The sequence below is a fragment of the Adiantum capillus-veneris genome, chromosome 30, assembly GCF_014529385.1.
Source record: "Adiantum capillus-veneris isolate H3 chromosome 30, ASM1452938v2, whole genome shotgun sequence".
Taxonomy (NCBI): Eukaryota; Viridiplantae; Streptophyta; class Polypodiopsida; order Polypodiales; family Pteridaceae; genus Adiantum; species Adiantum capillus-veneris.
The window spans coordinates 97,565,470-97,635,205 of NC_140960.1; the positions used below are offsets into that span (position 1 = coordinate 97,565,470).

Below are 69,736 nucleotides of genomic sequence, written 5' to 3' on the forward strand. Positions count from 1 at the left end.
CTTCAAGGCATGGTACTTCCCTATACTCTATGTGTCAGCTCTCATTCACCGCATCACTCCCACGGGGGATATGTTTTGCCCCCCATGCATTGTATATACGCTCATCACTCTAGGTCTATCTATCTTTCCATTGCACACTAAGTAATACACTCTTGGTTGTGTACCTTGAGCTTCCTTTGTCTTCTCCAATCTATAAGTGTTTTCCTGCAACCCTAATTCCAACACTTTTTTCTACAATTTGGACTCTCTTTTATTTTTTAAATGGTCACATTAGTCCAATGATCACCTTGACCACCCTAGTTAGTACTACAAAACCCCTTTCTTTCAAACCCTGACCTATTTTTCTCTTTTTTCCCAGCCCTACCTACCCCATATTGTGCACCATGATGCTTGATGCCATCATATAATATGAGAAAATCATTTGGGTTAGTTAGATATTAGATTTTATAACATTACCTCTCTCTTGAAATCATAGTCATCCTTGACTATGAGGTAGAGGAGATAAAGCCTTAGTCATTAGTATATGTTTGTTAGCGGATAGAGGATCCCTTTTTATCCTATGACATCATTCCAAAATGGTTGACTTATCCATTTGGGACTTGGGAGACTTAGTTTCCGCAAGCATGTCTGCTCTTGAGTTCGTTTCATTCTCCCTGTGTAGAGTGACAAATTCTACTTGGTGTTTGAGAGACGTCGTCATCACAAACATGATTCTAAGCATGCATACTACTTAAATTTGTACACAAGAAAAAGAGAATTTGTTTTATAATACAAAAACATTGATCATTTAAAAGAGACATGTACATTTTCTTACTCTAATGTAGCATTATAAGCATTGACAAGGTTCATACTATTCTTAAACTGTATTCCGTGCATCCATCTAGCATCTTCAAAAGGATAATTTTTTAACTTAATAAAATACCATCAGATAACCGTACCATGTCGTAGTACCTTGTCCTCATGCCAAAGGATAGCTTCGGGTTGTAGCACCTCTTCTTGATCTTCGATCTCTGGTGGGTCTCTTTTGTAGGGCTTAAGTAGGCTCACATGAAAAGCATTGTGTATGAGCCAATGGTTGGGAAACTTTAGTTGATAAGCCATGTCATTGATTGGCTTCAAGATTTGAAAAGGACCATACTATCTTTTTGCTAGTTTAGCGTAATACTTTTGATGGTCCGTAGGATTTTTGCTTGTCATTTGCCTCAATCGAGCCTTGGGAAACTTGAGTAAGACCCAATCATTTTTTTTGAACATTAAGGCCCTTCTGTGCTTATTATCAACAATAGGTTTTTGTCTTTGTTGAGAGATAGATATAGCCTCCTTAATCTTTTGGAAAGATTCTTGTAGGTCACTGTTATACTCATCGGTAACGAAGATCTTCCCATGTACTTTAAGTAGCAAGGGACTTTTAGGTCTTCCCTCTATGATCTCAAGAGGTGCCTTTCCAATAGTAGTATGGACATTATTATTGTATACATACTCTACAAGGGGTAAGTACTTCTCCCATTGTGAGCATTGGTCTACTTTTGTAACATAAGTCTTTAGTAGATCGAGTGTCATAAGACTGGCTATCTCACTTTGGCCATCTGTTTGTGGGTGATAGGCCGAAGAGAAATTAAATCTTGTACCTATATTTTCAAAGAGACCTTTCTAGAAATTACTGATCATTTTATGATCTCTATCTGACACGATGGATGTTGGCAATCGATGGTGTTTGAAAATCTGAGATATGAAGAGGGTGGCCATTTGGTGTGCCTTGATAGTCTTTTTGACAAGAATAAAGTGTGCTTGCCCGCTAAACTTGTCGACTATTGTCCATATTTGAGTATTCCCATGGATAGACTTGGATAATCCAAAGAAAAAAATTATGGATATACTCTCCCGTGGTGAATTAGGGATTGGCAATGACTAGAGTAATCCAGGTTGCTTCCCTCTATCATACTTGGTCTTTTGGCATACCACACATTTTGAAACATAATCTTGTATGTCTACTTTCATGGTAGGCCAATAGAAGTATGTCTCTCCTCCTCAAAGAGTAGGTTGAATGCCTCTATGCCCCGCATAGGGAGGATCATGGGATTCATATATGAATTTCTCACAAAGGTAGTGGGTAACACATAGCCTATTGCCATGGAGAAGATAACCATCTTGCAAGGTGAATGGTTCTTCTTTCCTTCCCAATGCAAGGGCTGACATTATGTCTTTTAACTCAGGGTCAGTAGCATACTTATCTATCATAGAAGATAGATCATTATGAGTTGCTATAGACACCACATTGACTCTTGATCATCATGAAAGTGCATTGGCCACTTGATTATGCTTACCAACAATGTAGCAATATGAAAATAAAATTGCGAAAGAAAGTTTGTCCACCTCATTTGCTTGTTGGAAAGCTTGGTTTGCGTCATGAAGTATTTGAGACTTTGGTGGTCCGTTCGCAAAGAAAATGGAGTCCGCGATAGATAGTGCTTCCATGTGTCTAGGGCATGTAGAATAGCTAAAAGATCTTTTTCATATATGCCCAAGACCCGTTCATTGGTATTAAGCCTTTGGCTCTCATATGCTACGGCATGCCCTTCTTGAAGCAATACTGCTCCAAGGCAATCACCACAAGCATCACATTGGACCTCAAATGGTTTTGGGAGATCCGAAAGCATAAGCATTGGTTGGGAGGTAAGCTTCTCTTTGAGCTTTTTGAAAGAATTTTGCTCTTTAGCAATCCATGAGTACTTAACGTTCTTCTTTGTTAAGTCATGTAATGATCCTGCTATTTGAGAAAATTTTGCCATGAAGCATACCAATAAAGCTTCTTAGCTCATGTAGATTCCTTGGATTAGGCCATGCTTTTATTACCTCCAACTTTGATGGATCCATACGGATACCATCTTGAGAGATAATATGACTTAAGTATTGAATATCTTGAAGAAAAAATTCACTCTTCTTTTGATTGATAAAAAGCTTGAAAAATTACCTGGAGATGTTGCTTGTGCTCCTCTAAAGACTTAGAGTAGATGATGATATCATCAAAGAACACTCCAGTAAACTTGTTGTGGGGTCTAAAAAATTTATCCATTAAACGATTGAATGTGGCCAGTGCATTAGTCAAGCCAAAATGCATGACTAGATATTCATAAAGACCAAACGTTGTATAAAACGCAGTCTTTACGATGTCTTCATTCACTATCCTTATTTGATGATAGCCACTTTTAAGGTCAATCCTATTAAAGTAGGTAGATCCTTGTAGCTTATCAAACAGATCTTCGACCCGCGGTACAAGGAATCTATTTTTGATAGTGATATGGTTTAGCGCTCGATAGTCCACAGACATGCGGTATGTACCATCTTTCTTTTGCACTAAAAGGGCTGGAGAACAAAAACGAGAGGAGCTAGGCCTCACCATCCCTTTGTCTACCAATTCTTGTACTTGCCTCATGATCTCCTCTTGTTGAACTTGGAAAACTCGATAAGGAGGCTTGTTAGGCGGTGAGCTTCCTGGTAGGAGCTCATTCGATGGTCATCATCCCCTTGTTTTGGAGGTAAGTCCATAGGGATATCATCGATAAAAACATCTTGGAATCCATTTAGAAAATTAGATAAGTCTAACTCTTCTTGCTTCCTACCATTTTCATTTGATAAAACAATAGGACCATTTTTATGGATTGTTTGACAAAAATCATGTACGCAGAAAAACTGAGCTTTTCATTGATTTGTCAAAAGCAGGAGAATTTACAAGGGGTATGGTACGGCCAGGCTCATTAGCATCTATGTACATGGTCTTTTTCCTGTACTTGAAATACAACCTTCTTTCAGGGAACTTTACATTAACAACCATACAATCAAACCATGGTGCCCCTAGGATGACATCTTCATGTTTGAGAGGAGAGATGCAGAAATCTTCTTTGTCAACATAGCCTTGGACATGAAGCCTCAATTTTCCAATCAAGGGAGTAATTGTGGCTTCTTGCCCCTTGAAGGCTCCATCGGCTACAACGACATCTCCCATCTCATGAGCTTGAATGCCTAACTTGGTGGCCAACTCCGTTGATATGAAATTGTGAGTAGAGCCAGGGTCAAACAAGATGAAGGAATCATGCTCCCTTAAATTTTCCTAAGCATAGGAGAGAGGTGATCCTTTGCAATGAGCATCCTCTTCTAGAGCTTCGACCGTGGAAGCTCTAGGAGTCTCATTGCGGGCATTTCTCTTGGGGCAAGAACAATAGCCATGTCCTTGCTCCCCACACTTAAAGCATTTGTGATCCTTGCAAAAAGCTTTTAGATCTTCAAGAGAGAGTTTGTCTTTACCTTTGTAAACTCCTTTCTCCTTAGTCTTGTTGTTGTTGTTGTTGGAATTGCCTTGGGAAGAACTTTGTGCATGTTCTTCCCCTTTGCATCATTTTGATCTTTGTTTTCCATGGACTTGGCATTGCTTTTAGCCCCTTGTTGGAAATTGATACGAGATGCAACCATAGTGTGGTGGATGACTTCGATGATAGAACCAAGCTGTTGGGAGTTGACATACTCGGTCATTTCTTCAGGTAATCCTGCACAAATTTGTTGCTTTTGCTCGACGAAGTCTATCCTTCGAAAGACAATAGCCTTGAGATGTAAATCCCAAAACTTGTCAACATATTTGTGGATAGACTCGTTGGAGAGCAAAACTATGCCATTCGGTAAGCACTTTGTCCTTTGCATCGCTTGCAAGGGATTTCTTCATGATGGAAACTCGTAGAGTTTTTCATGTCTTTGGGGCTTCGTCGTTACCACGAAGGCTAGGCCACCATCGACGAGCAGATTTCTAGAAGTGCATAGCTACATGATGTAGCTTGGAGGACTCTGTGAAGCCCTCATCTCCAAAGGCCGCATGAAATTGTTGGATGAAGGCCAGTAGCACCAAAGGTGCCATCATAGGTGAGAAAAGAGATACTCTTTCCTCCCTCTTTGAACTTCTTAAGCTTTTGGGACCTTCTCGAAGCAGGGTAGGATTTGCGATGTCCTCTCCTCTTGTGTTCTTTAGGAGAATAACCGCTGCTTTCGTTGGAAGAGGAGGAAGATGAAGAAGAAGGAGAAGAGAGTGACCTCTTTCTTGCCTTTTTCTTCCTTTGTTTCCTCTCTTCTCTTTTGGAGTGACAAGGAGAAGGACTTTAGGTTGATCTTTTTCTCTTGGGAGGAGTTGGTGATCGTCTAGACCACCGTCTTCATGGAGCCACATCTTCAGAGGAACTTAGTGATTCACTTCTTTCTTGCTCTTTGGATTCCTCCTCCCTTATGGGGGAGAGTCTTCTTCTGGGAGTCTCATCAAGAGGATTCCTAAGCTCTCTCTCCTCTTGGAGAGGTAGGGAAATCCCATAAGCACAAAGTTGTTAGATAACTTTGGCTTGCAATGCAGGGTTGCCCATAGCTTGTTGCAACCTAGTACACAAGGTAATTAACAAACATGGGGGCATCATCATTAGCACCTTCATGAGCAAAATCAAAGTTGTCAATATTCATTCTACTCTCTTGATTTATCACCCATGCTAACTAAACTTATGTATAAATTACTTTGTGCTTTGATACCCTAAAAAACCTTAGTCGCTAATCTTCTTTACCTTTGAAAATTAGTTCTCAGGTAGCCACACCCGTGGTTTAGAGACTATTGATTGCAAAGACTAGTGGATAGAGTTTAACATTGCTAGGTTGATTATGGTTCATGTTGAGCTTGCTAGTAGCTCAATAATGGTTAAGCCAAAGGCAAGCCCCAAGAGACTCCATTATTAAGACTATAGTTCCCAACGGTGTACCTCGAACTAAGTCCTTTTTAACCAAAACAATAGATCCCTATCCCACTTACCCTATTGCAATGAACAAGTCCAGCCTTTCATGGAAAACTTAAGGACCTCTCTTCTTAAGCAAGAAAAGAGAAACCAATAGCTCTGATACCAATGTAATGGAAAAGGCCTATGAACATTGAGAATAGTGGAATTAAGAGAACTATAGTGAAAAAAAAATTATGAGACTATTTTGAGAACATAGAGGGTGAACTTAATGAGCGGTAGCAACATAACCACTATACTTAATTAACTTGGCATGAATAATACTTTTGCAGAGAGAGAATTAGAGAACTTGACAACAGTTGAGGACCAAATTTATGTGGAGCCGGTCCCCCCTACGAAAGGCTTTTGTATTATAACTTCTCCCATAAAGAGAGACTTGATACAATACAAGCTTTGTGTTCCTTGAGACCTTGATGGTGCAATGAAGATAGAGAGTTTCATGCACCACAATTATGCATGTATAGCTAATTGAAAGCATTAACTTGTCCCTGGCCTTAGTTCCAAGACCTCAAACACCTTTAAAGGTGGAGAGAGCTAGCATGGAATGAGGTTAGGGAAGAAGAAGAAGAAACATTCATATGAGAAAGAAAAAGTTCCTCGCTTATCATCACTCTTCTTGCTTAGCATAGCATAATAGCATAGTAATGAATATGGAGAAGATGGCAACCTTAAGCATTGAAGCATGGCTCTTGGTTGGATTTGCATTCCATAGCCAAGAGTGTTGGTGTAGGCTCTCAACTTCTCAACAAGCTTGGAGAAGGAGATGGAGTTCTTGCACTTTCACCAAGTGAGAATGAGCATGTGAGTGTGTGAGAGAGAGTATACCCCCCCAAGTTGCATGGTTGGCCCCCTCTTTTTGGCCTTGCTTGAAGCTCATTGGCTCTCTCAAATCTAGCCAATCACAAGCCTGGGTCATATCAAGCAACCATGCTAGCATTAGGACAAGTGTCCTCCTTTCCCCTTTGAGAGAGAGGGCTTGATAATTGCTTTAAACAATTAATCAAATAACTAAATCCGCATTGGACCCCTTTAGAGGTCAACCAATAGGCTTTAGGCACCTTATGAGGGAAACATGGGGAAAAACTTGACATGTGTCCTTGTTGCCTCTTTAGACTTGGCTTGCATGGTGTGTGTGTGTGTGTGCACGCGCGTGTGTGTGTTCTCTCTCATGCCCCTACTTGTAGGGCTTGCCCTCCCCCCCCCCCCCCCGTGTAGGGATGTGTTTGACTTTTTGGAACACCTCAAGTACCTTAGTCATGAAGCACCTTAATAACCTTAGTCATTAAACACCTAAAGCACCTTAGTCAGCAAGCACAACAAGCACCTCAAGCTTGGGTTAGGTTCCCACCTCAAGCACAACCCTAGCTTGCCTAAGGTCCTAGGTCTAAAGACTTTTAACACTAGCCTTTGAAGGTATTTAATGAAGCTAACCCTAAGGTCTTTCAAGCTCCATTAGCTAGCATTGCTCTTTGACAAACCATCTCTCATTTGGACCCATTGACTTTGGTCTCGATATTCTAACTCTTGTTCCCGTTTATTCTCCCACATTAAATGATCAATTTAATATGAGAAAATCATTTGGGTTAGTTAGATGTTAGATTTTATGACAAAAAATGTTGTAGATGATGCTTTGAGTTGAAGACCCTCTCTTAATAATCTATCAAATATTATGGGTACTTCATTTGATTCTATACCTAACACTTATGCACAAGATGATGATTTCAAAACCACATGGTTGCATATATTTGACAATTTTATGCACACATTTTTTGGATACACTATTCAAGAAAACTTTCTTTATTTCAAACAAAAACTGAGTGTAACTAAACCTTTTCGTACATTAATCATTGAAGAATTGCACAAACCACCCTATGTTGGACATAGAGGATTTGCTACTAATTTTCAAAACTTATGTCGTGATTTCTATTGGTCTGCTATGAAAATCGATGTTTAGCAGTATGTTCCAATTTGTTTGATTTGCCAAAAGATCAAAGCATCAACAAGTTAGAAATTGGGACTTTTACACCCTCCCCCCATTCTTGAAAAACCTTGAGAACACATTTCAATGGATTTTGTTATTGGTTTTCCACTCACTGTTCACAAGCATGATATGATTTGGAGTGTTATTGACCATTTTTCTAAACAAGCATACTTCATTCCTTGTAAAAAAACACTAACAACACATCAAGTTGCACTTCTATTTCTTAAAGCTACCTTTCCACATCACGGTTTGCCTAAAGTCATAATATATGATCGAGATTCCAAATTTTGTAGTGCTTTTTGGACTATTGTTTTTTAAAATCTTGGAGTTACACTTGATTTTACTTCTGCATTCCATCAGGAGTCTAATGGTCAAATCGAAGTCACTAATCGCATTATCATTGATTTGCTAAAAGCTTATGTTTTTTCTCAACCCAAGAAATGGGATGATTACCTGCATATTTTACAGTTTGCATATAACAATACCACTCACACTGCCACAAGTAAATCTCCATTGGAAATTGTGTATGGTCACTCTCTTCCTACTCCTGCTTCGCGTCTTTCTAATGTTGTGCCTGCCCCGCTAATAATTTTACTGCTAATTTTCATCGTGTTTATGCAAGTGCGCATTCTGCCTATAAACATTCACAATAAATTTGCACTAAGCATGCTAACAAGCACCATGAGGCACACCAGCTTAAGGAAGGTGATTATGTTATGCTTCACATTGAAAAACGAAGGATAAAAAATGTTGATACTAATGTATTTGTTAATCTTGCTCCTCGTTTTTATGGTCCATTCAAAATTTTTGTTGTGATCAATGATGCTTCATTTCGTTTAGACTTACCTTTACTTTGGCACATTCACAATGCATACAACATTAGTCTTTTGAGACCTTTCAAAGGACCCCTACCTACATATCACATTTATGAGGCTCCACCTTCACTCGTGGACCAAGAAGAGCAACTCATCCTTGCACAAATAGTTGATCACAAGACCACCACCACACGCACTGCCATGGTTTATAACCGCTATCTTTTGACTTTCGAAGGCCACCCTAGAGAGGATGCCAAATGGATGCTTGAAAAGTTTTTTTGCAACTTCTTAGACCTTCTCCACACTTTCATCACTCACAGTCCAATTGATTCTCTATTGAGCAACTAAGGACATTTGCTATCCCTAGTGGGAGGGATGTTATGAGACTAGACACCCTCCTGCTGTATGTGGTTAATTGCAATTGGGACAGCTTGTGTAATGGTTAATTATGTGCTGTCTATTTGATTTTACTAATAGTGAGTTGATAATGATTTGTAGATTGGGATTCTGGGAGTTGAAAAGGAGGCGCTAGCAAATAATAACTCTCGGCCATTTTACCTTTGCATAATATTTTAAACTTTTTATTCAATAAGCCACTATGGCTACTTGTAAATAGCTCTAGTGAGAACTCACCCTTATAGGACGTGCAATAAGTGATGTGCTCCACTCAAGTACTAAAGTGGACTAAATGTAAATGAGGGGCCTCCAATTTTGACACCCAGAAACTCAAATAATAAATTAAAATCAAACTCCACAAGAAGGCGTGCTGTGGAGTTTGGGGCTATGATTTTAGGCCATTCACTTGTAAGATTCTCTACTCTCCTCTCTTAGACTATGCTAAATCATGATGTGTAGTACTCTCTAATCATGTCAACATCTCTTACAATCTCTTACACTCTGTCTTTGTCAAATCTATTCTCTTTGTGTGTGTGTGTGTGTGTGTTGTCCTAGTCTAGGTGTGTGTGTACTTGGATTTGGGAGAGAAGGTGACAAGTTGATGGTGATGTTTGTGAGTAATTGTTGAATTGTCCAAGCATCCGGTCTCCCCTTCTACCAACAACATCTGAATTGGAGTTCAATCATCTCAAAATGCTCTTTAACATCCAATTCTTTGAGATTTCTCTCAACCGCCGCCACATCCTCTTGGGTTGGAAGTGGGATCTCTCTTTTTGCTTGAGTCTCTCTTTTTTTGAGAAGTTTCTATAATCTGATCTATCTTTGGAGGAGTTTATTTTCGTTGATGTTGGAGATCTCGTTGTTGACTCACAAAGAGGTAGTCGTGAACCATATCAAAGCTTGAAATGCTTATACTGAATTGAAAGCGCATGCAACAAGGAACACAATGCAATTCTCAAAATTGAATTTGGATTACCAGATCGAGAGAAAAAGGAGTTACGAGTTGTAGTTGAGTAGCCGCTTGAACGTATGTACACATAGCTCTTCAAAAACTCAAAAGATAAGGTTACAATGTTGTGTTCAAACTAAAGCTTTTGAGTTTTATACCTAGGGCTTTTCAAAATGGCCAACGACTGGCTCACATGGCTCTGGGCTCATGAAAAAATAACACACCTCATATTATACAAATTTCATATCAAAATTACATGGACTCAATTAAATGGATTTCAAAAAAATCGGATAAACTACATTAAAAATGGACTTGGACAAGGTGTGGTCAACTAGGAGGGCGCCCGTCAGCTACATCGGCCAAATAGAGGGCATCAGTAAGATCAATTTGGTGCATGAAACACATCCATATGATCTGCTCACCTTGCTTTGCATCAAGTCACAAGTTCACAACAATCCTCAAAAATTTGAGAGCAGTGCTGTTTTTTCTTCTTAAAGATAGATTGCAGAATTTGTAAGATCGATGGTTGGATTTTGAATATCTGCGAGCATCAACATGATCAATCCTAGCTGTAGTGTGTTACCTTTGTAGACAATTCGCATTCAAACTTGATAACATCCTTGCATTCTAGCTTGCACGATGTTGGCATCTTCTGTTACTACCTTCAAACTTGCAATTTGCTATGTTGGCTACGGTTGCATGTGTACCCTCTTGCAACTTAATACTACTCTTGGCTTTGATACCACTTTTAGGACTAGAAAGAAAGATTAACCATGGCAAGCACATAAGCCTGTTGAAGGTAGCACGACCAATAGAGAGTTTTATTGAAAAAACACTACATATATAAGGCTTTGCATGTTTAGGTTGTAGCATGCCATGCGTGCCAACACCACCTTTTACCTAGAAACTAATGTTATTTGCATGGGTGTATGAGCCTCTTATTAGACTCACCCTTACACAAGCAATGCCAACAATGCCTTTGAGTGACAATGGTCTACCAAGGGCTATGTCTTAATTGGAGTTTAGCTGCAGCCTAAGGAGTAGGCTTATAAGGCACTATGAGTTCTTGGTGGAAGGGCTCTTGAGCTGCGCGGGGGGGGGGGGGGGGGGGGGGGGTCCCTCGGGTGCTATGGTGTGGCTAGCGTTCTTCTTTTGCTATGATTGTGTTTTGATACCATTGCTATATGCAGAGGTATGCAAACACTACACAACTATATGTAGAGAGCGCACACATAAAAACAAGCTTGTGATGGTGGAAGGGTGGAGGGGTCTGTAAGTAGTCTGCCCTCGATGACCTTCTTCTTTTTTATGTATATGTGCTCTAATGCTATGTTACATCCAATGATATACAAACATAACATGAGTATATATGGAGAGCACACATAAAAATTTGAGACGAGAGAAAGAAGACAATGTTGTTTGATTGGGTCTGGGTCTACGACCATGCAAAAGTAAGCTTCTTCTTTGTGCATGTATTTGTTTGTATTAATTTTACCCAAATATTGAGCTCAAAAGGAGAGGTGCATTCCACTTTGTGGAAGAAGTAACTAATTTATCTAAAATAGAAATTGCACGATTTAAGAGAGGTTTCCCACATGAACTAGAGTTTGATCTTTATTGTAAAAGGGGAGGTTGATTGAAGTGAATGAGTCCTTGTAGTCCAATCTACTCATGTGCCAACACACATCCATCACATGCTATATCATATTTCTCATCAACAAAATATTCAAGGTGGGTTAAGAATAAAAATCATATAAAATTCCCATTTTCATCCATCAATAGACATTCCATAATTCATTCTTCACCCGTGTGAAGCTAGAAACTAAAAACTGGACATATGTTAGAGAGGATTTTCCCTCATAGCATTCATATGCACGAGATCGAATAGATTTTGAGATGGAATATTGTTGTGGGATACAATGTCTCAAAATATAATCTAGAATAGTGATGTCATGTGCAGCGATCAAAATGGACAAGATCCCTCCCGAAGAGGTTGAGATAGTGGAGGTTATCCTTCATGATGTTACCCAACCTATTCATGAGCAAAGATAAGAAGTTGACCATGGGCCACAATCTTGTTTTCGTAGATATCATAGTTCCTAGTGGGATCTCCTCATCTATCCATGCATCGAGAATCTATAATATATCCTAGGAAACCGCCTTCAATGATCTTTCCTAGAGATCATATTGGCTAGGGCCCTCTCCTTATCTATCTATCCATCGAGAATTTGTAATATATCCAATGAAACTGACTTAGATGATCTATACTAGGTTGCCAAACCTGTACCCCATTATGAATGTATTAAACAACTATAGTATAGTGTGGAACTCCTAAAAATACTATTGAGCATCTCCGTTCCCATCGGGTGCAAGATGCATATCGTTGGGTCAATCTAAAGCTACTACCTCTTTCATATAGAAAGAGGGTCACTTCCAAACATGTGGAGGACTCTACACACTCAACCACATCCTACACCTCAAAGTTTTGATGCCATTCCCACTATGCTATGGTGTTAAATATCATCCCCTTGGTCTTGCCTAGGTTCACAAGAAAACAAGGCCTCTAGCGTGTGAATGTAAGCAATCGTGTGTTCAAGGAGCATTGAAAGGGAGCAATTTGTTGAATGTAAAGTTATGCAACTCAAAGCAAATTAACATCTTTGAATATGAATATTTAATTCCTCCCCCCATGGCCAATCGGTGAGATGACTCAAGGGCCAATCTAGCTAACAATGATCTAGATTCTCCCACAAGCCATGCATGTAAGATAGCGAGATAGTTTGTGCCTCAACCTTAATTGGTGTAGCTCTTAATTCCGCTCTAAAAGCCTCATGTGGTGGCACTACGACCTTAGCATGGGCCATCCTAGAGATCATATTGATTAGTGGTCTCTCCACACCGCTCCATCCATCATAGTTTCAACTAGATTAACTACAATAGTATATACTTGGTCTCCAAATCTATACCCCAAACAGTAATGTGGGCGTGACCATTCTATCAAACAACCGATACTTAATGTGGGGCTCTTGAAAGTGTACATGAGCCAATTGGCGCCAACGGTGCAAGGGCTCCAATGTCAATCTCAAAATTGCTGCCTATCTCGTAGAGAGAGAGAGAGAGAGAGAGAGAGAGAGAGAGAGAGAGAGAGAGAGAGAGAGAGAACAACTTCAAGATATGAGTAGGACTCGATCTACTCAACCACATCCCAACCATGCACTATTGCCCATATCCATTGTGTTATGATAATAAATTCATTACTTTGATCTTGCCTAGGCTCACAAATTGATGGGTCCTCTCTCTCTCTCTCTCTCTCTCTCTCTATCTCTCTGTCTCTCCCTCCACCTTAACGTGCATGTGTTGCAATCCAGTTTAGGACGTGCATATGTTCTCTCTCTTTCTCTCTCCTCCTCGGAAGGAAAATGATAGCACTTGAATTGCAAGGTGCATACCGTACCTCTTTTTGCTATCGAGGCGGGGGGAATAGCCGCTAATGATGCTAGAAAGGGGAAAGCCACTCCCACAAATGTGCATGTGGAAAGATGTTGTCATTAATATTCAAATTTATTTTAGCTCCTTTTTGGCCTGCCCAAAGGGCTAAGGCCATAGTGATGTGTTCCCTTTTTTCCTAATGAAAAATGAGAGGTTGTTTTAAAAAAATACACATTTTTTTGATTGGTTGGTTGACAAACACACACTCATTATAAAGATAGAGCTTTGCCCACAGTCATTAAAAGACGATGGTCTCTAAATTTTTTTATTGGTTTTAGATGAGTGGGCACGTACATTGTGGAGGTCTTTATTATGTGCTTGATTCCAGATGATGGTCTCTAATTTTTTTGTTTGGTTTTAGGTGATAGTGGCCATGTACATTGTGGAGGTCTTCATTATGTGCTCGTTTCCAAAAATGCTTTAAGAAGAGAGAAGGTAGCACCTCCCGAGTCCTTGCCCCCTCCCTCTCTCTCTCTCTCTCTCTCTCTCTCTCTCTCTCTCTCTCTCCGCGGTGCTGGTCACTTGGTGATGGTGCTCGCACTGGAGACGCGATGGATACCAAACCGGGCATCTCTCTCTCTCTCTCTCTCTCTCTCTCTAGGCGGTGCTGATCACCTGGTGATGGCGCTCGCATTGGAGACGCAATGGATACCAAACCCGGCCTTTCTCTCTCTCTCTCTCTCTCTCTCGTATGCAGAGGAGGCACTGAGTGCAAGGAGGAGCCTCTCTCTCTCTCTCTCTCTCTCTCTCTCTCTCTCTCTCTCTCTCTCTCTCTCTCTCTCTCTCTCTTTGTGGAGTATGCAGAGGAAGCGTTCGATGCAGCGAGGAGCCTGTCGCTCTTTGAGTGTGTGTGTATGCGTGCGCGCGATGCAACGTGTTGTAGATGCGACAACAGCAGTACAAGAGGGAAGGGGAGTCTGGGATGTGCACGGGGGTGCTCATTTGTGCAGGAGAGACCAAGCAATAACGATCTCACCATCTCTATTTCAGCAAAATTCCTTCAAGTCGAACATCCACTGCCCGCAACAATTTTCCCTGTTCATACAAATCTCGTGCCCACACATCTAGATACCGCCTAGCACTATATGCTCTTCTTCCACTAGCGATTTCTAATACCAAGACTCCAAAGCTGTAGATATCCGAAGTTGTTGGTGCATTGCTTCTCCCTTCCACAATCTCTAGTGCCACATAACCCATGGTGTCAGCTCCAATCACGCCTTTCCCAAAGGACTGCCCCTCTTCCAGCAACACTGCTGCTAGGCCACAATATCCTAAGCGTGCATTCCATTCAAAATCGAGCAGGATATTTCCTATCCTAAGCATGCAATCAATTCAGAATTGAGCAAGATATTTCCTATCCTCACGTCTCAATGCACTATCTCCATCTCCTCATGAAGAGTGACTCAGATTCCACAACGAGGTTGAGCAAAATTTAGCTTGTTCTCTGAGTGAAAATTTGTTGTTGAAGTAAACCTAATTGGCAGTAACAACCTTACAACCCAGCTCCTCAAGAAGGTTTTGTTTTCTGCTTTTGCCTTCTCACACAGTTGCAGTGTTGCCCTATGCAGCAATCCTCTCTCTCTCTCTCTCTCTCTCTCTCTCTCTCACACACACACACACACACACACACACATCCAGATGTCACCCATCATTATTGTATCCAGGCCCCAGCCAAGCTCCCAACTTCTAACTCTGCTCCCTAATTTGGTGTGTGGAAAGTTGTTTGAAGAGAAGGCTGGAAGCGTAGATAGGAGAGGTCACACGTGTTGATAGTGCAGAGCCTTTATTGGTGATCAATGATTTAAGCCTTGCGTTCACTGTGCCGGGAAAAATGTGTCTCATCTTAATATCAAGCCGTTCTCAATTTTAAAAATGCTGGTCGGGGGCAAGGGAAAAGGAAAAATTCCTTCCCAACATAGAGAAGAATAGTGTCAATTTTAAAAAATAACCTAGTTTTTTGAAATCTCCTCTTGGAAAATTCACGGAAAGGAATTTTGTATGTATGGGTTACTAAATACCTACATAAAAGTCTTGTGAAGATGGGGGTGCTAAGAGGTTGCAGTGATTGAAGAGGCTTGATGGTAGCTAGTTGCAAGAAAAGCTTTGTTTAGCAAGTGTCACAAACTAACACCATCATCTCTCTCTCTCTCTCTCTCTCTCTCTCTTCCTAATATGGGGTAAGTTTGGTGCTCATCACTAGCACGATGCCCACCACAAAACCAATTGAGTTAACCTAGTCTAGCTAGCAAGAGTGAATGCTCATGTTTTACATACTCCCACTTATGTATGTCGACAAGGATTTACCATGCATGGCTGGGAACAAGATGTAATATAATAGAAGAGGAACCACCTTGGAAAGGGACGAGATTAGGCTGAGAGCTAGCCTTGAATAAAAAGAGGTTAACTAGGACAAAGCTTTGGCTACATCTACTTTAATCTTCACAAAAACAAGCATGGTAGGAACCAATTGAATGTTGCCTTTGTTGGTGTGTTTTGATTTGCAGTTTATGAGGGGTCCGTATGACTTGCTTCATCTCCATGCTGTTCACTTTGCATGTCATGGCACAATAATTGTCATTGGAATGCCTCCAAATCCGGCCATGCCAAACCAACTGCTACTAACTAGATTCAATGGATTGCCATCTGCCTCTCTTTTTTGGTTAGGTTTTGCTTTCCATTTTTTATTAGCAAAACAAATTCTTATGGCAGGCCTCGTCTTTTTTCCTCTTGTTGGTCATGTTGAGACTCAAGAGGACATAGCTTTATAATAGAGTTTTTGTGCATTCTCAGATAGTAGGGGAGCTGCTTGATACCAGTTGTAGCAGCTATGGATATGGTACCCCTTCCGCAAGCTCCTCTGTAAATACCCCCAATAGACGAGGTAGCGTCTTTTGGCGTCTGCTACTGGGGCTCCGCAATGGTGCCCTCATCTGTATCACCAGCTTCTTCGTCTCTATCCTCGGGTTCCGGGTATGGCCGCATGCTTTCTCCAGCGTTCTCAGCAAAATTGAGCGGTAAAGCCCCTAGATTAGAAGCTGTACGTTTTTCATCCCGTTGGAGTCACAGTAATGGAAGACAAGGACTTTTAAGCTGCAAATTTGGAAGTGATTTGGGGTTTCAGAGCTTGGGCAAAGCAGGTCCATCCATCAGCAGCAGAAGAGAAGGGGTCACTTTGAGATTGAGGCATGGCACCCTTTTTTCTCACCCTCACCCTCACCCTCACCCTCGCGGTCTTGTGCGTGCAGAAGCTGCGGCAGATCTCTCACCCAATGCACCCTCAAACCCCAGCTCTGCTCCAAAGAAGATTTTTGGCATTGAAACAACAACTCTGAAGAAGGTGATTCCTCTGGGTATTATGTTTTTCTGCATTCTTTTCAACTACACGATCCTCAGGGATACCAAGGATGTGCTGGTGGTTACAGCCAAAGGTAGCAGTGCAGAGATTATACCATTCTTGAAGACTTGGGTAAATTTGCCAATGGCCATTGGTTTCATGCTCATCTACACCAAGCTTGCCAATGTACTTTCCAAGGAGGCCTTGTTCTATGCATGCATTCTACCGTTTATTGCATTTTTCGGAGGCTTTGCATTTGTACTGTACCCTTTGAAAGATGTGCTTCATCCAACTGCATTGGCGGATTCACTTTTGAAAGCTCTTGGCCCCAGTTTTCTTGGTCCGGTTGCTATTCTCAGGATATGGACTTTCTGCTTGTTTTATGTCATGGCAGAACTATGGGGTAGTGTGGTTGTCTCAGTTCTTTTCTGGGGCTTTGCAAATCAGGTATATGCTTTTTTCATGGTGAATGAATTTTTGGCTTAAGATTTCTTGGACATTAACATGCATGGCAACCGGTCATTAATCCAAGTTATCTCAATGCAGATCACTACCATAGATGAGGCTAAGCAGTTCTATCCTCTGTTTGGTCTTGGTGCAAATGTGGCTCTTGTATTTTCAGGCCGCACCGTCAAGTATTTCTCAAACATGCGAAGGAATTTACCTGCCAATGTGGATGGCTGGGGCCTTTCCCTCAAAGGGATGATGAGCCTGGTTGTTGCACTGGGCTTATTTATTTGTGTAGTGCATTGGTGGGTCAACAGATTTGTTCTCAATGATCCGAGTTTGGCCAAGGCTGAGGTCCGAAAAAAGGTGAGCCTGCCATTCATTATAAGGTTTTGGTGTGGCTTTGTGATATCTGGCACGCATGGTTTTGCTATTGGCTAGCATGTCAACGGAGTATGTCTGTGCTTAACCACGTAAGTCTTCATAACTCTTTCAGAAAGAGAAGCCTAAGCTGGGAATGATGGAGAGCTTCAAGTTCTTGCTGAGCTCGAGGTACATTCGGGACCTTGCCACTTTGGTAGTTGCGTATGGAATCAGTATCAACCTGGTAGAAGTGACCTGGAAATCTAAGTTGAAAGCGCAGGTATTTACGCACTTCCTAATGCAGACACTTCCTCCACAAAGTTTGGCAGCCATATTTGACACAATTTTTTTCGTCTTTGAAGTTTCCAAGCCCAAATGACTACTCATCATTTATGGGAGACTTCTCTTCTTACACGGGAATTGCAACTTTCAGCATGATGCTCCTCAGTCGTTACATCTTCCGAAAGCATGGATGGGGTGTAGCTGCAATGATCACTCCAACAGTCCTACTTGTCACTGGAGTTGCCTTTTTTGCATTATTACTCTGCAGTGAGCCTTTGACACCTATGCTAGCTACTTTTGGACTCACACCTTTGCTCGCAGCAGTTTATGTTGGTGCACTTCAAAACATTTTTAGCAAGAGTGCAAAGTACAGTTTATTCGACCCCTGCAAGGAGATGGCCTACATACCTCTTGACGAGGACACCAAGGTATGTTTGAGTCTGTTGAGCTGACTTTGGATAGGAATTGATGGTTTTCACATGTGTAATTGTTGTTATTTTTTTTTCCAGGTGAAGGGTAAGGCTGCAATCGATGTGGTATGCAATCCGTTAGGAAAGTCAGGGGGGGCTCTAATTCAACAGTTCCTCATCATCGGTTTTGGGTCTCTAGCTGCCTCAACTCCTTACCTTGGGGGAATATTGCTAGTCATTGTCCTGGCCTGGTTGGCTGCTGCTCGCTCTCTAGACAAGCAGTTCACTCCTCTTGTTCAGGAGGATCTCAAAGGAAAGTTGCTCGAGGGGAAACTCTCTGCGATGTCTGCAGCAGTGCTTGGCAAATACAAGCGCAAACCACAGGTAAAAGCTCACATAAGCCTTTGATCCACGTGCATATGCATGTATGTGCTGTTGTGTGCTTGAACTTGCATGCGTTTGCACTTTCAAGAGGCGCACACGTACACATGCATATAAACCACCAACAAATGCATGGCTACCCAGATAGATCCATCTGATTGCCCACCGCTGCTTCATTGTCATGGTAATGCTGCTTGTTGGGATTTCGTTTTATTTCTTTGCTTGTATAAAATATATCATCAATGGTTTTGTACAGGTCACCTATCGATTTGTAAGCGTCTTCAATGAAAAAGGATTTATTGAGGGCCGTTATGTACCAGTGGTTGACGGTAAGCCTGTGCCTTTGGATGTTGGGGATTCTGCAGTGATTGAAGCTGAGGTACCAACCAAAATTCCCATAGAAATGGAGACCCAAGCTGATGGTGAAGCTGGGACTTCTGCTTCAGAACCTGCTCCTACAAAGTAGTTGTCTTATTTTGTTGCCCCTTTTCTCATGACATCATGGTGAGATTCTTGTCACCTACACATTTTTCTGGGTTGGGGGTTTGCTAAAATTTACATAGCAGCTTAGGTTACGTTCTCAGCCTCTAGTCTTATTTTGAATGGAGGGTTTGTCCGTAAGAATTTATCATAATCAGGTCTAAGGTTTAATTTTGCCATATATTCTCTATCATAAGAGCACAGCTGCATGTGTCTCTTTGATGTAGCCCATTGTTGAGTTGGCAATTGATGATGACGATATGTTAGAGATGCTCCAATAAATCTGATTGGCATTACCTGCTCAGGTTCTAGCCTTAGTCACGCTGTTCCTTACTCTGGTAGGTCTGGATTACTTTTACTCTGTCTTTTGAAGAGTGGTAAAGGTATTCTTTTTTCACGATTGAACCCTCGCTTTTCCACTATCAGTTTCACGAATGAACAGTTTAAATGAGTTCTTAGCATGGTTTGGATTTGTAGCTTGTGGGGCAAACCTGGGATTGATGTTGATCAAATTATGTCTGTTCATTATTTAGATTTCCTTTTTTGCCAACAGAATGTTTTATGCATCATTCTACCCATTGAAGTGCATAGAATACTTCATGGAATACATCAAGTTTTGATAAGTTTGGGATCCTCTTAATTTACAAATAATTGAGAAAGCGCAAAGACATGTCCTGTCAAAAATAAGCTGCTAAGACATCATAGCACAGATAAGACCTGCAGTAGGTGGCATGGATCCTGAAGCAGAGTGGAAGAAAGTATGCTGAGCAGGACGCACTGTTTTTTTCATAAAAGGATGGTTGGTGCACTTTGAGCAGCAAAACTGCAAGCAGTATTTTGAACATGAAAAATCATTTGAGGCCATTGCCTGCCTCGGGCACTAGAGGAATCCCTTCTAACTATCTGTTAAGAGTTTATCATCTCTTCGAGCGTAGCAGTTAGTGCCCCCATGTCTCTTGGGGGCAGTTTTTAGGGAGTGGGGGCTGGTTTGTGGCTGTGCTCGCCTATTGAGATGGTTTCTCTCATATTGGCATAGAGCCCTCCTAACTTATCCTGTTAAGAGTTTATCACCTCTATGTGCCCCTGTATCTCCTTAAGGAGCAAGAGCTGGTTTGTGGCTGTGCTGGCCTAGGAGTTTAGTTGTCTCTCGGAGGGGTGTATTATCTGTTCTGGTAGAAGGATTTTCTAAGTCTCTTCGACTTCTAGAGGATCTTCTTGTACTGGAGCCACTGGAGGAGGACCAACATATGGTCGGAGGAGACTTACATAAAAAGCATTATGGATGCGTCAATGAGAAGGCAAATCCAATCTAAAAGTCACTTCATTGACTTTTTTGTAATCTTGAAAGGGTCGTAAAATCTATGGGAAAGTTTTACAACCTTCCCTTCTCCGACCTGCTTTTTCAATCTAGCTTTCTCAAACTTAAGTAGAACGTATTGTCCTTTCCCAAGATTGAGATTTCTTCTCTGCTTGTCTACTTTTCTCTTCTGCTGCTCTTGAGTCCGAAGAATCGCTTGCTTTACTTGCTTGTAGGTGGTACCAATGTCGCGCACAAATTCGTCTGCATCAAAGATGTTTTCTTTGGTAACCATAATAGGAAGTAAGAGTGGCTTCCCATAAATAATTTTGAAGGGAGCTACAAGTTGAGGAATGTATGGTATTATTATATGCAAACTCAACTAAAGGTAAGTATTGTTCCCATTCATATTGTCTTTCTGAAACATAGCACTTGATGTCACGTGACCCATCCAACCCTATGTGTCCGTGGACAAGCTACAGCATGATCAGGGTTCAGTTCAGTCAAGTCAGTCTAGATTTAGAAGTGATTTGGCACTTTTGTGAGTCTATTCATAGACCGTGCATGCCCAGTCACTTAGCATAGATGCATATCCTCTGGTTGCACACAACATGATCATCAGTATTCCCTTCATAATCCATCAAATTCAGTCAGGGGAATTTTCCAGTGCATTTAGCCTATTTTCCCTATTTTTGGTATTTTCACTTATTGTTTTTAAGTGACTTTCCAACAAAAGTAGGTAGGGCAATTTTGCTATGTTAATATATAAGCAAACCCAAGTTAGCACTTTCTGGCAGAAGAGGCAGCAGGAGCTTCCCGCTCAACAGGCAACTTCTCAGTAGTACCCCCCTCAACACCCTAGCGTTTTTGGATCCCCATCATCGCCGGGCATTTCTAGACCTCTGATGCTTCCATCCATTGCAAGATCGCCATCATCAGCATCAGCATCGTAGAGTTTGCAGATTCTTCCCATCGCCAGCAGTGGGCAGCCCTAGCGTTTTTCAGCCAAAAACGCTACAGCCCTCATCAACGTTTTCAGCCCAAAAACGCCAGCAAGCTTGCAAGTCACAGCGTTCTCAGCCAGCGACATCAACAGTTAAAAACGCAGAATTTCAGCAGTTCAAAACGCAGGTACAGTCCCGAAATTCAGCAGTTAGAAGATCTCAGATTTCAGCCATCAAGTCGTCGTCGTCATCACCGTCGTCGTCATCGGCATAGTCCAAGTTGCATCAGTCCATTGCATATGCATTGTACCACTTTGTGCAATCAAAAAGTAGACCACTCTCGTCGACGAGAGTGGGGCCTTCGAAGGAGGGTTTTACGTCGTCTTTGGTGTCGTATCTCTCGTCTCTCTCTATCTCTCAGTCTCATACACTTACACGCACATTGTCCATTCACTTTGTTCGTGATCATAGCACTTTCCATTAAGAACGGAAGGCTCTCCCTTCCATAAGAACTAAAAGGAACCTTGAGCACAGTTCGGAGCACTCATCTTGAGCAAAGCGCAAACAATCATTCCGCTGCACCTAACATTGGTATCAGAGCTTTGGCAGTGTTCTGTATCACTCAAGGAAAGAACCACAAGAACCACAAGATTTTTTTTTGCTTGTTGAGGTCGCACGAACCCAAGTTTGCCTGGGCGTGTCTATTCCTAATCGTGTTTTGTTGAAGAGTGATAGGAATCTCAAGAAAGAAGGGCTTGTCCAGCCTCCCCTTGTGTCTCTTTTCACTCATTGAGAGCGGACCATGCACTTAGCGGCCGGCCAATCGACGTGAGGTGGGAAAAAGCAACCTTGGTGTGAGCGCAAGGCCGCCAAGGGGTGCGCCAGCGGAAAAGAGTAGAACTCGGGTGAAGAGAAGATCCTTCTCAAACGCGGTTTGCAAGCGAAAGAAAACCTCAAGAACCTCAAGATCCTCAAGAACCCAAGAACCCAAGTTCCTCGTGAACTTAAGAACCCAAGACCACAAGAACCCACGATTTCAGAATGATCATCACTCGAAGCGGAATGGATACTTCGCTTGGAGGTGATGAGCATGAGAGAGGCGAATAAGAATTTTCCCCACCAGGATGTTTTTTGGACCCTCCCCCTTTTCCATCTACGACAAGGATTGCGCTAACTCCTAGGGGGGAGTTGGACCAAGAAAGCGAAGCAGAAAGAAAAGCCTACGAAGAAGATATGGCAGCCATAGAGGGCCAGTACTAAGAAAGAATGGCAGCCATAGCGCGTGAGAGTGAGCAAGCACGCTTGGAAGCCAAAGCAAGAGAAGCATAATTTGATCGAGCGAACAAAGCAAGACAAGCAGAATTTGATCGCGAGAACAAAGCCCTCAAAGAAAAGAGCGACCACCACAACAAAGAGTTTTGGCGACTCTATTCTCAAGTTCAGACACAGATGTAAGAGATTTGGGGAAAGGAGACTCTCTCAGTCTCTTCTTCTCCAAAGCATGATACACAGGATTTGCATGATTGTGTGAAGCATGATGATGATTTGAATGACAATGATTTGCATGATGATTTGAATGACAAGCATGATGATTTGGATGACAAAGATAAGCATGATGATTTGAATGATATTGCTAAGCATGATGATTTGGATGCCAATCACAAGCATGATGATTTGCATGATCAAGATGTGATTTCTCACGAGCATGACGTTTTGCATGATCAAGATGTGATTTCTCACAAGCATGATGAGTTGCATGGAGAAGATGTGATTGTTCACCAGGATGAGGTGTTAGTGGATGCTTTTTCTAGCGAAGCTAACCTCGTTGCAGATTCGATCAATCACGAAGAACCGATGTTGGCTTTCGAGTCGAGGTCCAAAGAACCCCCACAGGATGATTCGATCATTGAGGAAGAAGCGATCTTGGCTCTCGAGCCTAGGTCCAAAGAAACATCACAAGAAGTATTATGTGTTCACATGATTGATACGCACGCATTATTCGAGTATTTCATTCGTGATCGTTTCCTGTATTTTAGTCAGCATCTTTATGTGATCCCTTTTCCTAGGCATGACATATTGTATGTTGAGCACGTTTCACTCATGAATGAGCACGGATGTATGTGGATTTTTCATGAAAAGCTGAAAAGTTTGTATGTCAGGAAGTCACATTCTATGTCTCTTCCTTGGCATGACACAGTTTCCGAAAGAGCACATGACAGTATGAGCACCAAGCATGGGCATTTCCATTGTGTTTTGCCACAACTGATTGCTTTAGATCATCAAGGAAAGATTCGATCTCATTGTTTGCATGTGTTTGATGAACGGGTTGTCACTCCGTCTCTATGTTCATCTACATTGCATACACAGTCGTTAGAGAAGACAAGATTTTTTTCCTTCACTTTACATGGAATGGGTATGTTCATGGTTTTGTGTTGGAAGTGGTTTCATGAATTTTCAGCCATGGAGATTCTTGAAGATGAAAGAAGCACGACTCTAGACGAAGTTGAAGCAAGGAAGGAGATTCAAAAGATTTTGTGTCGCTTTTGGTGCGGCCCAAAGAAGCAAGCGTTGCAGACCTTTATGAAGTTCAAGTACCGCACGACCCACACATCAGAGTGGGCCGGCGAAGAGTCCCTTCCATGATTCCGGATACTATTGGCGATCTCCCTCGACGCCATACAGTTCGGTATCAGTACCTCACTTTGAAAAGGAGGGGATGTCACGTGACACATCCAACCCTATGTGTCCGTGGACAAGCTACAGCATGATCAGGGTTCAATTCAGTCAAGTCAGTCTAGATTTAGAAGTGATCTGGCACTTTTGTGAGTCTATTCGTAGACCGTGCATGCCCAATCACTAGCATAGATGCATATCCTCTGGTTGCACACAGCATGATCATCAATATTCCCTTCAAAATCCATCAGATTCAGTCAGGGGAATTTTCAAGTGCATTTAGCCTATTTTCCCTATTTTTGGTATTTTCACTTATTGTTTTTAAGTGACTTTCCAACAAAAGTAGGTAGGGCAATTTTGCTAAGTTAATATATAAGCAAACCCAAGTTAGCACTTTCTGGCAGAAGAGGCAGCATGAGCTGTCCGCTCAACAGGCAACTTCTCAGCAGTACCCCCTCAGCACCCTAGCGTTTTTGGATCCCCATCATCGTCGGGCATTTCCAGACCTCTGGCGCTTCCATCCATTGCAGGATCGCCATCATCAGCATCAGCATTGTAGAGTTTGCAGATTCTTCCCATCGCCAGCAGTGGGCAGCCCTAGCGTTTTTCAGCCAAAAACGCTACAGCCCTCATCAGCGTTTTCAGCCCAAAAACGCCAGCAAGCCTGCAAGTCACAGCGTTTTCAGCCAGCGACATCAGCAGTTAAAAACGCAGAATTTCAGCAGTTCAAAACGCAGGTTTTCAGCCTATAGCAAGGCAGCAGATACATCCCCATTGGTTGCAGAAGTTCCCCCAATTTTAGCCTCGAAAAACGCAGCCAAAACAGTCATTTTCAGCCACCGAAACAGTCCCGAAATTCAGCAGTTAGAAGATCTCAGATTTCAGCCATCAAGTCGTCGTCGTCATCACCGTCGTCGTCATCGGCATAGTCCAAGTTGCATCAGTCCATTGCATACACATTGTACCACTTTGTGCAATCAAAAAGTAGACCACTCTCGCCGACGAGAGTGGGGCCTTCGGAGGAGGGTTTTACGTCGTCTTTGGTGTCGTATCTCTCTTCTCTCTCTATCTCTCAGTCTCATACACTTACACGCACATTGTCCATTCACTTTATTCGTGATCATAGCACTTTCCATTAAGAACGGAAGGCTCTCCCTTCCATAAGAACTAAAAGGAACCTTGAGCACAGTTCGGAGCACTCATCTTGAGCAAAGCGCAAACAATCATTCCGTTGCACCTAACACTCGAGAATTTCTAAAACAGTGGCATTAGCACTTTCGCTTTGATCGTCTGTTTGAGGATGATAAGCTGATGAAAAATCAAGCTTAGTTCCCAAATTCTTGAACAGTTCTTGCCAAAATAGACTAGTTAGTACCTAGTTCTACACCCACTATTGGGCACTGAGGACATTAGTGGGGATGTCGTGGTATTTAGTCAATACGATGCATGATGGAGTTGATGGTTATATTGTCTTGTAGGTGATTACCATGGGTCTATACCTTGCACTTTCCTTTATGGGTGAATCTGGGCTTATCTTGGATTTATTTAGGTATATAGTTATGCGAGGATCTCTATCGCTGACAATAGTCTTTGGCAATCCATGATGTTTAAGAATATGAGCTAGAAATATTCTAGCCTTGTGATAAGCTTGGATCGTCTTCTTAACGGAAGGAAATGTGCTTGCTTACTAAATTTGTCTATTATAGTCCATATTGCATTATTTTCACTCTTAAAAAATCCATGGCAATACTTACCCATGGCGTGTTAGGCATAGGGAGTGACTGAAGCTTGCCATAAACTTTATGTCTGTCATACTTTACTTTTTGGCATACTAAACACTCGCGTACATATTTCTCAATGTCCGTTGGAGTGTTGGCCAAAAGAAATATCTTTCGAGGGTATTAGTGGTAGCAACAATTCCCCGATGCTCGACATAGGGAGAATTATGTGCTTTATCCATCACCTTCTGTCTTAAGGACTGAGCTATGCATATTGCTTGTTGATGATATAGTGTATCATTCCTAATGGAATAAGGTGGCCTTGAATTACCAGCTTGAAGATTTGCCCAAATTGTAGCCAAGTCTGGATCTTGAGGATACATTTCACTGAGAGATTCTAGTTCCTCATGATAAATAGTTGTCATTGCATTGATCTTTGGACGCCTGGAGAGGGCATCTGCAACCGCATTCTTTGTTCCAGAAGTGTGTAAATCTGAAAATGGAACATTGAAAGAAAGTTGGCCCATCTCATCTGCGTTTTTGATAACTTTCTCTGTGTGAGAAAGTAGCGGAGACTCTAATGATTTGTCTTGATTATAAAATCAGCTCCTAATAGATAATGTTTTCAAATGGAAAGAGCATGAATTACTGCCATTAGCTCTTTCTCATAAATGGGAGCATGCAACTTTGTATCTTTAAGGCGTTGATTTCGTAGGCTATGACGTGACCCTCTTGGTTCAAAACTGCTCCTACACAATCTCCAGATTCATCGCAGTACACCTCGAAAGGTTTGCGAAGATTAGAGACGGTGAGAACAGGTCTGTGACTGAGTAGATATTTAAGCTTTTCAAAAGCTTGTTTTTGTCCAGGTCCCCAATAGAAGGGAATCCGCTTCTTTGTCAGATAATGGAGAGGACCCACTATGGCGGCAAAGGCTCGAATGAAACGTTGATAATAGGAACAGAGGCTGAGAAAACTTAGTACGTTATGTACTGTAGTTGGTGTGGGCCATTCTACAACTGCTTGAATCTTATTAGGGTCCATTCTCACCTAGTTGTGAGATACTATATGGCCCAAGTAGTGAATTTCTTTTAAAAAGAACTCACTCTTCTTAGCATTCACAAATAATTTGTGTTTGCATAATTCTTCAAACACTAATGCGAGATGCTTGTAGTGTTCTTCTTCCGTCTCTGAGAAGAATAAGACGTCATTGAAGGAAACTCCTGTAAGGTAAATATTCTATATGAATGGAAGATTCTATCCATCAATCTGTTGAATGTGGTTGGTGCATTAGTGAGTGCAAAAGGCATCACTAAGAATTCATACAACGCAAAGGTTGTTCTAAATGAAGTCTTATGCACATCCTGAGGAGCAATGCAAATTTGATGGTATCCGCTCTTCAAGTCTATACGATTGATGACACTTGCGCCTTGTAACTTATCAAGAATGTCATCGATCCGAGGGATTGGAAATCAATTCTTGAATGTGATCTTGTTTAGAGTCTGTGCACATGCGGAATGTGCCATCCTTTTTCTGTACTAGCAAGACAGGTGAACAATATGGAGAAGTGCAAGGCCTTATTAGACCCTTCTCCAAAAGTTCATTGACCTGCTTGAGGATTTCCTCTTGCTGCATTAGACTAACTCGATAAGGGGGACTGATTTGGAGGAGAACTCCGTGGGATCAAATCGATTGTATGATCCTCAGGTCGAGAGGGTGGAAGTTCATTTGGAAGTCCACTAGGCACCCATTCTTAAGTCCACTAGGCACCCATTTTTTCGGGTCCTTTCCTTGTGCTTGTTGGCTGCGTTGGTATGCGTGTTTCTCTCTTTCAAACCGGGTTTGCTTTTGCACAGGCTCTTCTTGGTGTGCTGCCTCGGCTTTTCTCTTCATTTCCTCCCTTTGTGCTTGCTTTTCTTCATTATCAGAGCTTTCACTGATGTGCCTTTCCTGGGAGCTTTCAACCGATTTTTCATCTGATTTGTAGGATCTCTTGGCCGATCTTGTAGCTCGAGGAGATGGTTGAGATGTCAGTATCCAAATGTTTTGGTCTGGGACAGGTGGTAGGTTGTCGGCCATGCGGATAGCATGGTATGCAATCCTTGTCAATACCTTTGGTGCACCCAGGTAAGTAATCTTTCCTTCTTTCTTTGTGCCTTTCGAGTGGTCAAGACATATTGTGCGTGGTCCACCGGTTGCCTGGTTGTTGACGTGAGGACTTGTGTGAAAGTGGTGGCAACCGCATGATTTGGCGTGGTATACCTTGGTGGCCTTTTAGCTAGAAAGTTTGAATGCTAGTGGTATAACCTGGTTGGCTCTTCCACTTGCTTGTGAATTAGGTCTGCAAAGGTGGCTGCGGCGGTTTCTTTGGTGAAAGTACCTGCCGTTTTCCTATCCCTTGCTCTCATCGTCATTCCTTCTGTGGGCAGTCTGAGTGCTTCTGCCACTATTTCCTTAGTTATCACCACTTCAACTTTATTCCCATGAGGGTCAGAAATCTAAGTAGTTCCATCTTCTTTAATCGTGGATAAAGCTCGTAAGCTTTTTGGAAATCCACGCCGCACGGCTCCTGTTCATAGAAATCTCTGAGTCCTAGCCTGCGGTTGGCTTCTTTGGTCTCAGGCTTCGCAGCAACATCATATACTTCTTTCGGTAGGAGTTGCAACTCTACCTGATGTCCCTTCTCACTGTTGAATCTGCCGGTGAACACTGTGGTGTGATGCTCTTCTAGCTGTTCTTTTGAAAGATAGGCTGCCTTGGCGGCTTTGACTGAATCTGGATCCAGTTGGTATGCCGGTAGCTCCTGTAACTTTTCTTTCTGGTTGAGCTTCTTCTTGGCCCTCTCTGCTGCTTGCATGGCTCCTGTGCAGTGAATGGAGTGTCAAAGTTAGCAGATTTGACGGATTTTTCTCTGAAATGTCCTTTAGTCTGAAATGCTGACAATTTTGGTCCAGTTCGCTTCAAATCAATTTTTGAACAAGCATAGATACATAAGAATCTGAAAGCGCTAGGGATGCTAAAGTAAGATGCTAATGCTGAAAACGTTGGTTGTGAGAGTGCGCGTGTGCACACAGAGAGAGAGAGAGAGAGAGAGAGAGAGAGAGAGAGAGAGAGAGAGAGAGAGAGAGAGAGAGAGAGAGAGAGAGAGAGAGAGTCACGATTGTGACTATGTTACAGTATTACATCTACTCCTAGTTGCTGATATGCAAAGTGCCATGCCAAGGACCCCTACGCTTGGATGGTCACGACCCTTCGTTCAAAAGACATGCCTGTTCGCCAAAAGCCACACTCCTTCGACGATTGGGCACACCCCTTCGCTCTACAGTTGCGACTCTTCGTCCAATGGTTGCAGCTCTTTGCCGAAAGGATGTGTCTTTATGTTTAAAGTCATGTCTCTTCACCATGAGACACGTCTTTTCATTTGTGCCTCTTCGTCCCCTATATAAGGAGCCTATTGTACTCAGTTTTAAAGCATTCATTCAAGCAATCAAACACACATTCAGTCTCTTGAGTCTTAGTTTTAAGTCTTAATTATATATATATATATATATATATATATATATATATAGAGAGAGAGAGAGAGAGAGAGAGAGAGAGAGAGAGAGAGAGTGTCACAAAACGGGAGCGTACACGAGCACTTAGAAATCTGAAAAATAAAATACTTTGCAAAGGTGAGAGAAGGGAGAAGATAGACACAGTATTGGGGACCAGAAGATGGGCTGGTCCCCCCCCGTCAAGAGTATTCTTTATTCAGGGAGAATTCTTATACAAGCACGAGAACGCGAGGAAACCCCTCCGTTCTGTAATCTTAGACCCGAAGGTCGTGCTTTCCCGTAAAGGGCTTGGGCACAAGGCTGTTCCTTCCCGTAAGGGACTTAGGCGCGAAGCCGTACTTTCCCGTAAGGGACTTAGGCGTGAAGCCGTACTTCCCGTGAAGGGATTTCCCGTAAGACGGGAGATTCCTGCAAAACAAACCACACAAAGCAACAATTCTCAATGCGTATCAACACCTTATGCCTGTTGCTCCTTGCTCGAAAAAATGACCTCTGTACTCAGTCGTCACACGAACACTTGCAATTGCCTTCGCCAACCTCTGCTCCAGAATCCCAGCGCTAGCTTCCTCTGTTGCTTCCGGCGTGTTAAAACTGGAACGCTGGCTACTACTTTATAGGGCCTGGCACCCGGCGGGAATAGGGCCGAAAAGCAAGACCCTGGCGCCCTCTAGAGAGAGGAGAGAGAGAGATCGCTGATTCAGCCCCCTGCGTAGCTTTTTAGCGCTGGCTTTTTTTTTAATAAGAGCCTTGCATTATTTTATTAATAAAAGGACTGGTCACTTAAAAGTGACCGGCCACTTTATAAAATAAAGTGTGAACCTGTTCAAACTTTAAAAACTCACTCAGTTAGTGAAAACAATGCTACACGAACACATTCCAGGCGTCCCCGGGTGCAGAACACGGCACAGATGCAATGCAGACACAGACTCCTCGCGGGAAAGCATCTGCCCTCCCGCGAATGTTCCTGCTTTTCGTAAAAAGCTTCATTGAACCCATCTTTATTCTTGTGCTTGCGTTCTTACGCGTATTTTCTTACTCAGTTCGGATTTCCTCCTTAGCCTACGGAATGCCCCCTTTTTGATGCACGCGTCACCCATCATGTGACGCATTAGGGGCACTTGTAACCCGGCCCTTTCCACCGAACTTACGGAAACTCCTTCGCGATGTTTACCGTCACCCATCAAATGACACATCAGAGTTGTCCGTTCTTAGTGTACACAATAAAATATCCTAGAAAAAGAGATTAATCATTAAAAAAATTAAGAAAATAGTCCAATTAGCAACACAGAGAGAGAGAGAGAGAGAGAGAGAGAGAGAGAGAGAGAGAGAGAGAGAGGTGCAGCGGAAGTGAATGTTTGAACTTTGCTCAAGATGAGTGCTTCGAACTGGGCTCAAGGGTTCCTTTTACTTACGGAAGGGAGAGCCTTCCGTTCCTTTAGTGAGAGAGTGCAATGGACAAAAACAAAGCGAATGGACATCGTGAATGTCGGTGCATGAGATTGAGAGATGGAGAGAGAAGAGAATAGGACACCAGAGATGTTGTCAAACCCTTCTCTAAGGCCCCACTCTCTATGCTGATCATGCTGTAGCTTGTCCACGGACACACAGTGAAACTGGCCTGTTCAATCCAAAAAGGGCGGTAGACTTTACTTCAAACCTTGATTTAGCTTTCACCCATTATTAGTCGTCTATTCTACCTGTACTTTCAAGACACAACACGGGGGAAAGGGATACAGGCTGCTAGAATGCACCTGTATGAGAAGACCGACACCAGATTGGCCCCTAACTTAGGCGCCCCTTTCGGTATTTCTTTATTGTTTAAAAGAGGGAATAAACGCTGTGGTTCCCTACAAGCTGCCCCGCACAAACTTGGCTGAATTTCAAGTGTTCTCGGCAGCATAACTGTACTAGGTCCCTTCACAGTCAGTATTCCCACGCATTGAATGACTTTCCCGACGCATACGGGCACTTTGCAAAACCTGTCGAGAATCTGCAGCACGCTGATTTCTCTGTTTTCAGCCCCGAAAATGCGCCAGATCACTTGTACAGCGGTCCCCTCGCGTCCCCGAACCTCCTGGGGGTATTAGGGACCGTTTAGGGCCAAAATCCTAAACCTGCAAAAATACACAGCAGGCTGTAATTTACTGTTTCGGGCTCCGTTTCGCGTGCCGGTCGCATCCGTAGCAAGTCCTCGAGCTCCCGCACCTGTAGGGCTACTTGCCCTTTGAATCGGACGAGATTTCTGGTGTGAAACCTCTCCGAATTCACCTGTACCTGCGGGGGATTAGCCGCTAGCTAATCCAGTACCTGTGCAAGAGGCTCTTGCCTCGGCAATCGCGCATGAACCCGCACAACTGTACATTGGTCAATTGAAAAGCCCACTAGTGGGGCATAACATACGGCCATAGAGGAGAGAGAGGGCAGTGCGTAGCGTGCAGGGCATCACTCCTGGCACTGCACTGTACATAAGAGGGAAAGCAAGCACTCCATAGCTCTTAACCTCTGACAAAACCTGAAAATGAGCCTCTCTCAGCTTAAAATTCAGCGCCACCTTCTCTTGCATGAGGAAAGTGCACCAGAATGTGCCACTTGGTGCATTTACAAGCATTTTCCCGTTTCGGGGTTGCCGCCTAAAAATCTCCCAACCGGTTGCCCAATTGACTTCACGGCAGAGTAAGAAAATGTTCTCCTTGTCATTCCGGAGGTAATGACGCAAACACATTTTCAGGTCCCAAAATAGCAGTTCCCTAAATTTTAGGAGATGCTACCATTGTATCTTTCTAGGTCATTTGACCCCCTTTGTACACTGCAGCGACACCCAAAACTGAAATGTAGCCTCTGTAGCAAAGGATTCCACTTTGGCTAGTCAATGACCCCACTTTGGCTAACCATAGTCTTTGTCCAACCTTAGTGCTCTCTTGCCCTCAGGCCTGGACCCCCTCTGGACAGTTCCACACTAGCTATGCAATGCAGGGCAGTTAGATTTCCCGAGGGGTGTTTCCAAAAAGTGAAAGTAAATAAATAATAAGAAAGAAAACAAGAAAAAGAATAATAGTAGTCACACGTTGGTGACACATAGGGTTGGATGTGTCACGTGACACACACACAAAGAGAGAGAGAGAGAGAGAGAGAGAGAGAGAGAGAGAGAGAGAGAGAGAGAGAGAGAGAGAGCGTAAGGTGCAACGGAAGTGAATGTTTGAACTTTGCTCAAGATGAGTGCTCCGAATTGTGCTCAAGGGTTCATTTTACTTACGGAAGGGAGAGCCTTCCGTTCCTTTAGTGAGAGAGTGCAATGGACAAAAACAAAGTGAATGGACATTGTGAATGACGGTGCATGAGACTGAGAGATGGAGAGAGAAGAGAATACGACACCAGAGATGTTTTAAAACCCTCCTCTAAGGCCCCACTCTCTATGCTGATCATGCTGTAGCTTGTCCATGGACACAGGGTTGGATGTGTCACGTGACACACAAACACACACACACACACACACACACACAGAGAGAGAGAGAGAGAGAGAGAGAGAGAGAGAGAGAGAGAGAGAGAGAGAGAGAGAGAGAGAGAGAGAGCACAAACGCTAGATTTGCTGAAGAGGGGGCGATCAGCCCCCATGACTACCAGAACAGAAGATCCGTACAATGATTATATGATAATGAAATGTGTACCCCCTTGACTCCATATATATGAGTGCCCAAGGTGGGCGCCCAACTCAAATGGGCGGCTGGACAAGGTACAATATATGCTATGGGTGGCCTACCCAGAGACACTAGCCGCACAAGAAAGTGTGCCCTAGACTTGTGTGAAGCAGTAGAGGTGTGTAAATTTAACACCCCCTCTTAGCACCTGATACTGAACAAACCGCATGAAGCCGAAGATGTGAGGCAAACGATGAAGATGCCTGTTGCGATGTCCACTAAAGGACAATACTCCGGCGAACCCCGCGAGTGTAGGAGCAGTCTGAGAGATCTCCATGGTAAAGTGCCGTCACGAGCAGTGTAACAAACTGTTGTACTCCGCCGATAGAGGGTGAAAATACGGCGTGAAAGTCTCGAACTGTGTGAAAACAACTCCTTGCCGTGAAAGAGGTCCCAATAGACGTGCAAGTGTCCTGCCCAATAGGATCTGTGGTGTCTGTAGTCAAACCGGCTGGAGAAAATGGGGAAGCCCAGGAACCGTCATGAGCATGACCGAAAGCCTATCAATACATGAACTTGCAACCCAAGGTGGCTGTAACAGACTTGGACACTCCAAGTCAAGAATCAACCGCGACATCACCAAATAACCACTTCAAAACAAGTCACAGATCACAATAGATGTACACTGGCCCGGTGGAGTTTCGTGCCTAGAGATATTGGCCCCAAAGACAGGCGCCCCTTTCGGTATTTCTTTTTATATTAATCAGATCAAAGTACAAGAGAGTGGCTAGGGTTTCACTCTCAGACTCTACGTCCAGATGCTCTGAGAAGTGAGGCCCTCACCACTAATTTAAAGATTACAAGGGATGCCCAAAAGCAGAGCCTCAAAAGCTTGAAAGCAAAAGCAACTGCTCTCTCTCTCTCTCACAGAGAGTCAAAACTTGAAAGCAAAAGCATTCTCTCTCTCTTTCTCATTGCGTAGAGAAAAGGCAAGATTCGCGTCGCTCATCATTATTTTTTTTTTAAAAAAAGCCTCCGCGATTTTCGGAAATTAGGGTTTTTGGCAGAAATTAGGGTTTGCAAAAATTTTAGGGTTTTTGGCAAAAATTAGGGTTTTTGCTGTTCGTAGCGACGTCATAACTTTGTGACAGTGGCTAAGGTGTGTAAAACTCCAGGAAGGCCAGATGTAGCAATCTACGCCGTAAACTCCTCCAAATCAAGGAAACAGTCTGCAATGTAGAAGCTACCGTAAGTTGCAGCAATCAGCAAGAGACTGCACGGACCACCACCGAATGATGTCCTGTCAGTAGGTAGGGTAATCCAAGATGAGGGGAAAGCGAGACTCAACAGTCTGCATATTGAAGGGCCTCTGAGAAGAGGTGTGGTCAAACCAAGCTATCTACACCGTAATCATCCTGTAGAAGTAGGGAAGCCAGACTGAGCAGTCCGCGCTGTGAAGATCCTCTGAGAAGAGGAAAGGCAAGACCAATGTGTCTGCGCTGTCTTGCTTGTATCTCCTGCCTCCAATCCTCCAGTGTCAACCAAAACAGAATCCGCACCAACAATGCCACCAAACCGCATCTCTGTGTGGCTCTCAAGATAAATGAGCTGGGAGTGGCCTTCTGCCAAGGTCGGGGGAAAGTCTTGAGCAAGGTTACGGAGGGTGAGTGTAAGTAACTCTGAAGATAGCAATCCAAATGATCAAGAGTGTAGAAGGGCAACTGCACTACCATCCAAGCCAAGCTTCGGGTGACTCCGGATGTAGTCGCGTGATGATGCTTGATCTCCTGTATCTTGTGGGTAAACTCTCCAAGAGAGTCCAAAGTACTGAAGCCCCACTCTAGTTTGTAGATCCAAGCAATGAACTTGTCCAAGAAGAGATCCAAGATCCTCTCCCTAAGTCCATGTAGATGCTCCTGTGTAAGCAAGTGATCTGACGTGCCGCTGTCAATTGCTAAGTGTCTGTCTACCCAAGATGGTGGTGTCCTCTCTGGGAATATCGTGATGCCATATGCCATGAGCATGGCCATATCTCGTGTGAATTCCTCTGATGAGTGCATAGGTGTGTCCATAGCAAACCACAAGTCCCCTCTGGAATGCGCAACCGCCGGATGATGGTTGGAATGAATGGCCCAATGATTGTATGCCTGTAGGTGATCAAGCTGATGTCGAAGATACCGTGTACTGGAGCAGTCACTGAGAGACCGCAGGGACCATCGGATGGTGTCCTGGCAAGAGCAAAGTTACTTGGAACGGGAACGGGGAAACGGGAACGGGGGGCTCCGGAACGGTATCGGAACGGGAACGCCGGAACGGTCCACCAAAGAACGCTGAAACTAGCCTCAAAACAGCCTATAAGTTAGGAAACAACTATAAGCCAAGCTTCTAACACGTACTTAGGACAATTAGAATCATGTTCAAGCATGTTTTAAGTTTCAACATGTCGCTTGTGCGCGTTAGTGGTTGCGGATGTAAATTCAATTTACCGGGGTTGTAGACACCTCACAACATACTAAGCGCATCACAAATAACATTATCTAGGAAGTGCAAAGATTGAAGAGCTCAATAGAGAGAAAGACGGAGTAAAAACTTTAAAAGACTATGACTATAAATTCAAGTGTGGCTTATAAGGCCAGCCAAGGTGCTACAAAAAGGTAAGCACTGAGAAAAGATAAGAGTCAAGGCTCAAGAGTAAAGACTAGCCACTGTGGACTCAAGAGCTCAATACATATATGCCAAAATGCCATAATGGAAACATGTCAAGGCCCAAGGGCCAAGGCTCAAGGACCAATTGGCAGAAGAGCCAGCCTGCCAATCTGTAGTGGTGTCATGGAGATCATGGATGTCATCCCAATCCTCATCCCCAACAGGCTCATCCGCATCATCCACTTCATGTAAAACCTCTGTAGATCCACCCTCCCCAAGTATCTCCGCCTCTGCCTCCATCTCCCATTGTAGAAAGGGATCTGATACTTTGGATGCAGACTTGCAAAGCATACGCAAGTTTGCACTCACAAATACAAGATCATTTGCTTTCTCCATTGCAAGTCGGTTTCTCTTCCTGGATGCAACGTGGCTGTAAACACTCCACAATTGCTCCCAGCAAGAGGAGCTAACCGCTTGGCTGAGGATGCGGATAGCTAGTCGCTGAAGCTCTGGCCCATCTGAGCCATAGTCCTGCCGCCACAAAACTGAGGAGATCTTGGTGCGATCAACTTGGGCATTGGCAAGCCCAAATGATCCTCACATATCCCTGTACATAGCAAGTTCATCCTTGATTTTGCGGCGCTCTTCTCGATCAGGGGGAAACATGATCAAGATCTCGTTCCATTGCTTGGTCACCTCCCCATCATGCTCCTGTCCTGCACCTTGAAACTCTGGATCCAGCACAAAAGCCGCACCATGGAAAGGGGAAGCATAGGTGTCCCATTTGCTTTGACAAAGCAGGCTAATCTCCTCAAATCTATCTGAATCTGGCTCAAGTGTTTGGAGGGCCTCCACCATGCGATCCATGGCCTCATAAACCTTGCCAATGTAAGGTTGCATGCCATCAACTACTCGAAGCAAGTGGAGTACCGGCTGTACCATTTGGTCTATAGTCTTCAGTGACTCCCAAAACTGGGGATCCTCTGACTTGCTTGCACATAAGATCCCTGCGCGACTGAACCTGCGTAGGATGAGGAAGTGTACTCCGTACTGATGAGGGTCTGCCGCATTGCACTCTGACATTCGCATAGGCGATGAACCATTAGGTAGTTGTAGGCAAAGCGGGTCTCACAATACTTCAAGAGAACCTTGCCCCCTGACCGCTTCAAGAATGCAACACGAAGGAGATTGTGATTGTTGATGAAGGACACTAGCTTGGACGCACTTGTAATGAGAGGCTCAATCCAAGGTAGGCGCCCTATATCCTTTAAAAGGTTGTTGAAACAATGTGCCATACAAAATGGCACTTTGATGCGGGGATACATGCCCTCCAAAATGGCGCCGGCTGCCCTGTTTGATGCCTCCTTGTCACGTGACACATCCCAACCCTATGTGTCCGTGGACAAGCTACACCACAACAGGGTTCAGTCAGTCCGATCAAGTTAGATTAGCAGTGATCTGGCACTTTTGTGAGTCTATTCGTAGACCGTGCATGCCCAGTCACTTAGTATAGATGCATATCCTCCGGTTGCACACAGCATGATCATCGGAATTCCCATCAGAATCCATTAGCATCAGTCAGGGGAACTTTCCAATGCATTTAGCCTATTTTCCTATTTATTGGGATTTTCACTTATGATTTTTAAGTGACTTTCCAACAAAAGTAGGTAGGGCAATTTTGCTAAGTTATATATATAAGCAAACCAAAGTTGACACTTTCTGGCAGAAGAGGCAGCAGGAGCACCTTGCTCAACAGGCAACTTCTCAGCAAGACCAACCCCCGCGACTACTCTGGCGTTTTCTCCACAGAAGACCTAGCGTTTTTGCATCAGATCAGCCTTGGCGATTTGTGCACAGAAGATCAGCCCCGGCGTCATCACGACACAGCAGATCAGCCTAGCGTTTTTGCATTTGCAGAACCCCGGCGACAGAAGGACCAATTTCAGCCCCTGGCGTTTTTGGATTTCAGCAGCAAATTAAGACCGGCATCATTCACCTAAAGTGTAGCAGATTCAGCCGTAAAGACCATCAGTTTTCAGCCCTAAGAAACCTCATTTTTCAGCCAAGAAAACGCAGCCAAAACAGTCATTTTCAGCCACCGAAACAGTCCCGAAATTCAGCGATTAGAAGATCTCAGATTTCAGCCATCGTCGTCGTCGTCGTCATCGTCATCGTCGTAGTCGTCGTCATCGTCATCGTCATCGTCGTCGTCGTCACCGTCGTCGTCATCGGCATAGACCAAGTTGCATAGTCCATTGCATACGCATTGTACACCTTTGTGCAATCAAAGAATAGACCACTCTCGCCGACGAGAGTGGGCCTTCGGAGGAGGGTTTTACAACCTCTCGGGTGTCGTATCTCTTCTCTCTCCTTCTCTCAGTCTCATTCACTTGCACGCACAATATCCACTCACTTTGTTCGTGATCACAACACTCTACAAGACGGAAAGCTCTCTCTTTCCCTAAGAACTAAAAGGAACCTTGAGCAGTAAAGATCACTAATCTTGAGAAAATACAACATTCATTCCGCTGCACCTAACATTGGTATCAGAGCTTTGGAAGTGATCTGCATTACTCAAGGAAAGAACCACAAGAACCACAAGAATTTTTTTTGCTTGTCGCGATCGCATGAACCCAAGTTTACTTGGGCGTGGCGATTCCTAATCGTGTTTTATTGAAGAGTGACATGAATCCCAAGAAAGAAGGGCTTGTCCAGCCTCCCCTTGTGTCTCTTTTCACTCATTGAGAGCGGACTGTGCACTTAGCGGCCGGCCAATCGACGTGAGGTGGGAAAAAGCAACCCTGGTGTTAGCGCAAGGTCGCCAAGGGTTGCGCCCGCAGAAAAGGGTAGAACTCGGGTGAAGAGAAGATCCTTCTCCAACGCGATTTGCAAGCAAAAGAAAACCTCAAGAACCCCAAGAACCCAAGACCCTCAAGACTCAAGAACCTCAAGAACCCAAGTTTCTCACGAATCAAGGACCTCAAGAACCTCAAGACCCTCAAGAACCCAAGTTCCTCGCGAGCTTAAGACCCCAAGATCATAGTGCATGGTCGTCACCCGAAGTGGCATGGATACTTCGCATTCAGGTGATGAGCATGAGAGAGGCGACGAAGGATTTTCCCCACCAGGAGGTTTTTCCGACCCTTCCCCATCTACGACAAAGATTGCACTAACTCCTATGGAGGAGTGAAAGCAGATGTTTAAGGAAAGAATGGTAGAAATGAAACGCACACACGCAGAAGAGAAAGCAGAAAGAGAAGTAGAAAGAAAGGCAAGGGAAGTAGAAAGAGAAGCAACAAGAAAGGCAAGACAAGAACAGCGCGACCGACATATGCAAGAGTTCTTGCGACTCTTGTCTCCAGTGCCGGCACCGATGCAAGAGATTCGGGAAAAGGAGACTCTCTCAGTCTCTTCTTCTCCAAAGCATGACCCACAGGATTTGCATGATTGTGTGAAGCATGATGATGATTTGATTGACAATGACTTGCATGATGATTTGAAGCACAATGATAAGCATGATGATTTGGATGCCAATGATTTGCATAATGATTTGGATGACAATGACAAGCATGATGATTTGCATGATCAAGATGTGATTTCTCACAAGCATGATGATTTGCATGATCAAGATGTGATTTCTCACAAGCATGATGATTTGCATGATCAAGATGTGATTTCTCACAAGCATGATAAATTGCATGAACAAGATGTGATTGTTCACAAGGATGATGTGTTAGTTGATGCTTTTTCTAGCGAAGCTAACATCGTTGTAGATTCGATCAATCACCAAGAATCGGTCTTGGCTTTCAAGTCGAGGTCCACAGATCCCCCACAAGAAGATTCGATAGACCCCGAAGAAGCGATCTTGGCTCTCGAGCCTTGGTCCAAAGAACCATCACAGGAAGTATTATGTGTTCGCATGATTGATACGCACGCATTGTTCGAGTGTTTCATTCGTGAAGGTTTCCTGTATTTTAGTCAGCATCGTTATGTGATCCCTTTTCCTAGGCATGACATATTGTATGTTGAGCACGTTTCTCTCATGGGTGAGCACGAATGTATGCGGATTGTTCATGAAAGGCTGAAAAGTTTGTGTGTCAGGAAATCACATTCCATGTCTCTTCCTTGGCATGCCGCAGTTTCCGAACGAGCACATGATAGTATGAGCACCAAACATGGGCATTTCCATTGTGATTTGCCACAGTTGATGGATTTCCATAAAACAGAAAAGATTCGATCGCATTGCTTGCATGTGTTTGATGAACGGGTTGTCACTCCGTCTCTATGTTCATCTACATTGCAGACATAGTCTTTAGCGAAGACAAGATTTTTTTCCTTCACTTTACATGACATGGGTATGCTCATGGTTTTGTGTTGGAGATGGTTTCAGGAATTTTCAGCCATGGAGATTCTTGAAGACGAAAGAAGCAGGACTCTAGACGAAGTTGAAGCAAGAAAGGAGATTCAGAAGACTTTGTCGCTTTCGGCGCGGCCCAAAGAAGCAAGCGTTGCAGACCTTTATGAAGTTCAAGTACCGCACGACCCACACATTAGAGTGGGCCGGCGAAGAGTCTCTTCTAGGATTCCGGATGCTGTTGGCGATCTCCCTCAACGCCATACAGTTCGGTACCAGTACCTCACTTTGAAAAGGAGGGGATGTCACGTGACACATCCCAACCCTATGTGTCCGTGGACAAGCTACACCACAACAGGGTTCAGTCAGTCCGATCAAGTTAGATTAGCAGTGATCTGGCACTTTTGTGAGTCTATTCGTAGACCGTGCATGCCCAGTCACTTAGTATAGATGCATATCCTCCGGTTGCACACAACATGATCATCGGAATTCCCATCAGAATCCATTAGCATCAATCAGGGGAACTTTCCAATGCATTTAGCCTATTTTCCTATTTATTGGGATTTTCACTTATTATTTTTAAGTGACTTTCCAACAAAAGTAGGTAGGGCAATTTTGCTAAGTTAATATATAAGCAAACCAAAGTTGACACTTTCTGGCAGAAGAGGCAGCAGGAGCACCTTGCTCAACAGGCAACTTCTCAGCAAGACCAACCCCCGCGACTACTCTGGCGTTTTCTCCATAGAAGACCTAGCGTTTTTGCATCAGATCAGCCTTGGCGATTTGTGCACAGAAGATCAGCCCCGGCGTCATCACGACACAGCAGATCAGCCTAGCGTTTTTGCATTTGCAAAACCCCGGCGACAGAAGGACCAATTTCAGCCCCTGGCGTTTTTGGATTTCAGCAGCAAATTAAGACCGGCATCATTCACCTAAAGTGTAGCAGATTCAGCCGTAAAGACCATCAGTTTTCAGCCCTAAGAAACCTCATTTTTCAGCCAAGAAAATGCAGCCAAACAGTCATTTTCAGCCACCGAAACAGTCCCGAAATTCAACGATTAGAAGATCTCAGATTTCAGCCATCGTCGTCGTCGTCATCATCGTCGTAGTCGTCGTCATCGTCATCGTCGTAGTCGTCGTCGTCATCGTCATCGTCGTCGTCGTCACCGTCGTCGTCATCGGCATAGACCAAGTTGCATAGTCCATTGCATACGCATTGTACACCTTTGTGCAATCAAAGAATAGGCCACTCTCGCCGGCGAGAGTGGGGCCTTCGGAGGAGGGTTTTACAACCTCTCGGGTGTCGTATCTCTTCTCTCTCCTTCTCTCAGTCTCATTCACTTGCACGCACAATATCCACTCACTTTGTTCGTGACCACAACACTCTACAAGACGGAAAGCTCTCTCTTTCCCTAAGAACTAAAAGGAACCTTGAGCAGTAAAGATTACTAATCTTGAGAAAATACAACATTCATTCCGCTGCACCTTACACTCCCCATCCGTGACAAACTGCAACACCACCTCTGGGCCAATGATCTCTATGGCAGACGCCCACTCTCTTGCAAGCACATCGGCGGATTTCCCTTTTTCTATGGCGTCATGTGAGTGGGCAAAGTACATCTCTCCCTTGCAATAAGCCACAAGCCCATGAATGGATCTCCTCCTGGTGTCGCTCCATCCATCTGTAATGAGTGTCACTCCATACTTGGCCCATTGTCGCTTCATGTTTACGGCTGCCATCTCCACAACGGCCTTCTCTCTATCAAGAAGAGTAGTACGGAGGGCCTCTGAAGTGGGTGGCACGTAGCGTGGCCCTTAATCCCCAATCCTTGTGCACATTGCCTTGAAGTAGTCCGACCTATACAATGTACATGTCACAAAGGTCAAAAGAGAAGACAATGTAAATTGGAAAACAAACATACTAGTTATGGTCATGATATGAAAGAGCATTGAGAACTTGTGTCACGATTGTGACGTATTCTTCATGATTGTATTACTTTTCTTGCCTGGTTCTCTTGCAGATACAAAGACGTACCAGATCAGAGACCCCTGTTCTCGAAAGGATGTACCTCTTCGTCCAAGAGTCGCATCTATTCGACGAATAGCCATGCCTCTTCGGCGAATGGCTGCACCTCTACGCCGAATGGTCACGACTCTACAACAGGGAGACACGACTATTGATCTAGGGTCATGTCTTTTGACCAAGGGTCATGTCTCTTCATTGTGTCTCTTCAGATTCTATATAAGAACGCCATTGTAACACATTTCAATCAATCAAACATTCAGTCTCGGAGTCTCTTGTTCTCAAGATCTGTTTAGAGTTTAGTTTCTTTTAAGTTTCAGTATGAATAAACACACATAATAAGCGTGTTCTTCACAGTGGTATTAAAGCAAAATTTTTTCCCGGGCCTTTGGACTTGGCGTCTACTTAGCTTGGTCGTTGTCTACCTTTCCCACAACCCTCACCTCGTGAGTTGTATGGCGGCAAAGGAAAGATGGTGGCCAATTGCCTACGCGTATGCGGTAACTTCTAACTATTCTCTTTAATTCAGAGAAAAACAGAAAAAAAGAAGGAATATACAGCGGGCAGACAGCAGTGTGTGCGAGTGTGTGGCGTACCTAGAATTTATGTGTGGCCTGTACCCGAAGGCTCGTATGTAGAGCCGGTACTTGTAGTGTTATGCCTTTCGCTGCACCTTTACCAAGCAGCAGAGGCCTTCACCAAGCGACACCCTCAAGCGGCAGCTTTGGTAGCGATTGACAATTCGTTTTTTTTTTGGAAATCGCACGCTGGCTGAGTTTTTTTTTTTTTAATGCTGGGGTTAATAAATTACGCAGACTGCCTGACCCTTTATAAACTTGTAAGTTATTACAAGTGCCCGGTCGCCCCAAAATTGGGTGACCGGCCATAGACGGTGTTTCATAAACTTACCCACATTATACAGCATGGCTACATATTCTTCTACGCAACGAACCAGCAACACAACGAAATTGTGCAACGCTGGCCTGCTTGCGATTTCTTCTTGTGGCCACACGCTACGAGTCGCGGGCTTTACTTTCTCATGGACGATGACGCAAACGATGTGCCTGTTCCGTATCTGTCATACGTAGACGACGTGCCGAAAGAAGTTCTTCCCGAAAATCCTCCTCCCCACAAGATCATAATCATCTCCGATTCGCTGGAACTTGACATCATATTAATTCCAGATTCTCTAGAGCCGGAAATTGCAGAGATCCCTGCGCCTATACCTATTCCTGCACCCGTTCCAGAGCAGGCTGTTCCGAAAGTACCAGAGGGGATTCCGTCTCCCACGCACTCTCCCGAACCTCCGAACCCTCTCGAAAGAGAGTAAATGGTGCACATCTCGCAACGCCGTTTCGGGTTTCAAAGGTGGTCAGTGTGGCGGATTACCATTCGGTGCAAGCAGACAGAGTTGCCACATTACGAGTTCCTTTTGACTTGTTTCCCATTCGTCGCACATCATTTTCCGACTTGTTACGTGGATAACCTCTCTGAGATCCAGACTTCTCACACATTAATTCCTTTCCACGCTGAAGAAGTCGTGCCAGATTACACTCCACTGACTCCAGAGCTCGACGAGATTGAGGATTTTACGGAGGACGACCCAGCATTCGCTGAGTTCGCGGAGCCACTACACACACCGCCTACTTTACCTACAGGTTGGTCTTTTCTAGCCTTGCCTCGCTAGGAGCTGTGAGCTTGTCATGTCCATCAGAGTGTCGGTAGTGGTCGAATGAGTGTGGGCCGAGCTCTGTAGTGATGGCTGCTCCTCTGGCTGTCCCATATCTAGTGAAAAGAAACCTGTAATCTGTCTCTGAGACTCTCTCTCTCTATCTCTCCCCGGTAAAGTGTCTCTATATCTGTGTAACTCAAGTAGATATAGCCCAAGACATCTCTGATCCTCATAACTCATGACCCTAGAGAAAGGACCGAAACCCTCTCTAAATAAGCAGTGGAAACGGCCCCGTATCTCATAGTACACTGTGCAATGACATATGTAATGTAGCTCTGTCTCTGGCTCTAGCTCTAGCTGGCTTAAGCGGCATATTCAGATGTCCGCTGGTATCTCTCTGAATCTACCAGTCTTAATCTCCAGCTGATGTGAGGATGTGCGTATCTGAATAATGGCACACCGCAAACCATGAGACATATGTGTGTACATGTAGCTGGGTCGAATCACAAACTCATCTCCTGTGAGGTGGAGAAGATGCTCTCTATAGAAAGCCATCTTTGTGCCCAACTCCTGTGGCGGCTCTATCCATGTCCTCCTGGTATCCAGCTGGATGAGGTCCTGACGAATGAGTCTAGTAATCTCCACCCGTGTAAGAGACATCGAGGGTGTCTGAACAGAGTACTAGAAAGGGGGCAGCCTATCCATGGTGAAGCAATGCGTCTGAAACCATGATGTCATCTGTGCATACCAGCATGAAGTGTCCTCCTCAAGAGCTAACTGTCTAGAAGACTCAAGGGCCAGTCTAGCATATCTGTCTCTAGTAGTATCCCACAAGTTGTGCACAAAGGAGACTGATCTGGTAAGCGCCTCAATCTGCATAGGAGGGGCAGCTAGCTTTGCTCGAATGATAGCGTGGGTAACGGAGGCCTTGGCTCTGATCAACAGTCGAGAGATCATAGATACCAAGGGCCTCTCCATACGTCTCCAACCATCCTGGCCTACAGAAGGTCCCATATCTGCACCCCATACAACATAGCTGAGGCTACTAAACTATCAAAGACCCATAACTTTGTCCGAGGTTCCTGGAACTGAACCTGCGAACACATCCTCTCCAAGCCTCCCAAGGCTTTCCATGCTGACTCAAAGCTGCTTATACAATTGTCCAAGGGTGGTATGGCATAGATGAGACATGCGATGGATAGACCCCTGGTACACACAATTGCTATTGCTAATGTCATCTGCTTGTGGTCACAAGAGACACGGTCTAAACTTAGGCAACCTTACACGGTGAACTAGACCATAACAAAGTGTATCTCCCTGCGGCTACAAGATGAATCTGGAGAGAGAGGATGCATGACTCAAGGCTGCCGTCGTATGGCTTCCATCTAGAGAAAAGGGAATCCTCTACTCCTAGGCCTGCATCTAAGATGATGTGCCTCTGCATGAGATCACCTATCTGTGGGCTTCTTTGAGAAGAATATCGCCCAAGGTGCTGCTGGCATTATCGAGAGCGATTACTCTTAAGGGGGGCCCCGCGGGGGGTTGGGGGGGTTATATGTCACGAAGTGATGACCTGGCACAACTGTTTTAGACCGGATGAGAAGAGGATGAGCCTAGTCGAAGCTGGACGGGAGCAGAGGACCCAAGGCGGAGCCTAACTGCGAGCGAACCTGGCAGGAAACGCCATGCAATACGTGGCACGTTCTCCAGGCTGCTGATGTGGCAGTATGGACGGGCTGCTCTTCTGCCAGTATTGAAAGTGTTGACTTTCTTGGACGCCAGGCTTCTTCGGATGTTAGTTTTCCACCAGTTCCTTTTGGGTCTGCGTGGGTCTGATAGAGTGCTGATCAGTTAACATCTGATTTGAACCCAGGAGAGAATTCCCCTTAACATCTTTAGGGAGAAGATGCCCATAACAAGCTGTATCTCCCATGCATATTATTACATACATGGCTGTTTGCACCATGTGGACATATTGCTACTACCAATAGTGATCCTTAGTCTAGGCAAGCTTACGGGATAGTAGTCTGGCAGCTTTGTGAGCCTGGTTGGAGGACTTGCATACGCAGACAAGTACACTCGATTAGCTATCCTCATGGTTAACTCTCTTCTTGTAAAATATTGTACAATCCCCAATCAGCTGTTACTTTGTGGGCATCTGGTGGCATGATTTTGTACTTCGTATCAGTAGCATATGTTTTCCTGATTTCGTGCCACCATTCTTGAGGTGTGCACTGATGCGCACTCGATTTTGCATGTTTTTGCAGTTGTCTTTTATGTAGACCTGAAAACTGGTGACTAGGCTCAGGGAACTACGTTGGCTATGAAGGGAGAGGCCAGTGCAGCTTCATACTCTTGTGTGGAGAAAACAAACAAGAAGAAGAAATGGACAGCCCTCGTTCTAAGTTGGGGGCTCTTACCGATTAGCATTTGGTGCCCTATCTCCCTTCTCCTATACCTGCGTTTATAAGGACAAACTTTCTCTCTCAGCCCTGCCATAGGCCTCAACATCGACAACCATTCCCTTCTTTTATGTGTGAAGTTTACAGCAACGAAGTGACCATGGAAGTTTCCATAGAGTATGGATGCCCCCGTGTCCATCCATCATCCTTTACTGGGAACGCACAATTCCCGAGGGCCATGTTTGAAAGACTTCACCCTGGATTTAGCATGAGTGCTAGAGAGCATGTGTTTGTCAAAAAGAAACAGTCAACCAAATCAGAGGAGATGAAAACACAAAATTATTTGGGAAGGCTACTTGCAAAAGTAGAGTGTGCACACAATAGCGTGAGTTACTGTTCCAAATGTTACTGTCCACCCATATAAATGTATGGGTGTTGCCTAGAGATTAGAAGACATGACCAAAATGATTTAAGAGCTGCTAAAAGCAACACTAGGAAGGCACAAGATAGAGCTTGGTGGGTCTATGTTGATCCTCATAGGCCTCTTGGTAGGGGAACCAAGTTTAACACGTTAGTGGAGCGCCTGCCACCCCCTTTCTAAATGGGCAGGAGGTGCATACACATTTGGTGCATCTTTATGTCATGTGCATAAAGATGCCAAGGATTCATGCGAAGCAGCTTACCTCATTGGTTATAATCAGGCCTTTTTAGCAAGGGGGTGTAGTTCGAGCCCTTGGGCTAGCTCTCCTTGTATGGGCAGGGGTTAGGGCCTGCCCAAATGTTTGGCAACCTTCTTTTGTGGAGTCAATTAAGCTACGACACGGTTCCAGCTAGGTCACAGCACTCACCTGAGTGCTATATTTGGTGCTCACATAGGCTAAGGGGCGAGAGGTGACGGTAGGAAATATGAGGTGATTGCAAAGACAGAGAGGCTATGAGTGCATGAGATACAAGGTAGAATTGGGAACCAGTGGCAAATGCAAAAGAAGAGAGAGAGGCCATGGGTGCATGATACAGAAAGAAATAATTGAGAACCAGTGGTCCAAATGAATATGTCAACATGTAGGGAAGATAATTCAAATGCCATTATTATTTGTATATAGTGTATTTAATACAGTAAGTGCAATATCTTCCGAGGGAGGATTGAAAAGCAGCTACTATGTTATGCTGACCTTTTATTAATTGACCACCTAATCGACCATCCGAAAAGCCCGCTTGTCTTGTCCTCAAGTTAACCCACTTAGTAAACCTTTGATTTTTGTTGAAGAGGGAGTGTCTTGAATCACTTTCAAGCTCTTTGTATATGGCTCTAGGAATCTTGAAACCATAGCTGTGGAGGTGCGTGCATGCGAAAGAGATTCTGATAGTAAATGCGTGCTTTTGGGTTGTTTACATTGGCACACAGATGTTGTAGATATGAACGGGTGGCATGGGGGGAGAGCAAAATCTTCCAACAGAGAAACAAAATTTTAATCCTACAATGCTTTTTGAGTCGCGGTATAGATATTTCATCACTCTGCAAATTGGAGATTAATGAATGGATAGGAGACTAGAACATATGATGCAAGTGGTCACTAATGAAGATTTTATACACTTTTTGCTTATAGAAATGAGAAGACTTTATATACATTTTTCTTATAGAAATTCTGTCTTGTTTAATTGAATTTTCATTAAGCATCTAATTTGCCTTGAGCATTCTATCCTAAGCAAAAGCTATACAAACCTTGCTTTTTGGGAACCAAAAAATTGAAATTAATCTTCAAATGTAAGTTTAATGAACTGTCTTGGACAATAGTAAATTTATTACATTGTACATTTTCTTTTGGTAGATTCTTGAAACATAGTTCGATATCTTTTCCAAGTCAACTTATATACAAAATCATACTCGTTCAGATATTGCTTTACTCTTTCCTCCTTGCTTTTTGACAAAACTTGGTAGTTCACAGTCAAACCTTACTCACGAATAAATTTTTGACTAATATGAAATGTCCCAAGTTCTAACTACTTTTAATGCTTCACCGAAAGGACTCTTTTAGAAACTTCAAAGCAAATGACAATCAATGTCAAATAAATGCCTAACACCAAATCATAGCTTTATGGAAGTGGAATAGCACGTGTATACTCATCGTTAATGGTGTATCTTTTTGGAGTATCTTCGATGGATTTATATGTAGAAAACACAATGGAGACAATGTGATTAACTATATTATACTCTCCAAAGCCATCATGTATCGCATAAAGAGTTTTACACTTAGCAAATAGACCTCAGAATAAGATTATTGAATCTTATGTATTGACCTAATATGTGGAGAAAAAACTAAGCATGAAATCCTCAGCCAGAGGGAAGAGAAGTTATCTTTTTGTATGATATTTTCTTTGTTTCTTTTGTACTTATCTCTTGCTTTGTACAGAGGCAACAAAATATTGGGAGTCACAATAATGGAACCCCCCCCCCCCCCGCGATCTTTTTGTATTACGGAAGTTGACAATGAAGCTAACTACAATCATGATATATTATCTTACTAAGAAGGTGGCTTTTTCATTGTGCCAACATAATATCCTTGTTTAATCTAGCCAATAGTTTCAAGGTCAAAAACATACTCACAAAGTCATCTCATTAAATAAGCATCAGCTTCCTTCTTCTTCAACATCTCTTCCTCCTCTTATAGCAACATCACAAAAACATATAAATCTCTCAAAAACATGTGCTTGCTTCTCTATATTGGAGTTTTACATACAGAGTTTTATGCACACTTCATGCATGACAAATAACTTCTCCATCATCTTCTCTAGTACTAGTGAAGATAACTGGCAAGAAAATATGTTGCCAAAAATAATATTGACATTGTTAAAACATAATTTTGATACCATAGATATGTATAGCTTAAAGAGAGCTTTCTTTTGAGTCGTGGGTTGCACAATTTTGATAATTAGGCTTCAAGTTATGGTTGTTTAGTGAAGAGATTCCTATGCATGTGACAACTTGCTTCTTTGATCCAAATGTTCCTCTACATGCAAAACCAACCCTACCTCCTTTTTAGAGCTTCTGGATTCTTTTGTTAGCTTTCAACCAAACTTAGCCTATATGTTATAATTGACTTATAATCATGTGAAGTATTTAAATATAGAAAATGAGCACTTAACCTTCAAAAATTTAACATCTCATGATAGATGCTTAATTGTGACTTGGTGTGCTCTTCAAAAAAGCATCAAAAGGCACACTTGTTTTATTGAAACTCAAAAAGCTCTCAAGATGACAAAGAAAGTCTTCGTGAAATAGTACATGTTGCACGGGGACTTCAAGGGAGTGTGAAGAAGATGACAAGTAAAAAAGAGGAAAGGGAGAGAAGAGCGAGGCAAGGAAAGAGGAAGAAGAGGGAAAAGAGCATGAAGCGGGAAAGGAGGGAGGAGGGAAATTAGAAAAGAAAGAAGATTCAAAGTCACTTTTTGCGATTGAAAGTGACTTTCTTGAGGTAAAACTATCACATTTACCTCAAGAAAGTGAAATATACATGAGGTCATCTAAAAAAGAAATTCCAGTTCAAAAATCCAAATTTTTATTTGAAAATAAAGATTCCTTAACGGAGCCCTTCTCTCTTTGGTTGAGAGCACTCTCTCTCTACATGCTAAAAGGCAAAGTATCCACCTTAAACTTCCCCTAATGATCTCAAGCCTCTTGAGGTTATTAATTGATAAAAGTTGACTTGAGCAAACTAAAGTGGTTGATGGGTGGGTAATCGAGATCACTTTGTGGGGAAGTATGCCGCCTCCCTAGAGAGAGAGAGAGAGAGAACCAAGCTACTGTAGACAACACAAGCGATAAGTAGGCAAAGATGTGGATGCTCAGCTGGTGGGAAGAGGTTTTATCAAAGGAGGCCATGAAATGGCACCCTTAAATGGATGTAGCTACAACATGACTAAGGCAACTGCAGTGACATTTGATGCTCATGAGTGAGAAGTGACAACATTTATGATGGGACTATGGTAGTAGGCTCGTAGCTACAGTAAGGGGCATTGCAACAATAGAGGATTGGGAAGATTAGGTGGAGTTGCTCTACGTTTATGAGTATGGAGATTGTGCCACTTGCCACCAAGTTAGGCTACTGGTTGCAACATTGTAGCCTTTGCCATTGCTCGATCTCCAACGAGCCTTGAAGCTTATCACATGATCCATCTGCTTTTGTTTTGTTTTATACACCCACTTAACCTTTGATAGGAGTAGGATGAGAAGGTAAATGAGTAAGAACTCAAGGATTCATACTAAAGAAAAATCTCTACACTTTTGATCATAAAGTCACAAGCTTCATAGCCTATCAACAAGCCTTACATAAGGGAGATGGGGCTGAAATATGTTTATAATAAACTCAACAAATCTCACTCAAGTCAAGCCTCGTACAAAACCACATAATATTTAGCAAAGAAAACTCATCGAAATCATGGGCAAGTACAATGAAGGGCCTTTTCTCACAGACTTTAGTCATAGACATGCCTGTAGAAGACAACTTCAATTCATGGAGCTTCCATCACCAGTCAATAGAAAAATTGGTGAAAGGGCAACAACCCACACCCATGTTTGTGCCCCTCTTGAGGAGGGACTCACCCTCAACACAATCCAGAAGACCCTTGCCTCGCAACATAGGACTTCTGCTATAGAACCCCAATGCACCATCACGGGTTTCATAAACAAGGGATTCTTCCTTGATAGCTGAAAACCTCACCTCACCTACTTGATTATGAATTGTAGTCAACTTATACTATTAGATTCTCCACTTAACAACACCCGCACAATTGTCACCCATCCATAGTGACACCTCACATACATTCCCTTTGTACATGCTTGTCATATGTACACATAAAGATTCCAAAAACCTAAAGAAGAACCTGCGAAAGTACTTGGGGATACTCACATCATTTCTCAAAAACACGTCACAACATGATCAATCTCTTCTAAAGTAGCTACTCCCAACAAGACCATGATACATCCATTTTCAGCTCATGGGATTCTCCTAGATAGAGCTATAAAGATTAGTAGATTTGAGTGCCCTTATAAATTTTGGAGATCAGTTTGTTTGGATATTTATTATTGTTGCATCTTGGTCATTATTGAAAGGCAAATAGGAGATCCTAGGAGGTTCTTTGTAGATTGAGGAGATTAATGCCATGATGTAGTGGTCGATGAGAGAGTTCACGTGACGGTACTTACAAGGTCAACCCCCCTTACAGGGTAGTTTTAGGGTCAACCCCCTTGAGGAAATTAAGCTTTGGCAAATAGACCACTAGCTATCTCTACTACTTCACTTATGTGTTTAGCCTTTTTACCTTTGTCTTTTGTAATTTTTTTACTAAGGTATTTGGATTATTTGACAATGATGTAATATTTTGGTCTCATAGGTCTTTTAGGTCGTTTGCAAACATAAATAAACATTTTATTTCAATTCTCTCTCTCTCTCTCTCTCTCTCTCTCTCTCTCTCTCTCTCAACCCACCAAAACCCCTCGACCCCAAGAAAGTCTGCTTTTGTCTCCTAGGCAAAGATTGTGTCTCTCTTGCCCAGCCTTACCATAAAGATATCCTTCCTTTTTTGTGCTCACAATTTATTGAAAATCTATCCCAAGGCCAAAGGTTTCCCCTATTATGCTTGTTCTTGTCTTCAATGTGAGAATCTAATGGTGCAAGGGCAAGGGATTGTCTAGTTGTACTAAGGGCAGTACTGGTGCTTTGCATCATCACATGACTCCCATTGTGGAGAAGATAATAAAGGCAACAATGACACCCAATCACCATCCTAAAAATCAAGGGCTCAATCCTACTCTTGCAAAGGCCTCCACCATGGTGCCCCCTGGAGATGAAAACTTCTTTAGTTCTCATTGAATTTGAGAATATAGCAACACATTGGGGTTAAAAAGTGAGTGACTGCATAACTATTTTGGCACCATGGAATCTTGGATGTGGTAACTAAATTTGGTGTACCTAATGCATTGTGGTAACCAACACTTGATCAAGGAATAATGTTGAGGTAATTATCTTGGTGTTAGATTTAGGTCTGTAGGCCGATATGGGTCTCATTTTTGGGGGAGATAAAAGAGGGAGGGGGGGGGGGGGGGCGGGGTGGTGTGAACTGTGGCTTGTGATGGAATGAAAGAGGACACCCCTTTAGATCAAGAGGTACTATAGCAAGGATGATATACACCTATTGTGACATCTTCATCAATTAAGGGTTTTTCTTGTGTATTAGCTTCCTTTTGAAATAAAGGTCGAATGCTATACTGCTAATGTTGGCTTATGCCCCTATATTGTAATATTGAGTTTAGATTGTTTCTAATGCATGCATCACAAAAACACTCAGCAAATGTGATAAGGGAAAACATAAATAACTTGCAAGGCAAATGTGCACTTGATCATTTGAGGGAGATTTATGGTTAAGGTATTGACTTTATTATTAGAAGTTGGTTCTAGTTGGTTGTGGCTTTCTTGTAAAAAGCAGGTTTCTTTTTTGGATGATCGGGTATCCATTATCCCTCTTGGCCGGTGTATTGCATGAGGCCCAAAGTAGTGTGTAGTTTTTCTAATATAATTTAATATATCCCATCATGGAATTGAAAAAGATATTGACTTGATTATTGGAAGGGCTCCACTTTCTTCCCTTTCTTTTTGGGCATACTCACAATTGTGAGTTAAGATAATTTTTATTAGTCGAAAAGAATACAATCGCCCTTAAGTACTACATGTGCTTGAGGGGGCTAGGCTTCCAACAAAGGCTTGTAAACCAAAGAGGATACCAAACCACATGTGATAAACCTACCCTCTTGAGTGCTCTAAGCAACTCAATGCATGAATACACTCACCATCCTTGTAAGCTGACCTTCTTCTTGCTCCTACACCATGGATGAGCTCAAAGCTCAAATGCACAATATCATCAAAATGAGCTGCAACCAGTTTGCCCTCAAATACTCAAAGGTTCCTAGACTTCTACAACTGGTTCAGGTAGTAGAATCTAGTAATTTGGGTGCACACCAAATTTGCCTGGCTTTGGAATCCAGTCCTCCCAAGATTAGGTCATCAAATTATCATCCAATCCTCCGTACCCAGTTGCAAACCTTAGCGGTCAAGCCCCTCTGAAGTAGGGCACTTGTTGAATAGATGAAGAGGCTCTTCAGAGCCTGGTCTGCAGCCAGAGCAAGTGTCAAAGCCGACCCCCTCTAGCACACACATTAATCCCAGTAGTAGGCAAGGCTCCCCAAAGCACCTTCTAGATGAATACCTTCATGTATTTAGGCCATTTAATCTCCCAAATGGCATTAACACTCTTTTGCCAGTGCTCTTTTGACTAGTTTTTCTTCCAAATTTTGGTGAGTGGGAAAAATCAATCCGCTTTGTATACCAACACATTATAGGTACTTTGTGTCTTGGGATGTGAGAACACTCTGTATTTTGGCCGATGCCAAGCTCTCCAATCTATTTTTGATCCGCAGACATGTGGAGGTGAGGATGACAACACTTTCAAGAGTCAACTGATCAGAAGCCTTTCATACATACCCAAATTATGCTGCAACACTACGAGCTCCACATCCTTCTAGCAAAAGCTTCTGTCATCCCAAAGATGAGAAAGTTTACAAATTCCTTTGTTGTTTACTAGACGTGAAACTTCCCTCCAAAAAGGGTCCAAGGAACCCCTTCCAAGTTGGGAGAGCCAGGGGGAATACCTGAAGTATCTAAAATTCTCCCCCCGTTCTAGGGTTGAAGCTGATTTGTTACACTTTTAGGCTAGTTTCCCTATGCAGCCGCAAAGCTTCAGTTATGTCCAGAAAGGCACCAAAGTCTTGTCCTACATTGTGGCCTCCTTCCATGTGCCCCTTTCGAGGCAAGTTTTTCTTTGTTTATCATATCCCAAGCCATGATAGCCCATTCCTATTTTTGGTGTGTCAAAGAGACAACAATTGCACATGAGGCTTCTACATGAACCATGGGGTCAATAATCCCAATTCGGCTGATTCTTTGGTCTTGCTACCCATTCCCATCTCCCCCATTGGCAAGGGGTTGTGGCTTTTATTGCTTTTCCACAGGGACTGTTTACTAGGCTTCAAAATTTCTTTCCAATTGGATTTTCTCAGTTTTAGGAGCGGCAGTACAATGATATGTAAGGGATCATGAAAGCATTAATCATCGCGACGGAAGGGGAGGAGCACAACATTCCATCTTCTCATTTTACTGTTTATTTTGGTCAGGAACCAGTCAAATCTCTGCTTATCCGTAATGCCCACCCCAAGTGGAGCGCCTAGGTACTTGAAAACAGTGCCGTTGCCTAGAACTTCTCCTGACCATCCCATGGGGTTGAAAGGGTAGCCTTCTGAGAGAAAGATCAATCTTGTTTTCTCAATACTGCACATTGAGCTGGAAGCAGAAGCAAAAAGTTGAACAATCTTGAGGGCTCTTTTTAGAATTTTTGACTTGGCTTTAAGAAAGAGCAAAGAGTCATCTGCAAACAGCTTTGCAAGCAGTTGTTTTCCTCCACGAAGTGAAAGACCTTGAATTTCCCCTTTCGTCACACTGTCCTCGAGTGAGGTCACCAGAGACAATTGCAAAAAACAGTGGGACAAGGGGGCAACCTTGCTTGATCGAACGCTTGACCTCAAACTCTCCCACTATCTTGTTGTTGAAGAGATGCTTAAAGTAACTTCCTTCCCCGAGCGTATGAACTATCACACACATTTGGGTTCAGGCATGACAGCCTCAATGTAAGACCACGAGATTTTATCGTAAGCCTTATCTAGGTCAAGTTGGAGGAGAATACATTCTTGCTTGGTGAAAGAAGCCTACTCAATGCCAACCATGGAAGCCAAGATGTTGTCATATATTGACCGTCCTTTGATGAATCCATGTTGATAGGGGGTGCTGATCGTGTTCAAGAGGAAGTCTGAAAGCAATCACCTTAGCAATGATCTTGTACACAACTCTCATCATGGAGATAGGCCACCAATGCTTTAGCAATGAGAAACAAACCAACTCCGGGATAGGTTTGATCAACCCTCTTTTAAGGCAGGCATCCAATTGCCCCTCCAGTAGAGCCTTGTTTGCTACCTGTGCTATCGAGATGCTAAGATCCTCCCCTAAATCTTTGAAGAATTCGGTAGTTAATCCATCCCACCCACGGGACTTTCCTTCCCCATTGTCTGCAAGGTAGTCCAACATTCATCAATAGAGATTGACATCTCCAATGCTTTTGCTTCAATAGGCAGTATATCACATTTGATTGTATCAAGTAGAAGAGTTGTGGACAGCGCTCCACTTTCCTTCAAAGATAATGGGCTCTTGCTAACATCCATGTATACATTTGTCTATTCCAAAGTGAAGAGCACTTTTTTTTGTTGTAAATTAATGACAACCTTGTATGGATAGAAAGTATATATTTTCTTTGCAAGAGACTTATTTTGGCTTTCTAAAACAAGCTTTAGAAGAGAAGAGAGTTAGACATACATTTGATGTTTTACTATTTTCTATATTAATTGAATCTGCCTTTTCATGCGAAGCATTGCAATCTTTTTGTGTTTTGGGTTTGCAAAACGGCCCCTTCATTTCATAGCTTTACATAATTTGACTTTGTGCACCTTCAGTCTTGTTGGCTTTCTAAAACAAGCCTTAGAGAATAAGAAAGTCAGGCATACTTTTGACATTTAATATTTTACTATGGCCTACATAAGGTTACTGAGAAAAATTTCATAATAAGAGGTTTCTTTGAGAGAGAGAGAACTAGAAAGTGACACTAGTATTTTAAAATTTTAAAAACATGTGGTATCAAAATAAAACATTATGTTTTTGAAAAAAGATGTAACAATGAACTATTTAGATTACAATAGATTTCAAAAGCGTGAAAAAGTATGTAACACTTAATGCACTAGTAACTTGTGTGTAGTGAAAATTGATAACATAGTGAGCATTTCATTAAGAACAAATTCTTAATGAGGAGAGAGAGAGAGAGAGAGAGAGAGAGAGAGAGAGTACTTAATTTGAGAAAGCAACATAGAAATTTACACCTAGTTAGTTTGGCATAGACAATACTTGAAAAGAGAGAGAAATAGAACAATTGACAATAGTTGAGGACATGATTTACATGGATCCGGTCCCCCTCCATAAAGGCTTTGTACTATAGCTTCTCCCATCAAAGGAGACTTTTGTACAAAACAATTCTTGCGTTCCTTGACAAAACTCGTTGGTGATGAAGATGGAAGCTTCATGCACCAAATTATGCTTGAAAAACATACCTAATGTCCCTAGACTCAATCCCAAGAGCTCACACACCTTCAAAAATGGTGAGAGCTAGCAGGGAATGAGGAAAGATTGAGAGAAAGAAGATGTATCTTACGAGAAAGAAGTATTCTCCTCACATAATCACTCTAATAGCATAGCTTAGCGTAGTAATTAGCATGGTAGAGGAAATGAGCATGCCATTGAAGCTTGGCTCTTGGTTGGATTTGCATTCCACAGCCAAACGTTGTTGGTGTAGGCCTCTACTTCTCAATGCTTGGAGAAGAAAAAGGAGTTCTTCTTGCACACATGAGTTGTGTGTGTGTGTGTGTAGCAATGTGCTAGTAAAAAATGCAGCCCCTCTCGCTCTTCTTGGTCGACCCCTCTTGCTAATTACTCTTGCTGGCCTCCCATTGGCTCCTGCAAAGCTTAGCCAATCACAAATTAGAAGCATAATTGATAGCCTTGTGACATGCGTCCCCTTTTTCCCTTTTGTGAGAGCTTTAGGTAATTAAAATAATTTATTAAACTCTCATTGGACCTTTTTGTCTTTTGGAGATTAGAAATCAGGCAAGCCATTGGGCTGCTTGATGCTCATTGAACCCCTTGGTAGACTGTCCAATAGTCTTCTGGGGAGCTTAATTTCTATTAGTTCTTTTATCAATAATTTTAAAATAAATTAGACTTATTTTACTCTAAACTAATTCTCATTTGTCCACCTCTATGGCCATCCAATTGGAATTGAGGGAAGATTGGAGGCAACTGGCCTAGGAGTCTACCAGGTGTCTAGTATTCCCTTTGGGGGAAGCTTAGTGTGTGTGTATGTGTGTGTGTGTGTGTGTGTGTGTGTGTGTGTGTGTGTTTCTCTCTCTCCTCCCCTACTCTTAGGGCTCGCCCCCCCCTTGATAGGGATGTGGGAAGACTTTTGAGTTTTCCCACCCCATCCAATTTTCCCAGTTTTGACGATTTAGACTTTTTAATTAAAATTTTGGAACCTTAGCCTATGGAAGTCTTAATGAAGCTAAACCTTAGGCCTTTTAAGCTCCATTGATGCACATTGCTCTTTTGCAGATTCTTTTCAAAGAGACCCTTCCAGAAATTACTGGTCATTCTAAGATCTCTATCTGACACTATGGACATTGGGAAGCCATGGTACTTGAAGATTTGTGATATAAAGAGGGTTGCCATTTGATGGGCCTTGATAGTCTTTTTGATAGGTATGAAATGTGCTTGTTTGCTAAACCTGTCTACTATCGTCCATATTCCTGTATTCCCATGGATAAACTTGGGCAATCTAAAGATAAAATCCATGGATATGCTCTCCCACGGTGAATTAGGGATTGGCAAAGTTTGAAGAAATCCAGGTTGCTTCCCTCTATCAAACTTCGTCTTTTGGTATACCACACATTTTGAAACATACTCTTGTATGTTTGCTTTCATGGCGGGCCAATAGAAGTATGTTTCTATCCCTTTTAGTGCAGACTGAATCCCTCTATGCCCTGCACGAGGAGGAGCATGAGATTCATACATTACTTTCTCACGTAGTGAGTTAGTAACGCATAGTCTTTTGCCATAGAGCAGATAACCATCTTGTAGGGTAAATGGTTCTTCCTTCTTCCCTAGTGCAAATCGGGATCGATTGAGTACTCATCTATCATAGAAGATAGATCATTGTGAGTTTCTATGGATACCACATTCACTCTCGGCCGTCTTGAGAGTGCATCGGCCACTTGATTATGCTTGCCAGCAATGTGAGCAAATGAAATTGCAAAAGGAAATTTGCCCACCTCATTTGTTTATCGGAGAGCTTGGTCTACATCATGAAGTACTTAAGGCTTTGGTGATCCGTTCACAAAATGAAAGGAGTCCCCAATAAATAGTGCTTCCGAGTCTAGAGCATGTAGAACTGCTAAGAGTTCCTTCTCGTATATCCCTAGAGCTTGCTCAACAGGGTCGAGCCTTCGACTTTTGTAGGCTATGGTGTGCCCTTCTTGAAGCAAAACAGCTCAAGGGCAATCACCACAGGCGTCGCATTGGACCTCAAATGGCTTTGAGAGATCCGGTAGTGTAAGCACACGTTGAAAGATAAGATTCTCTTTACGCTTTTCAAAATCCTTGTTCTCCTTGGTGACCATATATACCTAACGTTTTTCTTTGTTACGTCATGTAATGGTCCCACGATTTATGAGAACTTTTCTATGAAGCGTCTATATTATGCACACATACCTATAAAGCTTCTTAGTTCATGAAGATTCCTTGGATTAGGTCATCCTTTTATTACCTCTAACTTTGACAGATCCATTTGGATGCCATCTTGAGAGATAATGTGACCTAAATACTGAATCTCTTGTAAGAAAAAATCACTTTTCTTTCGATTGGAGATGAGCTAGGCCTAACCATGCCTTTCTCAACCAACTCATGCACTTGCCACGTAATCTCCTCTTGTTGAGCTTGGGAAACTCGATACGGAGGTTTATTAGACGGTGAGCTTTCTGGAAGAAGTTCAATTGCATGGTAGTCATCCCCTCGTTTGGGAGGTAGCTCATAAGGGATGTCGTCAATAAAAACATCTTGGAATCCCTTGAGGAACTTGGATAACTCTAATTCCTTTTAAAAAGGTTATATCTTCTTTTGCTAAAACATTAGGTTCATTTTGAGAATCTTTAACAAAAATCAGGTACACGAAAATAGAGCTCTTTATTGACTTATTGAAAGCTTGCTTATGTACAATGGGTATGGTACTACCCAACTCCTTAGCATCTATGTACATATCTTTTTGCCTGAACCTAAAGTAGATTTGCCTTTCAGGGAATTTACCATTGGCAACCATGCGATCAAACCATGGTGCCCCTAGGATTACATACTCATGTTTGAGAGGAGAGATGAAGAAATCCTCCTTGTCAACATAGCTTTGGACATGGAGCCTCAATTTCCCAATTAAGTGAGTGAATGAGGCTTCTTGCCCCTTGAAAGCACCATCGGCAAGTGGGACATCTCCCATCTCATAGGCTTGGATGCCTAGCTTGGTGGCCAACTCTATGGATATGAAATTATGAGTAGAACCATGGTCAAAGAGAATGAAAGCATCATTTTCTCTTACCTTTCCCCAAGCATGACATAGAGGAGATCCTTTGTGATGAGCATCCTCTTCTTGAATTTTGACCAAAGTAGCTCTAGGAGGCTCATTGCGTGTATTCTTGTGGGTGCAAGCACGATAGGCATGCCCTTGCTCCCCGCACTTGAAACAACGGTTATCTTTTTGATAACGGTCTAGCTCTTTAAGAGAGAGTTTATTTTTGCCTTTATAAACTCCCTTCTCCTTGGCTTTGTTGTTGTTTACGTTGCCTTTGGGAGACTTTTGGACGTTGTCCTTCCCCTTTGGCTCATTACGGTCCTTGTTTTTCGTGGGCTTAAGATTTCTCTTAGCCCCTTGTTGGAAGTTGATTCTTGAAGCCACCATAGTATGGTGTATGACCGTAGATATGGTGCGTGGTCTTTGGGAGTTAACATACTCCGCCATATTTACAAATAAACGCGCACAAAATTGTTGTTTTTGCTCTTTAAAATCCATCTTTTTGTAGATAGCGGCTTTGAGATGTAAATCCCGAACTTGTCTATATATTTGTGAATAGATTTGTAGGGAGAGAGCTTCAAGCTTTGCCATTCGTTAAGTACTTTGTCTTTGGCATCGGTAGCCAGACAATGCTTCATGATGGAAGCTCTTAAAGCTTTCCATGTTTGTGGAGCTTCACCATTTGCTCGTAGGTTAGACCACCATTGCCTGACGGACTTTTGAAAATGCATAGCTACATGACGTAGCTTAGAGGACTCCGTGAAGGCCTCATCTCTAAACGTTGCATCGAATTGTTGGATAAGGGCGAAGACTTTGTTCATATCACCAAAGGTGCCATCGTAGGTAAGGAAAGAGATATTCTTTCCTCCCTCTTTGAACTTTTTGAGCTTGGACGACCTTTTCCAGGCGGCATAGGATTTCCTATGGTCTCTTCTTTTGGGTGGTTCAAGAGTTGCACCATCACTTTCTTCAGAAGAGGAAGAGTATGAGGAGGATGGAGAAGAGGTTGACCTCTTTCTCACCTTTTTCTTCCCTTGTTCCTCCTTGTCTGCACCATCACTTTCTTCAGAAGAGGAAGAGGATGAAGAAGATGGAGAAGAGGGTGACCTCTTTCTCCTTTTTCTTCTCTTGTTTTCTCTCTTCCCTCTTTGAATTATGATGAAGAGGAATATTCGATGGTCTTCTCCCATTGTCTTCGTGGAGCCATCTCCATTGAGGTGGCAGGAGACTCACTTCTTTCTCGTTCTTTCGGTGGGGGTCTACCGTTGAAACTTGGGTTCTCCTTTGGGAGGGAGATACCTCATCGAGTCGTAAGTTTTTGAGCCCTTCGTACGGATCCTCCTCTTCTTCTCTTATCAGAGAGAGTTCTCTTTTGGAAGTATCACCAGGAGCTTTCCTAGGTATTCTCTCTTCTTGGTGGGGAGTTCGGAGAATACCATGGGTGCGCAATTATTGTAGCACTTCACCTTGGAGGGATGGATTGCCCAAGGCTTGTAGAAGCTTAGGAACAAGATAGTTTACAAGCATAGGGGCATCATTAGTTGCTCTTTCATTAGCAAGCTATCAACATTCATTTCAATCTCTTTTCCCTTGTCAACCATACTAGCAAATTTTAGGTGTAAATTTTTACTTATACTTTGGTACTTCAAGCCCTAGTTGCTACTCCTCTTTACCTTCAAAGATAAGCACTCAAGCATCCATACCCGTGGCTCGAATATTATTAACTGCAAGGAATAGAAGTGAGGGTTCAACAGAGCCAAGACAACACCGGTTCGTGTCAAGCTTCTAATAGCTCAATAATGGTTGAGCCATAGGCAAGCCCCATAGGATTCCATTATTAAGACCATAGCTCTCGATGGTATCCCCGTCAATCGCATAAATCAGGCGTGCTTCAAGGTTGAAAAATCCCTATTCCAATTACTCTTTTGCAATTAATAACACCAACCATTTGTAGCAAGCTTGAGGACCTCTCTTTTGAGCAAGAAAAGCGAAACCAATCGTGCTGATACCAATGTAACATTTAATGCACTAGTAGCTTGTGTGTAGCGAAAATTGATAACATAGTGAGCATTTAATTAAGGACAAATTCCTAATGAGCATAGAGAGAGTACTTAATTTGATAAAGAAACATAGCAATTTACACCTAGCTAGTTTGGCATAGAAAATACTTGAAAAGAGAGAGAAATAAAACAATTGACAATAGTTGAGGATTGGATTTACATGGAGCTGATTCCCCCTCCATAAACCCTTTGTATTATAGCTTTTCCCATCAAAGGAGACTTTTGTACAATACAATTCTTGTGTTCCTTGACAAAACTCGTTGGTGCAATGAAGATGGAAGCTTCAAGCACCAAATTATGCTTGAAAAACACACCCAGTGTCCCTAGCCTCAGTCCCAAGACCTCACACACCTTCAAAAATGGTGAGAGCTAGCAAGGAATGAGGAAAGATTGAGAGGAAGAAGATGTATCTTACGAGAAAGAAGTATTCTCCTCAAATAATCACTCTAATAGCATAGCTTTGCTTAGTAATTAGCATGGTAGAGGAGATGAGCATTCCATAGCCAAGAGTTTTTGGTGTAGGCCTCTACTTCTCAATGCTTGGAGAAGGATATGGAGTTCTTCTTGCACACATGAGTTGTGTGTGTGTGTGTGTGTGTGTGTGTGTGTGTGTGTGTGTGTGTAGCAATGTGCTAGTAAAAAATGCAGCCCTCTCTCTCTCTTCTTGGTCGACCGCTCTTGCTAATTACTCTTGTTGGCCTCCCATTGGCTCCTGCAAAGCTTAGCCAATCACAAATTAGAAGCATAATTGATAGCCTTGTGACATGTGTCGCCCTTTCCCCTTTTGTGAGAGGTTTAGGTAATTAAAATAATTTATTAAAATCTCATTGAACCTTTTTGTCTTCTGGCCAATAGGAATCAGGCAAGCCATTGGGCTGCTTGATGCTCATTGGACCCCTTGGTAGACTGTCCAATAGTCTTCTGGGGAGCTTAATTTCTATCGGTTCTTTTATCAAGATTTTTAAAATTAATTATACTAATTTTACTCTAGCCTAATTCTCATTGGTCCACCTCTATGACCATCCAATAGGAATTGAGGGAAGATTGGGGGCAACTTGCCTAGGAGTGCCATGTGTCCAGTATTCCCTTTGGGGGAAGCTTTGGAATGTGTGTGTGTGTGTGTGTGTGTGTGTTTCTCTCTCCTCCCCTACTCTTAGGGCTCACCCCCTCCTTGATAGGGATGTGGGAAGACTTTTGAGTCTTCCCACCACCATCCAATTTTCCCAGCTTTGACCATTTGGATTTTTAATTAAATTTTGAAACCTCAGCCTATGGAAGTCTTAATGAAGCTAAACCTTAGGTCTTTTAAACTCCATTGATGCACATTGCTCTTTTGCAGGCTGTCCCCCTTTGGATCCTTATTTTCCTTCCTTTGGATCCCTACCGAGACCGGTCTGGCAGCCTTACCAATATTCTAGCTTTTACTCCCCTGGTACCTCCCCATGTTAAATGATCAGTTTAACATGAGAAAATCATTTGGGAGACTTACATATTAATTTTTATGACAAGGTATATTGGACACAATGCTCAATGACTCTCTTGAAAGAGAGAGGTGCACAAATGTCAACACCCGCTCATCAAGGCTTAAAAGAAATAATAAAAGAAAAAAATATTATCATTAGGTTTCCATGTGCCATTAATTTGCAAGCTTTATCCAACAATCCATAGATGCACCCAAAATCCAACCTTTTACTAAGGACTACTTATGTAGTCCAACAAGGTGAGAAGGCACGAAGGGCTGCTGAGTTAAGGGAAACAAGGGAACGTAAGTTTAAGTAAGTGCTTACAATCATATGGAATTTTGTTGTGTTTTAATATAAAATTGTATCATTCATTAAAAAGTGGCTCCTGTTAGCTCGCTTAAAAATAAAAAACACTGACTGAAAGATGCCTTCAAGATTTTATCTACCCTCATTGCCTAGTCTTCACCTCCTGGTCATTTCACCAAATTTTTTTTTCGTATGTGTGTTGCCCTTTCCTACCTTTGGACTCGTCCATAAGAGCCTGCAAATTCGCCTTTCTTGCAATCTTGCACCTAATCTTCCCCCGCCATTCATTGACTTGCACCTACAGAGCAGTCCCCCCCACATCATCTCCACTATGCCTATATAATCGAGGGAGGACGTGAGAGAGAGAGAGAGAGAGAGAGAGAGAGAGAGAGAGAAGAAGAAGAAGAAGAAGAAGAAGAAGAGATTCTATTTACCTATGCTTTATGAAGAGTCCCTACCTCTGCTCTATGATGAGAGAGAGAGAGAGAGAGAGAGAGAGAGAGAGAGAGAGGGGGGGGGGGGGCGGGGGAGATTCTCTTCGGCTATGCCTTATGAAGCATCCCTACCTCTGCTCTGTGGCGAAGAGAGAGAGAGAGAGAGAGAGAGAGAGAGAGATCCCTAATTGGGAGGCATAGCCTCCACATGGTCTGCATCCCCCTTCTTAGTCCTCTACCTCTAAATCTCTTCAAGCATCTTCTTGTATTTTCCACTAATGGGCCATTACTTGATTTTCTTCTAGTCGGTACCCCTTACTCGCAAATGGCTTATATATTACGAAGGGGCCCCAATAGTAAGTAAACGGTGCACATTGCACATCAGTATTTTGAAACAAAGTAAAACAAAAAGAAAATAAAATGAAAAGATAAATTAAAAATCAAAACAAAAGAATATTTTAATGCTTTTAAATAAGCACATGAAATAATAAAACATTAAGTGAACTGATTTTTTAAAAAATCCTCAAATGAGAGATTTGTTTATTAATACCTATTTGACCTTAGGCAAAAATAGTTCAAACATTTTGTAAATTTAAAAATTTCTAATAGTATTTTCAGTTTGTATTTGTATAAGGACGAAACTTACTGCTTAGACAAACAACTTTCTCGAAGATTACATCATAAAATCAAACTCCTATGGACATTTTGTTTAATGTTTTGATTTTTAAAGTCATTTTCAAGCATGCAAAAAAAATAAATGCTGCTTTGGAGATTTTTGAGTCGTGAGGGACACTTGTCTTTCAGAAAAATTTGAATGACTTTCACCCTTTGGGTACTAAAGCCTTTAGCATTTAGCATGCAAATGGCAAAAAAGGACTTATGATGCCAACCAAAAAGAAAGGGAGTTAGGATAAGTTTGACGAGACTAAATTTTATTTGATATTTTAGTTTCGAAGCAGATCCTTTCAGTTAAGAGCCAAACACGGTCCATTTCATTAAATTGTTTCTTTATTCGATAAATGAGTGCTTTCATTTAAGATTCTTTTATGTGTCCTTTCATTTATTTTACTTCATTTTATTGTTTAAGAATGGCAACGTGAACATTCGCCTTTTTGGCTTTCTAAAATAAGAACTAATTAAGAAGAGAGTAAGAGAGCCAGGCATACACTTGTCACTTTATTATTGGCTCTCTAAAACAAAAATCAATGAAGAAGAGAGCGAGGCAAATGGTTACATTTTCTTGTAAAAGACTTCTTTCATTCAAGAGCCTCAGATGGGTTTCTTTCATTGATAAATGAGTGCGTTCATTTAAGAGCGTTTTATGTGTCCTTTCATTTCTTTTGCTTTCTCATAGCATTCATGTGCTTTTGGAGACTAATTGAAATTACCCAAAACATACAATAGTTCTATAAAAAAATTATATTGGTGGTTGTTGAATTTTTCTTTGGAATTTGAAAAGATTGAAAGCACCATATTATTCTTCAATTAGTACGGCCGACCGCGTTCGAGAGGCCCCCCTCCCCCCCCCCCCCTCCCCTCTCTCCCCCTTTATGGCGTGCAAAGGGGCTTTTTTTCGTTTGATTTTAGCCTTCAAGTTGTAGATTGAGACACGTGTAAAGGGATCCCTCTTTCACCATATTATGTTAGTAGATGTGTAAAAATTACGATACGATCATGCCAATATGTAAGAGTTCTATATGTAAGTTTTGAGGGAGGGATTTGTTTGTCGATGATGTGATCGGTTACGGCTTGGCTACATGTTGTGAAAGTGTGGTAGTTTGTGGTTGTATGGTGGCTTTTCGGTTGGCTTTTGCGATGGTTTCAATTGTGGGTGCAATTGGGGTGATGAAATTTGTTTACCTCTTTCTTTACAGAGGGGCATTGGATATTGGGTCACACACAATCTTTTCCATTCTTTTTCACTTTGTTTCTGCTCAATTTTATTTTATTTTTGCAAAACTCACAATTGTGAGTGTATAGTATTAAGAACATCAGAAATATACACCAACCTCGAGGTTCTCTGCTTGACAGAGAAACTACAACTACTCCTAGGCTTTACTTATTACAAGATGTCATCATGATATGTATTGTTCTAGACGAGTCCTCTGAGGCTTGTTTACCTCCGATCATGTGGATCGTCACTCTGCTCTGTTTTTGCTCAATTTCTTACTATGTGGAGTGTGCTTCCACTCATCGGAATCCTTGTTTTTCCCAACAGAGAAAATACATTCCTTGGTTTCCTTTATGATACCTTCAAACTTGGCCGTCACACGGTTTCTTTTCAAAACTCAAAGCTTTCTTGCCTTCCAGGTTTGCTTGAGATATCATAAGCGAACCATCTAAGTGCAAACCAAAGTAGCTTGATTTTTGTACACCTTTCCTCCTAGAATTATGTCACTCTTGAAGAACCAGACCTTCCAAGTCTTCTGGGCCCATCGGAAAACTTTACTCACCAGACCTCTCATGGCTAGACAACTCCACAGTCTCCGAAAAGATAAAGAGGGTCTCAATAGCCGCTTTGCATTCCAAGCAAATAGCTAAGCATACATCAACCTCTAAATTTTATACTTGAAGGTGAGAAAACCTACAAAAGTAGTGTAACTTGGTCTAAAAACCCTTAAATTTTAGTCAATTTACCTCTATTATTTCTCATATGTAGGTTTGCCAAGTGTTTGGAAAAACATTTTTTTCGAGCATTGCATGAACATCTACTGCATATGTGGTGATTGTACTTTAAGTACTCTTGAATGTAATACAAGGCCGTTAGATGAACAACTTTGATTGCTAGGGTTTGTGTTTGTACCAGCGCTAGAAAAAAACCGAGGTGTAGTGTATTTTAACCGACTGAAATTATAAAATCCCGGTTAGATTTTGAGCTTGCTTTTAAGAAAACCGACAAATTTACACAAGTTTTAGTGTAATTACCAGCAAAAGCTTCAAATTTTGACCTAAAAACGGGGAGAATTTCAAGTTTCCCCTTATTTTGATTGGTTAGGAAAAATGTAATTTTCAAGCCGTGGCTTGTACCTTTCTTTTTATTGATTCTATATATCATTAATTAGAAATTTGTAAAACTTTTGCACACGCTCTTGTAGACCTAGAAACGTTTCTAGGTAAATCTCAAAGTTTCGAAGCATATCCTTTAATTTAAGAGCCTAACATGGTCCATTTCATTAAATTGTTTCTTTATTCGATAAATGAGTGCTTTCATTTAAAAGCCTTTTACGTGTCCTTTCATTTATTTTGCTTCACTTTTATTGTTTTAGAATGGCAACGTGAACATTCACCTTTTTGGCTTTCTAAAACAAGAATTAATGAAGCAGAGAGTAAGAGAGCCAGGCATACACTTGTCACTTTATAATTGGCTTTCTAAAACAAGAATTAATGAAGAAGAGAGTAAGGCAAATGATTGCATTTTCTTTGATATTATAAATTTGTAAAACACTTCTTTCATTTAAGAGCCTCACATGGGTTTCTTTCATTGATAGATGAGTGCGTTCACTTAAGAGCGTTTTATGTGTCCTTTCATTTCTTTTGCTTTCTCATAGGGTAGAAGTCCCGGTTTAGGGACAAGTTAACTCGGCGTGCTCCTGCGAGCTCATTTTTGCACTAAATCGAGCATGGAGGGGCACAAAAGATAGCCTGCCTTGCAAGAGTATACAACAAAAATCGCAGCTGGAATGGAGCTCCGCAAGAAAAGATTGACTCGATCTACAAATTTGTGTGTAACAAAAACGAGCACCAATTTTAGCACATGCGGGGGTGGAGTACAGAGGCGTTTCAGCCAACAAGGATTGAACCCACGATCCAATGGTTAAGATTTTATAGTAGTTGCGCTAGCCACGGAAGTACTTACTCGGATGTACCTCTAAATGGGAGCATTTGCATGTTGAACTTTGGGGGTCGACGAATCCCTGAAGAGGGACTCCAGTGGGGCTTTTACCCTAGCATTGATGTGGTTTTGGAGACTAATTGAAATTACCCAAAACATACTACAGTTCTATCAAAAATTTATATTGGTGGTTGCTGAATTGTTCTTTGGTATTTGAAAAGATTGAAAGCACCACATCATTCTTCAATGTGTAAAAGTTACGATACGATCATGCCAATATGTAAGAATTCTATATGTAAGTTTTGAGGGAGGGATATTTGCTTGTCGATGATGTGATCGGTTACGGCTTGGCTACATGTTGTGAAAGTGTGGCAGTTTGTGGTTGTACGGTGGCTTTTCGGTTTGCTTTTGTGCGATGGTGGTCGGATCTAGCTCCTTCTTCGATAGTTCGATGTTGGTGGAGGTTTGGACTCGTCCTATATTGGCAATGGTTTGTTTTTCTAGGCTTCTTTGACTTTTGACTAGATCCACTTATCCGCAGTATTGGCAAGTATGTGTCATTTCTTTGTTATCTGTGCATTTTGAGGCGGGTGGCTCTTGGAATAGCCGATGTAATGCTCGATCTGTGACATTTTGGTGCTCGGTTTGTTTCTGTATTTGGGTGCTCGGCTTTTTTTTTTTTGTTTATGGTTAATACAATCTATCAACTCGCATTTGTGAGTACCAGGGGGAAAAAAAACCGAGTTCTATGTATTCTCAACTCTCTCAGAGCGCACATTTTTCTTTCTCTAGGATTGTAGAATATCAACTAATAAAGTATTGATATAATAAGTTGCATACAAATGCTTCAAGGTTTTACATGCTTTATAACGATCAATGTTCTAGGACTACATAAGTGCTTAGTAAAGCGTTGCATTTTGGGTGCAATTGTGGACCATTGGGGTGATGAAATTTATTTACCTCTCTCTTCACAGAGGGTATCCACTTGCATTTTGGGTGCAATTGTGGACCATTGGGGTGATGAAATTTGTTTACCTCTTTCTTTACAGAGGGGCATTGGATATTGGGTCACACACAATCTTTTCCATTCTTTTTCACTTTGTTTTTGCTCAATTTTATTTTATTTTTGCAAAACTCACAATTGTGAGTGGATAGTATTAAGAACATCAGAAATATACACCAACCTCGAGGTTCTCTGCTTGACAGAGAAACTAGGTGTCATCATGATATGTATTGTTCTAGACGAGTCCTCTGAGGCTTGTTTACCTCCGATCATGTGGATCGTCACTCTGCTCTGTTTTTGCTCAATTTCTTACAATGTGGAGTGTTTGCTTCCACTCATCGGAATCCTTGTTTTTCCCAACAGAGAAAATACATTCCTTGGTTTCCTTTATGATACCTTCAAACTTGGCCGTCACGCGGTTTCTTTCAAAACTCAAAGCTTTCTTGCCTTCCACGTTTGCTTGAGATAGTGTTAACCCTCATGGCACACGGACACCCATCACCTACGATGGACGCGTATTATGTATGATTTAGAGTCAGGTACCGGGCTTGTCGGACCAATAGGGAAAGGTAGAGTGATCGCCGATGAGAGGCGCACTTTAACTTGGACATTCAAGGGATTAGTTGGTTAAGCATGGGCGCCCAAGTGTGAATGGGGTGAGCTCCTATAAAAGCCAACTAAACCTAATTTTTACTCATTCTCTCATTTGTGCAATTGAAGAGTGCTCTTGCTCCATCTCCATCTTCTTCTTCTTCACCTCTTTGTGTGTGTGTGTGTGAGAGAGAGAGAGAGGGAGAGTGTGTGTGCGATCGAGCATTGCGAAGGCACGACGGCGGCGAAGCGGTTGAGCGCGGCACGACTGCAACTTCTTCTTCATCGCGGCGAGGAATCCACCACGAAGGCGAGCGTAGAGCGGTGAGTGACACACCCTTTGTTTTCTTGAGCTTGCTAGTTTAGGCTTGTTGTGTGCTTGGAGCCGTTTGTGGCTCGCATACGGTGTATTGGCAAGTCCCTTGCTTCGACAGTGCGGCAAGGAGCGCACATTTTTGGCGCCGTTGCCGGGGATATGCCTTACACTAAGCTCGGTTAGCACTTTACGCTTCCTTGTGGTGCAATTTCTATCATAGGAAAGGCAGGGAAGGAGTGTGTGGAGATTTCTGTTTTTTGCGTTTTCTGCAATTGCTGTCAAGTTCCAATTTCTGCTATTGTCTGCGTTTTTCAATTTCCGCAATTTCTGCATTTTCAAGTTCGGCGTTTTCAAATTCT

At 42.5% G+C, this 69,736-nt stretch overlaps 1 protein-coding gene across 1 annotated transcript; it reads left to right on the forward strand.

Moving 5' to 3' along the window:
* The first annotated feature begins 16,209 nt into the window (after positions 1–16,209).
* On the forward strand, positions 16,210–19,457 carry LOC147418477 (ADP,ATP carrier protein 2, chloroplastic-like). Its single transcript, XM_086506701.1, has 6 exons — positions 16,210–17,224; positions 17,324–17,590; positions 17,721–17,867; positions 17,950–18,297; positions 18,379–18,663; positions 18,917–19,457. The coding sequence occupies exons 1-6, from the start codon at positions 16,361–16,363 to the stop codon at positions 19,124–19,126; spliced, it is 2,121 nt and encodes a 706-aa protein (XP_086362827.1). The 5' UTR covers positions 16,210–16,360; the 3' UTR covers positions 19,127–19,457.
* The last annotated feature ends 50,279 nt before the right edge of the window (positions 19,458–69,736 follow it).

Bases quoted from the DNA above. Each gene is read 5' to 3' on its own strand.
- LOC147418477 (XM_086506701.1), top strand. From the start codon at position 16,361: ATGGTGCCCTCATCTGTATCACCAGCTTCTTCGTCTCTATCCTCGGGT. The intron at 18,298-18,378 runs GTATGTTTGAGT...TTTTTTTTCCAG, and splicing joins CTCTTGACGAGGACACCAAG to GTGAAGGGTAAGGCTGCAAT. The intron at 18,664-18,916 runs GTAAAAGCTCAC...GGTTTTGTACAG, and splicing joins AATACAAGCGCAAACCACAG to GTCACCTATCGATTTGTAAG.